Source organism: Lactuca virosa, chromosome 4, assembly GCF_052849685.1.
Source record: "Lactuca virosa cultivar CGN04683 chromosome 4, Lactuca_virosa_CGN04683_v6, whole genome shotgun sequence".
Lineage (NCBI taxonomy): Eukaryota > Viridiplantae > Streptophyta > Magnoliopsida > Asterales > Asteraceae > Lactuca > Lactuca virosa.
In genome coordinates this window covers 229274835-229346923 of record NC_136429.1, presented here as the reverse complement: position 1 = coordinate 229346923, position 72089 = coordinate 229274835, and positions in this window count along the sequence as shown.

The following is a 72089-nucleotide window of genomic DNA, read 5'->3' as shown; positions in this document are numbered from 1 at the left end:
TGTATTTATATATTTATAAGTATTTTACATATTTTTTTAATGTAATTTTATGTGCATTTTCATGTATTACATATTTATAAGTATATATATATATATATATATATATATATATATATATATATATATATATATATATATATATATGTGTGTGTGTGTGTGTGTGTGTATTTTAAATGTATAATCGTATTATTTTTACGTATTTATGTATTTTTCATTTCAAGTTGTATTCACCATTTCATCCAATTCGCACAGCTGTCTCGAGTATGTCTAAATAGTTTTCCTCTATACCAACATATTTTAACCTTTTATCATTCGTTTATCTTGAAACTAAACATCAAATTAAAAAACAAAATAATAATTTATGCACATACAAAAACTTATAAGCGAAAAGGTTTTCGATGTTTAGTTTGAAAACAAATAAATTAGTATTTTGTTTTTTAATTCGATGTTTAATTTCAAGATAAAAACGAATATGAAAAGTTTAAGTTATGTTAGAATGTAGAAAAATCATCTACACATATTCGGAAAAGCTGTAGCGATTAAATCAAATGGTGAAGACGACTTGAAGTAAAAATTATAGAAATACATAAAACTAATACAGTTATACATTTAAAACATATAAAAAAAATAAACATCTATATAAAAAAACTTTTAAAAAAATACATAAATATGTAAAAATACATAATACATAAAAAAACACATAAAAATACATAAACAAATATGTAAAATACTTAAAAATACATATATTTACGTACAAAAATATATTTAAAATACACAAAAATACATAAATATCTATATAAAAAACATAAAAATATAAAAATATATAAAAATACATATAAATACGTAATACATAAAAAATAACACATTAAAATACATAAAAAGAATATGTAAAATACTTTAAAAATACATATAAATACATAAAAAACAGTTTATGCATTTAAGATACATAAAAATACGTAAACATATACATATAAAAACTTAAAAATATATGAATATGTAAAAATAGATATAAAAACGTAAAAATATACCTTTAGACATTATGTATATATTTTAATTAAATCTACAGAAAAGTCTCATTATTTTGGAAAAAATTACGATTTGGTCTCATGTCTTGCTGAACAGGTCAAAAATAGCTAAAATGAATAAATTAGCCGGTTTTTTGGTTTTTCTATTGAAAAAGATAAGTAGTCATGACTTTTCTGTTCAAAAAGAAATTAGAAATTTTATTAAAAATTTTCCCAAAGTATTTGGCTGGAGATTTCTCAAAGAATGTTATATGAGTTGTCATCAAATTTATATCTCCGACGACCATATTTTTTTCTTTGTTTCGTTTTTTTTTAAATATCTTTACTACATACTTGAAGGTATTAGTGTTTTTTTTATATTTTTCTTTTTATTTTTTATTTTTTTAGTTTTTAGTTTTTTAGTTTTTTTTATTTGTTTATTATTTTGATTTTTTAAACTAAATATCGGTTTGAAATTATAATGCTTAACAATTATAAAATTTTAAATAAGAAGAATATTAAGGATCAAAATATTTTTCGTTCATACTTTTTTTGAATCATATTATTTTTTTATCATAAAATTTTGAATCAAATTATTTTAAATCGTAGTATTTTGAATCAAATCATTTTTGAATAATTTGATTTAGGATCAATAATTACAAAAACGCTGGAGGGGTATATACATATATATATATATATATATATATATATATATATATATATATATATATATATATATATATATATATATATTTTCCCTCTTTCCTTTTACCCATTTAACCTTCAAACAATTAACCTTTGCTGGAAAATGTGAAAATCTCCCATATAATTACAAAAACGCTTAAGATCGCGTAGTATATTGACGATAAATAAAATCAAATTTTCACATTTTATTTTTTTCAATCATGTGGCAAAAATTTGTCCTCGCAGTCATTACCAAGTTTTGAGTCATCACTCGATCCTACTTCTATATATATATATATATATATATATATATATATATATATATATATATATATATATATATATATATATATATATAGAGAGAGAGAGAGAGAGAGCTAGGTTCAAATGTGGATTGACATCTGTTGTGCGGACGTGTGGACAGTGCTATTATGTGAGAATGACAAAGAAAATATGTTGTTTGATAATGTGAATACGTTCAATCTTACATAATTATTGTCATTATCACGCATTCTCACCAAATAAATCGTCTATAATGTTATTATAGATTTTTTTTATTATTTACATTCTGTCAGAATCTTGTCAGGATGTTTATTGAGTCGTATTATGTAATAATGAAAATGATTGAAAAACGATGCGTGAGAAAAAAAATGAATAAAAATTAATGAGAATGAATGAAAATGACAATAATAATGTGAGGTTGAACGTATTCAGATTACTAAACAATTTATTCTTTTACTAATTCTCATAGAATAGCACTGTCCACACATCCGCACAATAGTTATCCATCCACATTATAACCTAGCCCTATATATATATATATATATATATATATATATATATATATATATATATATATATATATATATATATATATAGAGAGAGAGAGAGTATGTGTGTGTGTGTGTGTGTGGTAGGTTCATGTGTTCTAACTATTTGTTGTAACGACCAAAAAATTAAGGGTAAAACTTTCATTTTTAATATAGTCAAAACATAGATATCATTTATTCCAAACAATCCAAAACATCGCTAGTTAAAACATTTATCAGAGTTCATCCCAAAATCACTCATTGCGGAAAACATGGGTGTGTGCCTGCGATCAAGTCGGGCCCTTCCTTTCCAAACCGATGATACATTAAACAATAAACAAAACTATAAGCATGAAGCTTAGTGAGTTCCCCAGAGCATACGTCACACAATCCACATAATCATATAATCCATATTAGCTATAAAAGCTACATAAACCACATAAGCCATGCATACAAACATATAAGGATGTCGTGGGCTCCTGGTGCTATCCATATCTGATCCAAAGAACTATCATAGAACATTCATCCCACATACCACAACTCATGCTATCCACATCCATCCATCCTCACTGTCGGCGGCCTTATGCATGCAAAATATACACAAAACAGGATCTAATAGACTGTCGAATAATAGACTCTACCCTAGGACCACAACCAAACAAGGAACAGGAAATAAGGCCAAATCAATTATTCTAAGGCTATAAGATCCTAGCCGTATACAATTTTTAAAACTTACACTTACCAGTTACTAATACCAATAGTCATTCCTATTCCAGCATAGCATCTAGTATCTCAAAGGCTACAAGCATGTAACGTCCTATTTCGGATGGTCCGTGATTAGGGTTCGTGGGCTGCAAACCGGGCATGAGGAAGTCTCGGGGTTGCGACGAGTTGCTAGAAGCGTAGGGTATCTCGTCACCTTTCCGTGGGTATGAGGTTCATGGGAATCAGGGTTTTATCGAGGAAGCGTTGGATGTTTGAAGTTGTGGCAGGATAAGTTCCTTATTTGAGAAACGTCTTAACTGATTAAGACCAAGTGAGTAGAAAGAGTGAATCTAGGGAGTACGCTGAGCGTAATTTCTGTACGCCCCGCGTACTACCGCAGTGTCCCCGATGGCCAATCTGGATTGTGAGTACGCTGAGCGTACCAAGGGAGGTAAGCCCCGCGTAACCTCACTATGGACTTTTGGGCTAAGTCTTATTTTGGGCCTTGAGTGTTGGGCCTAGAGTTTGGGCCGGTTGCAACGGAGTTTTGGACCAGAGAATATATGTACACGTGCTTTGGGCCCTTGTGTTGGGCTTGCCTTTTAGATTTGAGAGTTGGGCCTCGGAGGAGCCCATTTATAATTGGGCCTTGGTGGGCCCAATGGATTTTAGGTCATTCATGAGCTGGTTAGTGGACTACCTTTAGACCTAATGAGTGGAGTTTGGACTTAGTTCCTAATTGGGTAATTGTGGATCTTGGTTTAGTGTTAGAGGTCGTTGTGTAGCAGCACCATCTATTGGAGTTGTTCGTCATCCGAGGTGAGTCTTCTCACTCTACATACCTAGAGCGGTAATCTGAGTTGTGTGACCAGAGGGTCTTATGTGTTTATTTGAGTACTGTGATATCCTCCATTATGTCTATGTGATTTATGTTGTGTATTATTCTGAGCTTGCTGAGTTAGGACCGGAGGGTCCACCCGAGTTGTAGCACCGGAGGGTCCCACTGAGATACATTGACCGGAGGGTCTTATTTGAGTATAGCAATCAGAGGCTAATGAGATATGCGTGGTATTTTGAGGAACTCACTAAGCTTCATGCTTACCATGTTATGTGATATGTGTTTCAGGTTCTTTTCAGGATCGCGGGAAGACGCCGGCTTGATTGTACACACCAGAGGAAGAGTTATGTTTTGAGGATCCTGGATTAGTAATTAAATAATTATGGAGTTATGTTTTGTAAATTAAATAAATTGGATTTTCGTGAAATGTGTTATGAGAATTATGTGAAATTAAAATGAAAAATTTGTTTGAAAATTTTCGGTGTTACAAGTTGGTATCAGAGCCTTGGTTTGACGGATTCGGATGCACCTCCGGGTGTGTTTGGACTCAAACTGAGGATTTGAGAAAAATTTCAAAAGAGATACATTTTTCTAAAATGAGAAAGAGTTTAAGAGAAAACGAGTTGGATCCGTGTGTACAATCAGCCATAGCCCGAACGGTGATTTCCCAAAATACCCTTACTTTTGTGTTATGAGATATTTATGAGATACTATGCATGCTATAGGGTAGGCTACGTATTTCATATATTAGGAATAGAGTGGCCTGATTTGTGATGCCTTAGCCTAGGAGTTGTTGCTATTTGTGACATGCTTTTGACTATGAGTTGAGTAAGAGTATTTAGCAGGAATCACCTAGAGAGAGTTCCGAGTTGAGAGATAATCTAGGAGAGATACCTAGATGAGCATTGGAGGAGCCTACTGAGTGAGTAGTTAGATACCTGCGAGAGGTAGGGTTGCTTGAGTGCGGTGATACCTTTTGAGTATGAGTAGAGCAAGTGGAGTTGTTGTCACACCCCCAAACCAAGGATGACGGAAACGTCCGTGGGTGGGAATGACTTCATGTATAGTATCACAACAACGAGTATAATAGTGCTCATAGTAAAAACAACCATCATAAATATAATTGAAAAAGTTACACCATAGTATGAGTTTACATGTTTCAAAATCAATTACATTATGATGACAAAAATGTATAAATTGACGTCTTGCGTCCCATCCTCAAAAGTAGTTGGTTACATGTTTCACTGATTTCCTGAGAATACAAGTAATTTCGAGAAAGTGTCAACAATTAAGTTGGTGAGTTCATAAGCTTTTGATTTTAGTCTTGGAAAAACCCTTATTTGTAAGTGTAATGTATATACAAGAAAAATCCAATATTTTCCTTATAAAATGTTATGTAGTCTTAAATCCCAAGACCGAATGTATGAGTGCATTTCAAAATTCTAACGAAGTATGCAGTTTTAAATAGATAAAACCTTTTTAAAATAGAATTTCCCGTAAACATAAAGTGTTGTTAACTCCCTATTTGAGTCGCTATAACCATACTATAACTAAAATGAACCCGCTACAACGTTTTTCAGACGTCAAGATCCTATGACTTTTGTCACCCGTAGACCTACAGATCCCGCTGTAGCTAGCAGCAAGGTGTGGGGTGTCAATCCTGTTAGGAATAAATCCGAGATGACGAATGCGGAATATCAAGAACAATCAAGAATCAATCACCATCATATGCAAGTAATCTGATAAAGGTTTTTCATATATTGATTATGAGATGAACGTACAGAGAAAAACCCTAATCTAGTAAAAAGCTCTTACCAAAAGTAAACCTAATGATTATTTATAGGGAACAATAAATATCTATCATAAATATAAAATAAATGCCTAATATAAAACCAATGCCTTAGCAGAGCTCGATTAAGAACTTCTACTGTAAAGGCACCGTAGGGAATCATAAAATGATTAACCCTAAAAAGGCTTCCCTAAATAACCAAATATGCCATATCAGTTTCAATATCTCAAATACTCAACAATCCCCCCCTAGATGTTGAAACTGATGAAGATCACGATTTCCGATTGAATAATCTTCCAAAAACGAACTCCCCCTTGAATAATCATCTCCCCCTTGAATCTTCAACAAATACCATGGAGAGAATCTGGAAAATTAAGAAGAATCAGCAACAATCTTCAAAACCCGTTAGATATGATGAAATAAATCCCTTTAGAATAAACCCAATTCTCAAAAATTAAAACCGGAAAAATAACAAAAAAATAATTTTGTATTTTTCGATTTTAAATTTAGACAAAAGAATAGAAAAAGAAGCAATAATTTAGAAGGGTTTGAAAAGAATAAGACCAAAGAAAAAGAAAAGAAATCAAAATATTTTGGAAAGAAGGGATAAAAATGGTAAAATCCCAAAAATATTGAAAGAATTAAGAATCTTGGGTAAATTCTGTGAAGTGCTGAAAGGCAGGGGGCTAAGGATGAATACATATCCCATATCTTCAATTTAACGTTGCAATAAATACCGATCTTTCAAAGTGGGTAGAAAACGTGAAGTTTGTAAACATTTGGGGACTGGAATTGAAACTTTTCCATCTTCTTCATTTGAGGAACAGCGACGCATCTTTTGACTTGAAAAGTCAAAATCAACATTCGATTACAGCAGCCGAAACAAATACCTTCGATCAAATTATCAAACCCAAATTAGCTTTAAATTTCGATTACCAATGATAATTTCTGAAGATCCAATTTCAGATTTTGTCATCCAAATTCAATTCCGATCAGTACTAAATTCTGATTTCCGATATTCCAATTGCGAATCTTTAATCCCAGAACTCCGATCGATTTGAACCTCCATGTATGATCGACTGCAAACTTGTGCTCAGATTTTAAATGATTTTTATATACGAACACCAAATTACCATTTATTCCTAGAACTCCGATCGATTTCAACTTACAGACTTGAAATTCGATTTCAATTTCATGAACAGCTCCAATTCTTGATTTAGCAATTAATTCCAATTTCGGTTTTGAGTAATTCCGATTACAATACCAACTTCTGAACCGACTGTGACTACCGATTCTGAAATCTTCAACATCGACTTTGAAAGCGAATCTAGATTCGTTCCTCTCGCTCCGATTTCAAAGGTATATGGATCGAAAGTGAATTGAAGGTTCGCTTTAATTCCAATTGCAGGTTCGTTCCCTTGATTACACAACCGAAAGCGAAATCAACCGAACGTTCGTCTGTGAACAGTAGTTTCGGGTTCGGTTCTTGTGGGTTCGGTTGTTAATCGTGAGTTCGGTTCTTTAATTGTGAGATTCGGTTCTGTGACCTTCGCTTCTTGATCTTGAGTGTTAATCTTGAGTTACGCTTGTATTCTTGTATGAATGGTATATAGATAGTGGCTGCTCGCGTCACATGACAGGGAGGAAGGAAGAGCTGAGGGAGTTTTGGTCCCTAAAAGATGGTGGGTGTGTAAAGTATGGAAATAACTCCTATGGAACAATCAAGGGATATGGTATGATTACCAATGGAGATTTATCGATTCGAAAAGTGGCGTATGTGGAAGGATTGCAGCATAACCTCATCAGCGTGTCACAATTAGTTGTGAGAACAGGTCTGAAAGTATCATTTGATGATGAGGGGTCTGAGATAATAGAAAAGCAAACGAAAAGGTTCTGCTAAAGTCTGAACGCAAAGGAGAAATGTATCCTTTAAATCTCAACCCAATACGAGGCAAACCATCAATATGTCTGTTGTCAAAGGTGAACACTGATGAAAGCTGGTTGTGGCATTGACGACTATCGCACCTGAACTTCAAAGACATTAATAAGTTGGTGCTTGGTGATCACGTTCGAGGCCTCCCTCTTCTCAAGTTTGACAAGGAACATCTGTGTGCAGCGTGTGAGATGGGCAAACAAAGCAGAAAGAGCCACTCTACACGAATTAATACAAAGATTGTTGAAGCTCTTGAACTATTGCACATTGACTTATGTGGACCTTCGGCTATCGAGAGCATCGGTGGTAGTAAGTACATACTTGTGATTGTAGATGATTTTTCATGCTTCACCTGGGTTTTCTTTCTTAAACAGAAATCAGATACAACTCCCAAGTTGAAGACATTTATCAAACAAGTGGAAGTATAGCTGAGAAAGACGGTGAGGAATATCAGAAGTGACAACGGTCTGGAATTCAAGAATAACAATTTTGAGGACTTTCTGGCTGACAAGGGGATAACTCACAAATTTTCAGCTCCTTATACACCACAACAGAATGAGATTGTTGAAAGACGAAACCGTTCTTTGTGTGAAGCAGCCAGAACCATGCTCACTTTCGCTTCTCTTCCGTTATACTTCTGGGCTGATGCAGTTGCAGCCGCGTGCTACACTCAGAACCGATCTTTGCTCAACAAGAGATTATCGATCACTCCATACGAGATAATAAACAATCGGGAGCCGAACATCAAATTTTTCCACGTGTTCGGTTCAAGGTGCTTCATCTTTAATTCAAAGGAGAACCGAAACAAGTTTGACGTCAAAGCAGATGAAGGAATTTTTCTAGGATATTCACTCTCTTCTAAAGCTTACAGAGTGTTGAACAAACGCTCCAAACGAATTGAAGAAACATATTACGTCACCTTTGACGATAATTATATGAAGAAAGTGCAAAGGAGTGCAAATGACTTAAGTGAAATATTTCCTGAATCTGGACAGGTCTCGGTTCCAATATCCAACCTGTTTGAAGAATACATTCGGTTATTTGATGAACCAGAGAAAGCGGCACACTCAGAGGCAAAAGCAGCAGTTAACAAAATTGATAATCTCAAGAAGATCATAGATGAAGCTGCCAAAGAAATGGAAAGTGGACCTCCTAAAACTATAGGTGTTCAATCCTCAACTGACTCTCCCATCAATGGCTCAATATTCAAGGGGGAGAGTTCTTCAGTACCAAAGACAACCGAAATGTCTTTCGAGGGGGAGAGTCCTATTCTATCCCCAACTCCTAAAGGTCCAAGCGAGGGTGAACATATTGCTCAAAACCCACTCCATCGTTATCCAATCAAGGGGGAGAATCCTACTCCCACAGAGGATGTAAATTCTGATGATGCCACAGGTTACACTTCGCCAGTCGAGGGGGAGAAAGAGAATGCAACTGACGAAGGCGAGGGTGATCAATCAGAACTTGAAGAGGAAGTGAATGCCGAATTGGATCCAGCATATGACCCAAATTATCCTCCGTTAGTCAAATGGACCAAGGACCATCCCAAAGCTCAAATTATTGGAGAATCATCTGAAAAAGTACTCACTCGCTCACAGTTTAAAGCGAAACAAACTGCATTATTCTCTAAAGTTGAATTCTATATGTTTAATTCATTCATATCCAAGGTTGAGCCGAAAACAGTTAATGATGCACTTGATCATTCTGACTGGGTTCAAACAATGCAAGATGAGCTCCATGAGTTTGAACGCAACCGTGTTTGGAGGCTGATTCCTACCCCAAAGGATGCTTCAGTGGTGGGCTTAAAATGGGTCTTCAGAAATAAATTAGATAAAGAAGGGAATGTCATTCGCAACAAGGCTCGATTGGTGGTGAAAGGTTATTGCCAAGAGAAAGGGATAGATTATGAGGAAACCTTCGCTCCAGTAGCTAGGTTGGAATCAGTGAGAATCTTCCTGGCATATGCTGCTCATAAAAACTTCGAAGTTTTCCAAATGGATGTCAAATGTGCTTTCTTGAATGGGGAACTAGAAGAAACAGTGTATGTTGAGCAACCTCCCGGGTTTGTGAATGAGAAATTCCCTGATCATTGCTATGTGCTGGGTAAAGTGGTATATGGTTTGAAGCAAGCAACGAGAGCCTGGTATGAAACTTTAACTCGCTTTCTGAAAATGTCGAAATTTAAGCAAGGTTCGGTCGACCCAACCTTCTTCTGAAAGAAAGAAGGCGAACATCTAATGATAGTTCAAATTTATGTCGATGATATCATCTTCGGCTCCACGAATCCTAGCTTAACAGTTGAATTCAGGAAGTAGATGGAGACTAAATTTGAAATGAGCTCAATGGGTCCGATTAATTTTTTCCTTGGTTTGAATATTAGACAGGGACCAGAAGGTATCTTTATCAACCAGGAGGCGTACACAAAAGACCCTGCTAACAAAGTTTGGCATGACAGGAGACTCGAAAGTGAAGGTTCCTATGGCATTTGGCACCAAGTTAACACCTTCTCTGGAAGAACCTGCTGTTGATATAACACTTTATCGACAAATGATAGGGTCCCTTATGTATCTAACAGCTAGTAGACCGGACATTATGTTTTCTGTTTACTATTGTGCTAGGTTTCAAGCTAATCCAAGAGAACCTCACATGGTGGCGGTGAAAAATATTTTCCGTTACCTGAAGCGAACCTCATCTCTCGGTCTCTGGTATCTTGCTAGATCTGGTTTCTTCATTCAAGCCTTTTCTGATGCTGATCTTGGAGGATATGGTCTGGACCGAAAGAGCACTACAGGTGGATGCCATTTTCTTGACGGGAAACTGGTTAGCTGGCAGTCCAAGAAGCAAACCTGCGTGTCACTTTCAACAGCCGAAGCTGAGTATATTGCTGCAGCATCTTGTACTTCTCAAGTCATTTGGATTCAATGTCAACTGAGAGATTACAGTCTAAGTATGAAGAAGATTCCTCTCTATTGTGACTCAGAAAGTGCAATAAGGATATGTCACAATCCAGTACAACACTCAAAAACTAATCACATCACACTTAGATATCATTTCATCAAGGATCACGTAGAAGACGGGAACGTGGAAGTGCATTTTGTTCGATCCTTTGATCAATTGGCCGACATATTCACTAAAGCCTTACCTGAAGCGAGTTTCAATAAAATTCTGCAAGGCTTGGGAATGATGGAAGCAGATTCGGTACCGAATCCTTAATTCAACACTTAAAAATTAGACAAGCGAAATGGAGCGAACGCTCGGTCTATTTCGGCTCTGGAATTTTGAGGAACCGAAATGAACCGACCGCTCGGTCTATTTCGGCTTCATAATTTTCGAGAACCAAAATGAACCAACCGCTCGGTCTATTTCGGCTCTGGAATTTTAAGGAACCGAAATGAACCGACCGCTCGGTCTATTTCACTTCATTCCTTTAAGATAAGGTTTCGGTTGTAAATTTTGTTCAAAGTATGTTTTATGCAACTTTATTTTCTTTTTCTATTTTTATTATTTTTCAGAAAGTCTTCAAAAATCCAAAAATATTTTCTTTTTCTGTTTTTATTATTTTTCAGAAAACTTAAAAAAAAAAAAAATTCTTTTTCTGTTTTTATTATTTTTCAGAAAACTTCAAAAAAAAATCCAACAATATTTTCTTTTTCTGTTTTTATTATTTTTTTCAGAAAAACTCAATCCTTAAAAATATTTTTCTTGTTTTTGTTTGTTTGTTTTGGTTTTGTGGTGTGTTTGTTTGCTTGTTCTTTTACATAGGTCCCAAGTATACCAGCATAACAGAGTTTGGAGCTAAGGAAGGTATAATCATTTAAATAAGAACTAGTTAAGGGTCCCTAGAAGCATGCTGCTGCATGTTGACCAAAGCCTCTACGACTTAGGGCAAGGCTTTAATGATTCGATCTCTACCTATCGTTTCTTCTCAATCAGGCTGTTCAGATCCACTTAGTCTAGAGCTACCTTACTCTTCTCATATGAGTTAAGAGTTTTTCTGCTCAGTCACGTCTTTATAGCAGAAGGTACTTTCGGTTCCTTAACTACCCTCCTTACATTCTCCATCTACTTTCGGTTCACCAACTGTAACCCTTGAGACTCTCAGTCTTTACCACTGAGGTTTATGGTTGCACAAAATATGTGTTCATGATCTTAGATACGAATACCACGTACTGAGTGAAACCCACAATCCAACACCAACAACGAATTGACGTTGAATTTTAATATTCAAGATCTTACTGGTTACCTAATGAAATCTCATTTTTATTTTTGAGTGATCTTTTATGAATTTGTCTAACACCAAGGCTTTTTCTTCCCATAAAGATCCAGTTTCTTTTTGTTTTTGAGATTTCTATATCTTCTTTAGTTACTATAAAATATATCCTACCTACTTGTTCAACAGACTACATCGGTCTCACAAGTACTTCTTCCAATGTTCGGTCTTATGTTAAGAGTCGACGTTCGGTTGAAGATAAGCCACCTTAAGCCTATGACTTAAAAAGAAGCCTTTCAATGTTTCTCTACAAACATTTGATCGTTATTTCACAGGAACCTACACAAGCACTTCAAGTCTCTCTTGACTTTGAAGGAAGCGATTCTTGCCCGGAATCCCCTGCTTTATGTCTTTTAATAGACATCAATCACATCCAATACACATTTGCTTTATTTCTTTATCTTTTGTCACTCTATTGCACGAAATTTTAATTTTCCAACATTCTGGTTGCAATTCTACATCTTGGAGCGAAACTGAATTTCAAACGATGATTGAAGATAAGGATTTGGGCGCCTCAATTTGAACAGTCGAGCTACCCACGCGTGCTGACGTATACCTGGGGGTAACCACCCTGTCACATCATGCTTTTTCAGGCGATGTTTTAGTGACCGCGTCATTATCATGATGATTTTTCTCTCTCCTGGCAACGGTATATAAAGGGTTTCTATGTCTGTTTGTCTTTTACCAGCACCAAATTCTCTCACTTACAAAGGAAGTTCAAACTGTTCATCTTCTTCCTACGATCAACAATGGCGACTTCTTCATCAATTCACGATCAGACTGCTTCGTCTACATTGCTTTCGATCAAGCCTAATCAGAACTTGATTATTGAACTCAATCCGATTCTATACGGCGCTTATATGCTACATGTGGTTGAATGTTTGAAATATTCACCGTTGGTTATAGCCCTAACCCAGGTGGAAGCTGTTCCGATGTCCCTTTTATCGCATGTTTACTCTACTGCTTCTTATGACAAGAACAAGGAACGCATGTACTTCCAAATCCACTCTCATAAAGCTTCTATGTCAAAAGGGAGATTTTGTTCCCTTTTGCACCTGGCTGTGGATGCATCTATAATTTCCCCTGACTTCATCACCACAAATCAACTTTTCTCAATGCTATATGAGATGGGTTACACCGACGTGCTTACCACGATAGCAAAGGTTAAGAAGTCATGCCTATCGTCTCCATGGAATGGAATGCTTACTCTTCTTATCAAGAGTTTGGCAGAGCGAAGTGCTGGATCTGATGGCACTAGCAAGGGTTTTCTAACCCTTCTCTACGGTCTTTACAATGGTCTCAATCTTGATTATGGGAGTATTATCTGGACTCAAGTGGTTCAAAGCCTCAACACGTCCACGAGGCATTCTGAAATTTCATGTGCACGATTATGGACCCTTATTACACGACGGGCGATTAATCAGTTGGAAATTCCGATAATGAAGGATGCCATGGTTGCGTCTATTGCTATCTTTCACACCAAGAAGATTATAATTTCTGATCCAAAGAAGTTCCCTCACATTGGCTCTATCCCAAAGACAATGTACAGGTGTGTTACAACCGCGAGCAAGCTCTTCACTGAATATCGAAAGATTCCTCCCCAGGAACCGAGAGTCCTTTCTGCTGAATAGCAGGCTGCCCTAGATGCTCTGGACAAGCCTAGTAACCGAGGGAAAAGGACTACTACTAAGAAGGAGACAACAGAGGAGGATAAGTCTCAGCCTATCAAGACCAAGAAGTGAAAGTCTGATAAAGGAGATTCTTCTAAACCGAAGAAGATTAAAAAGATGGCAAAAAGGTCCAACAGTCCTACTCCTCCTGGCTCAGACAATGACGATGAAGGTAAAGAAGAGGAAATTCGTCATGCATCACCGAGAGGTAACACTCCTCCCAGATCTCCTACTCCAACCGAATCTCCTCATAACAAACTCCCAACCCCACCTCCATCACCGTAACAGACAGTTCCAGTTTCGGTTCCTCCTATTCCCCCATCTACAACATCTCAAACAACTACTTTACCACCAGTAGTAGTCAACGTATCTAATACGAGGGCGACTACTGAAACAGAACCCCCAGTTACTTCTACACCCCTTTCACCCTCACCTTCAACCGACTCTGGTGCCACTCTCGGTGGTGCTAATGATGAGTATGATTCTACATACTTCAGTCCCTATAGACTTCCTACTGATGAGGATGATGATGCTCCAGTCACAAGACAACACCTACAGAGCATTCATGAGAAGCTTGATAAGTTGATAGAAGACAGCAAGTCCTATAGTGGTGTTGTGCTTAAAGCATTTTTGGATACAGCTCTAGAACAATACACCGATTCAATTGACAAATCCACCAAAGCTGTTAATGCGTCTACCTCCTCTTGCCAAAAGGCCACCTCTGATGTTACTGAAATTGTACATAGTACTCAGATTTTTCTTGAGTCACTTAAAGGGCATGCTGATACAAATGCACCAAAGGTAAATGCTTCTGTTGATTCTTTGTCCAAGTCTCTTCAAGAAGAACAAACAAAGTTTGAGGATGTGCGTTCTTCCATCCAAGCCGAGAACTCTTCACTTATCAGTTCAGTGAATTCTCGACTTGAATCTCTTTACGCTGATCTGGCCAAAGAAAGTGCTTTAAAAGAAGAACTGGCTCGACAAACATCCGTAGTTGAGGTACAGAAAGTCCAGCTCGCCCAAGCAGAAAAAGAAATTTCTTTATTGAAGACCGAAAGAGCTATTTTCCGTAGCTGTGCAGGGGATGTGAAGGATATGCTCACCAACATTCTTGGTGCTCATGATCCTATCCTCACTTTGACCATTCGGAATCATCTTACAACAAAACTTCTTCCCGCCCTTGCATTGTTACACGAGATGAAGGGTGTTTCGGAGAGATTTATTGCTCCAAAACAAGGGGGAGAGGGTGTTCATCAACCGAAGGTTAAGACTGAAACCGAAACTGCTCAACCGAAGGTCAAAGTTACAACCGAACTGAAGGATAATTTAGCTTCAGGTTCTGGTCCACAAGAAAAGGAGATTGATGATGATAGAAATGATGAATCTGATGAAACTATTGATGAGGCTCTCAAGCGAAAAAAATGAGATAAATTGCTTGATGAAACCTTGAAGGTTGCAAGGGAAGCAGAGGAGAGGGAAAGGAGAAACAAGGAAGAAGAAGAAGCCTTGATCTGCAAGAAGGCCTTGTTTCCCGTATGGACTAAAGAGGCACTTATCAATCAAGCTATAGAGTTTCCGAGTATTTATTGGTTGGAACCTGTTGCTTCGTTTGACTGTGATAATTCTAAGGACTCGCAGTTCGATATGCCGATAACACGAAAAGCGTTCACGTTTCACTGCTTTGATTCGACTGCTGAGGTTCCTTTTCCTCATCCAAAGGTTGACCGAGAGCTTATTGATTTCTATCTGAAGTATGGACAACCTCAGTACATGACATGGAGAGCACAGAAAATAATCACTGTCAAGGTACTGAAACCTACGTCTGCTGGGAGATTTGTAAATGTCAATTTCAAAATCACACGAGGTTCTGCAAACTCGGTGTCGATTATATCTCTAGCAGATCTTCTGAATCTAAACCCTCATGATTGGATTTTATTGTTCAATATTCTGCTTACAAATCCGAGGGAATATGAACCGATTTTGGAGCACTTGAAGAGGATGTTGGCTTCTTACATCCATGAGGTCGCAACTATGGATCAAGAGATAGCGAAAGTAATGAACAAAAAACCGACCATCAAGCCAACATCAAAACCAGGAGATGTGAATAAGATGAAGATGGGCCAAATAGATTCAAAACATCTCACTATGATGTTTACAAAAGGCGAAGCTCACAAATTTTTGTTCGCTCTTGTTGATAAAAATTTATTTTCAACTGACTGCTTGGAGCACATCATCAACATTATACATCGGTGCAAGCAGAACTCAGAGGCTGACAAGAAGAATTTTACTGACATGCTTCGGTGGTACATAACGTTCCGTCATCATTTGCTGGCTATCATTCCGAAGGTTTTCAAAACAATAAAGAAGACTTCTGCAGCTCAACCGAAGTGAGCTTTCGGTCCCATTGACGCAAAGGGGGAGATTGTTGAGTCTTATTGTGTTGCGTCTTGGGCTTTTTGTTTTGTATCCGGATTGGGCCTGTCCATCCGTGTTTATCTGATAGGGTTATACTACAAATATGCATGCATGTATGTATTAGACGATGTTGATTATTACGTTCATTGTTTTGTAACCCTAAACACCTCTACATTCTTAACTATTTGCTTGCATAGAATCTAACGATCCTAGTAGAACTTTGTTCTAACAAATCCCAATATAGATCTATACACAATTATCATGCTCTCCCTACAAGAGATTCTGGTTATAACTTGCAGGAATTTTAACCCGTACTCTAAGAGTACAATTGAAGAATTGTCTCACAACTTACGTTAACGAGTTTACATGTAGTATGTTTAGTAATGCATAACTATGCTTCTTATGTTTCATCTTGTATGTTTGTAATGTGAAAGGACTCTTACAATTCAGGAGGTAAATTTCTGTTATTTAAATGTAACTTAACAGAAAACGCATGTAAAATATGAAGTCATCAAAGACAAACACTTTGCTCAACATGTTACAAAGTGTTATGAAAGTTGTAAGCTGTGAACTAGTTTTTAACCTTTCTGCACTGTTTTATAAAATCATAGAAAAATAATACGAAGTCGAAAGCTGAATCCGTAAACTTTGGGAGTTTAGAAAATTTGTCTAGTCTATCTATAATTTTTATTATGATTTTTAGAAGTGCGTAACTTATGTGAAAATTTTCATATTCACTGGCTGGTCCGGATTCGTTTCTGAAATGATAGGCAGTTTTATAAAAATCGCCATAAATTGTAGAAAAATCGTATGGAGATGTGCAAGTAGTAATTTGAAAGGTATAAACCTGAGCTACTTGCATATGAAACAGTTTTGAAATATATTAAGTTTCAGATGGTCAAAACAGTCAGTGAATAGGACTCAACTTTTTTGTGAAAAGCTGAAGTTTGAGTTTGAGTTATATTAAGGTGTGTTAACTTGCATTCCCCCCCCACCCTAAAACTTGAAGAAAACACGAAAATGTAGGGGTATGAACTCACCTTGAGTGATTTTCTTAGATGTATGCTGAAGAGAAAGGGTTTCCAAGTCAAGAACACTTGATAGGAGCTTGGAGAGTTGAAGATCTAAGAACAATTATGGTGACATTTGTTATGAGAGATTCATAATTTGAGTGAAGGAGTGAAGAATGTTCAATGTAGGATGAGAATACTTACTGAATGAGGGTGAGAAGCTCAAAGGCAGCCCTGGAGTCTCGAGTTCTTAAAGAGGGAAATGAGAGAGAAGTGATTGTTCCTTGGTGAGAGTGTGAGTAAAGTGGAAGGAGAGATGGGGTTTCCAACTTTTGATCAAGATACCAGCTGGAGGAGAGGTGTGAGAGGACAAATAGTTGACTAGATATGGATGAATAGCGACTGAGGGTTTTCCTATGTGTGTATGGGGGTTAACTTGAGTCATACTTCATGGAAAGATCAACACTCTATCTCAATATCTCACCCACTAGATATTGTTCTTAAGTTGAGATTTCCCCCAAAATGTGATTAAAATATGAATATATAAGGTCTTATATGTCAAAATATAAGTTTGGGTGAATATCCCACGCGAAAATCATGAAAAACAAGCTTAAAACACAAAAGTGGTCGAAAACCGGGAGAAGGATGCGAACCTGCGAGGGTTCCGGAGTCAAATTCACACTTCCGGAGCCAAAAGTGGAAATTCCGAAGTCATTACTAAGATTCTGGAGTCGGTCTGCAGCTTCCGGAGGTAACCCACGACTTCCGAGATGCGAGGCTGTCCGGGCGAAGTCTTCCGGTCGTCTGCGAGATGGTTCGAAGCAAGGAGTTTCGAAGCCCTTTTCCAGAGTGAAGGAGTCTGAAGCTGAGGGGGATGCGAAATTGTCCGGTTCCGGACCAAGAGGGTTCCGGACTAAGAGGGTTCCGGACCAAAAGGGTTCAGTTGGGTTTTTCTCTTTTGGTTTTGGGCTGTGTTCGACTGAGGAAGGTACATAGAGAGATTTGGGAGGGATTTCACATACTTGGAGAGATTTGGGAGAGATTTCACATACTTGGAGAGATTTAGGAGAGATTTCACATACTTGGAGAGATTTAGGAGAGATTTCACATACCTGGAGAGATTTGGGAGAGATTTCACATACTTGGAGAGATTTGGGAGAGAGATAGATACAATAAGAGAGACTGAGAGAGACTTTATCGAGAGCCTTTATTAATGTTTTTCTTCGTAGATCAAAGACCGTAGACTTAGTTACATCCCATTTTAAGTGTTATACACCCCCGAAGGGCACTCAATAGTGTTTTATAGAGTTGTTACTTCCCTCAAACTGATTACGGTTTAGAATTTTGAACATTTGAAACTTTCAAGTGTTACTTTGTATTAATATTTAGAGTCATACATTAGTACACATAAGGTAATCCCTAACATATTAGCACTAGTTGAGTTGACCAGTTTAACTTGTTGACTTTCCTTGACTTTGACTTGACCAGAAAGTGACGGTTGTCACATCATCCCCCCGTTAGAAGCAATTTTGTCCCGAAATTAGCGTTTTGACTGGGACTTCAGGCATTTGGGAAGAGGTGTGGGTATTTTTGTTTCATCTGATATTCGCGTTCCCAGGTGAACTCGGGTCCTCGTTTAGCGTTCCAAAAGACCTTCACTATAGGGATGCGACTCTGTTTTGTTCTCTTGATCTCTCGATCCATGATTTCTACCGGTTCTTCTACGAAGTGGAGACTCTTGTTGACCTCGATTTCCTCGAGTGGGATCACAAAAGTCTCGTCAAACAGACACTTCTTTAAATTTGACACGTGGAAGGTCGGATGTACGTTGTTAAGTTCTTGGGGTAGCTGAAGTTTGTATGACACTGGGCCAATCCTGGCAAGGATTTCGAACGGCCCGATATACCTTGGATTTAGTTTACCACGTTTACCAAAACGTATCGTTCCTTTCCATGGTGAGACCTTCAGTAGCACCCGGTCCCCAACCTGGAATTCCAAGGGTTTGCGTCACTTATCGGCATAGCTCTTTTGTCGATCTCGAGATGCTTTCAGTCTTTCTCGAATTCGAACAATCTTTTTCGTAGTTTCCATTATGATTTCAGGGCCAGTGAGGGTGCTGTTAGGGACTTGCCCTTTTGCTAACTGTGTATCTCCCACTTCAGCCCAACACAGTGGTGATCTGCACTTGCGGCCATAAAGAGCTTCAAATGGCGCGACCTTGATGCTAGTATGATAGTTGTTGTTGTACGAGAATTCAATAAGTGGTAATTGGGTATCCCATGCTTTACCGAAGTCAATAACACAAGCTCTTATCATATCTTCCAAGGTTTGAATAGTTCTTTCGCTCTGCCCGTCGGTTTGTGGATGGTAGGCCGTACTCATGTCTAGCCTAGTCCCTAGAGCTTTATGAAAGGATTGCCAGAACCGTGAAGTGAATCTACTATCTCTGTCAGAGATAATGGAGATCGGCACACCATGTAGTCGTACAATCTCTTTGATGTACATCCTAGTCAACTTTTCCATCTTGTCGGTCTCCTTTATTGGCAGGAAGTGCGAATTTGGTCAATCTATCGACGATTACCCAAATGGTATCAAGGTCACCCGTTGTCTTTTGGCAGTTTGGTTATGAAGTCCATGGTTATTCGTTCCCACTTCCATTCGAGTATCGCAGGTTGCTGGAGTAGACCCGAAGGCTTTTGGTACTCTACCTTAACTTTGGCGCAAGTTAGACACTTTCTCACGTAGGTAGCGATTTCAGCTTTCATGTTTGGCCACTAGTAGAGTTTCTTCAGGTCCAGGTACATCTTGTCCGAACCGGGATGTACGGAGTATCGAGTTTTGTGTGCTTCGTTCAGGACGACGTCCCTGAACCCGCCGAATTTCGGTGTCCAAATTCGGTTCATGAGATAACGAGCTCAGTCGTCCTTGACTTCTAGATTCTTATCCATTCCTCTTAATGCTTCACCCGCCACATTCTCGGGCTTCAAAGCTTCCAGCTAGGCCTCTTTGATTTGCATGGACAGGTGCGAGTGGATTGTCAGCAACCACGTTGGCCTTACCTGGGTGATAACGAATCTCATACTCGTAATCATTCAGTAATTCTACCCATTGTCTCTGCCTCATGTTGAGCTCTTTTTGATTGAAGTTGTGCTGAAGACTTTTGTGGTCGGTAAAGATAGTACACTTTGTTCCGTAAAGGTAGTGCCTCCAGATTTTTAAGGCGAATACTACTGCTCCCAATTCGAGGTCATGTGTGGCGTAATTGACCTCGTGCGTTTTTAATTGCCTCGATGCGTAGGCAATGACCTTTCCTCGTTGCATTAACACACATCCAAGACCCTGGTTTGATGCGTCATAGTAGACCACAAAGTCCTCGGTTCCCTCTGGCAGGGATAAAATCGGGGCGCTACACAGGGTCTGTTTTAAGGTTTGGAAGGCGGTTTCTTATTTCTCTCTCCAGCTGAAAGTTACCTTCTTTTGGGTTAGGGTGGTAAGTGGTTTGGCAATATTGGAGAAGTTTTGGATGAACCTTTGGTAGTAGCCAGCGAGGCCTAAGAATTGGCGGATTTCTGTAGGCGTCCTTGGTGCTGACCAGTTCTCGATCACCTTGATTTTGGAGGGATCCACGTGTATCCCTTTCTCGCTAACCACATGACCGAGGAAGTCCACCTCTCAGATCCAAAATTTACATTTCGAAAATTTAGCATATAACTTCTCCGCCCTTAGTGTCTCCAATACCTGCCGTAGATGTTGGCTATGCTCTTCCTTACTCCTTGAATAGACTCGAATGTCATCTATGAAGACAATCACGAACTTGTCTTGGTAAGGCCGGCACACCCAATTCATTAGATCCATGAACACCGCGGGTGCGTTTGTTAACCCAAAGGGCATCACTACAAACTCGTAGTGACCGTATTGAGTTCTGAACGCCGTTTTGGGAACATCCTCCTCCTGAACCCGTAGTTGATGGTATCTCGATCTCAGATCGATATTTGAGAAGTAAGATGCTCCTTGGAGTTGATCAAATAGGTCGTCGATTTGGGGTAAAGGGTATCAGTTTTTGATGGTAAGCTTATTTAGCTCGCGGTAGTCGATGCACATGCGAAACGATCCATCATTCTTTTTCACAAACAGAACTGGTGCTCCCCAAGGCGAGAAGTTGGGTCTAATGAACCCTTTGCTCAACAGTTCGTTTAGTTGGATGGATAGTTCCTGCATCTCGGTTGGCGCTAAAGGGTAGGGCGCTTTGGCTATGGGGGTAGCTCCGGGGATTAGGTCGATTCAGAATTCGACTTGTCGAGCAGGTGGAACTCCGGGAAGGCCTTCTGGGAATACGTCATGGAAATTACAGACCTCCGGAATGTCCTTGACGTTCTTCACCTCTTGTTTCTTATCCACTACATGGGCTAAGAAGGCGTGGTATTCCTTGCAGAGATACTTTTGGGCTTTGGCGCAAGAGATGATTTGTAGGTTTGCACTGGATTTGTCGCCGTAGACGACAAGAGTTTCGCCACTTGGCAGATTAAGGCGAATAGCCCTTTCGTAACACAGAATGTCAGCATGATTTCAACTTCACCAATCGATGCCAATGATGATGTCAAAGCTTTTTATTGAAATCGGCAATAGATCGATTTTGAATGAGTGATTGTCTAGAGTGAGGGTACACCCCGAGTATATGTCGTTAGTGCTGTCTGTTTTTCCATTAGCCATTTCTACGACGTATGTATCTTTTAGTGATTGGGGATGTTTTAATAATTGTTTGAATTTTAGGCTAACGAAACTCCTCTCAGCTCCACTATCGAATAATATGCATGCATATGAGTTATTGAGGAGAAACGTACCGGTAACCACCGTGGGATCCTCCCTTACTTCTCCCTGCCCTAAGGCCAAGATCCTTCCGACACCGCCAGTGCTTGCGTTTTTAGCTTTTGGGTAGTCCCTCTTGTAGTGCCCAGATTCCCCGCAGCCATAACAGGCTCGACTTGCTCCGGCGTTGGCGGCCGGGTTGGCTTGTTGGGCAGACGCCCTGCAGAAACCAGTGGTATGCCCCTTTTTGTTACAGCAGTTGCAGTGCATTTCACGACAAGGACCGTTGTGGTGAAAGTTGCACTTGCTGGACTTGGGAAGGGTTCCAGCATATTGTCTCAGCGGTGCTGGAGTGGAAGAAGTAGTGGCGGCATGGATGGCAACAGTTTGCTGCTTCTTGGCGGGCTCATGCGCTGGTTGCTTCTTTTTATTATCCCAGAACTTCCTCTTTTTGTTCCCTCCTTTTGCTTGATCGGAGGTGGTTGTCACATTGACATGGCTGGCACGATGATCGATTAGTTGTTGTGCCAACTCCTTGGCACTGTCAAAGGTGGTTGGCCTTGAGGCCAACACGCTATTTTGAATCTGGGATGATAGTCCCCAAAGATATCGTTCCACCTTCTTGCTTTCCGGAGTGACCATCGCCGGACAGAGGAGTGCTAGATCATTGAATCGGGCAGTGTAAGCTGCAAGGTCAGAGCCCGTGATCTTGAGACTCCACAGTTCTTGCTCTAATTTTTTCACTTCACCCCTTTGGCTATACTCCTTCAGCATCATGGCCGTTCCACCAAGTAAGCGCCTTGCCGGTGAAAGTACAAGCTGCGAATTTGACTTTGTTTGCTTCTGGGCACGCACAGATCTCGAAGACAAATTTGGTCTTCTCGAACCACTGCATCAAAGAGATGACTCCCCCGCTACCATTGAACGAATCGGGTTTGCCATTAGTGAATTACTTATAGGAACACTCTCTCGAACGCCCTTGGCTATCTCCTTGAGTGGAGTTATTAGTACCGATCCCTGTCCTCCTGGCACCATCAGTGCTGATCTGGGACATAGCAGCTGCCACTGCGGCCGTAACCGCAGCCTGGAACATAACAGAATCATACCGGGGAGGCGGCGGTGGAGGATTTGTTTGTGTTCTGCTAGTGCGTCTAGCAGATCTACGAGGTGTCATCTTTCTGTCATAGAATTTTAAAGACGAAACCAGTATAAGTCTTTTAGTAATGGTTATAAGTCAGGTGTCGTGAAACTAGTTTATTAGTTTTCAAGTATAGTATTTCCCGATTTTCAAATGTTTGCAATCAATTCATAGTAGGAGTCTATATAAATAAACTTATGAATTTAGTAGTAGTGACTTTAAATGAACTCTTGTAATCTTTGTTCCATGCCTGATCCCCTCATAAGACCACTTGATGTATACTAGTTGTGTGCAACTACGGTTCAATAGACCGTCGAACTTAATGAGTCTGCCCTGAGCCCACAACTAAACAAGGAACAGGATCCAAGGCGGACTCACCATTTCTAAGTCGATCGCCTCTTAATTACACATAACCTTGAGGTATATATTAAATAATCTCAGAGTTACCATCAACAAATCGTTTGTAATGTTATGTTATGCAATCTGAGGTGAACTCCCAATAAAATAAAATGCATGCCAATTTTCATTGATATAATTTAGTACATGTTTATAGGAAAATTTGACCTTATAGAAGGTCTACATTATATAAACGTAACGGAAAATTTTGACAGCGCATAGACCCTTCGACTAGTGTAAACACTTAGACGCAGGGTCAAAACTACTTGCAGGAAAGAGTAGTCCCAACACATACTCGTAAACCTAATTTATAACAAAACGTGAGTAGTTGCAAGCACTACTCGAGGAGGGTGGTATCAGTTGGTCCCTTGCGGGCCTTGAGACGAGGTCGAGGCTCCCTGCAGTTCCGCAATTCGGCGTTCGGCCGCGATCACTCTCTCCTCGAGAGCTGCGTGCCTTATCTTGTACTCCCTTACCTCCGCCCAAGCGGTGGTAAGGTCCTCGATGAGTTGGTCCATCAGATACAAGTCTCTTTCCAAGTCCCTGGTACGAGCATCTGATGCTTCTACAACAACGTTGAGATCCCGAACTTGATTCACCATTTCCCGATTCTGGTCCCCTAGACTCGTGATTTGCTGGATCACGACTGGGAGAACTCTGTCACCCGGTCTCCCATGACCGAGGTCGTAGTAACCCTGTTGATTTGTTGGATTAGGTGTCTAAGCCCATAACTATAATTGGTATGTACTTGAGTTGATAGCAGCACAGTCCTTTTGGGTTGCCCTCAACCTAGCAACTGGACAAGGAAATTATGAAAGGAGAGATATTAATTTATAAGATTAATAAATTAATATATATAAATGATTTATTAATATGTTAATAGATTAATATATTAATTAGAAATCATTATGTTTAATTAATAGTTAGCTAGAAATTGATCAGAATTAATTTTGGGGTCAAAAGTATTAATTGTAAAGTGTAGGGACTAGTTTGCAATTATCTAATAGTTGAGTGAAAGGCTCCAGAACCTCCTTGGAAGGAGGTGGACGAAATCTATAGGGGAAACCCTAAGGATTTCGTCCAAGGGGGCTTTGGATAAGGCCCTTGGGTTTGCTTAGGCCCTAAGCTAAGGAGCATTAGGGTTTTCCCAAAACCCTAGTTCCCTCAGCTATATAAGGAGCCTCCTGGCTCATATTTTCGGCCACTCTATTCTTTGGAAGATACCTAGGCCGAAATTGCATACTCTCTCCATCCTCTCTCCTTCTAGTTTCTTTCTTGCTAGTTCTTGGGTGTGATTCCATTAGAGGCATTACATTTGTGGTGCTAAGCTTCCAAGAAGATCAAGATCAAGATCAAGAGGATTATCAATTGTTTACTATAACAATTGAAAGGTATGTAACTCCTAAACCCTAGTTTGTTAATTTCGAAATTAGGCTGTCTCCTCTAGGGTTCTTGTTTGCAATTCGAAGTTATATGTTCAATAGTTAAAACATAGATCCAAAGTAGGTTGCATGTGAACTTAGGACTTGTTTTTTCTAGTTTATTTGTTTTACCTAAAACCCATCAGTGGTATCAGGGTCATTGTTTGTTTTAAATTGAATTGCTATAATAGTTGAATTGTAAATTAGGGTTTATAGCCATTAAACCCTAAAGGCCAAATTTTCGCAATTAGGGTTTTGGATTGAAGGGTTTTCGAAAACCCTAGCCTCCAAAGAACCCTAATCGAAATTAGGGTTAGGGTTTTGAAAACCCTAGCCTCCTCCCTTGTAAATTTCGAAATATGCTAGAAGTTTTAGGGTTTCTTGTTTTGGATAATTGTTACTTGATTAGATTAATTGGATAATTATCCTTACCCTATTTTTCGAAATTTAGAGGGATAAGGATTACGATTAAATTAATTGATTAATTTGATTAGATAATCCTTACAAGATTTAATAAATTGATTAAAAGTTAATTAATAGATAAAGATTAAATCTAGTTATTTGGTTTATTTAAATTTAAATTTAATAGTTTGAATTTCGAAATTTATATAAACCTTGAAGATTTAAAAAGTTTTAAAACACAACTTATATATGTATTATGATTAAATAGTTAATATTATATATGTATAAGAATATGGTCAGTCAAATGGCTAGTATGCCTCATTCACGAAGCTAGTCTATAAGGGGGTATAAGGAAACTACCTATAAAATGGTAGTTGAATGGGTGTCCACTCTCACCCACCGCTCCCTTGATTAGTGGAGGGTCGTTAGCAGAACGGATTTGATAGGACAACTACTTCTCATTAAAAGTATAATGTTATTAAAGAAAGTACTAGAACATTATTTTACAAAATTCCAACTCTAGTTACTTTAGGAAAAATGTGAAAAGTATGCTAATCCATGAAATTGCACATTATGCTTTATTGGTCGTTAGTGGAGCGTGTGTGGTTAACCAGCACACTAAAAGGCACTAATAAAGAGTAGTAATGGGTATCTCATAATTGTCATTTTGATGGAGCGTGTGTGGTTTACCAGCACATCAATAGTTAATGATAAAGACAATGAGGTTACCAAGCACATTTGCATGGTTATTCACATCTTGTTTGTGATCCTCGGCATCCCAGTCACAAATAGAAGAGCATAATCTGAGATTAAAACATGCCATTGAATAGTTTCAATGTATCTCAAAAGAATTAGGAATTTCACTTCGTTTGTTTCGTCTAATGGTGGAATTGGTGAATCGTCATTCACCTACCTTTATGAAATTTACACTTGGATCTCGGCATCCCATTTCTAAGTTGTGAATCTTCATAGTTAGATCCTAACCTTGATATTTTATCTTTGGGTTATTATATTGAGGTATCTTGAAATCTAACTAAAACTTTCTTTCTTTTCAGATGTCTACTCCTGGAAACACTTCTGCTTCATCCTCCTCCAACCAAAACTTCTCTTTGCTCAATATCTGCTCCAAAGTCGTTATGGATGGCTCAAACTATAACGATTGGATGTGCAACATCAAGATGGCGCTTCGTTTTGAGAACAAAGAATATGTTCTTGTAAAGGAGCTCAAAGAGCTTGATGAGTCTGAAGCTACTCCTGAACATCTTGCTGCCTACAAGAAACATTATGATGATGCTACCAAAGTGGCGTGCATCATGGTGGCAACCATGTCCCCAGAACTGCAAAGGTACTATGAGGACTACTGGCCTTTCGAGATGAACAAGGACCTTATGGAAAAGTACCATAAGCGAGATCGTCAAGAAAAGTTTGAAGTAATCAAGTCACTCATGGCTTGCAAGATGAAAGAAGGGGAATTGGTTGTGTCACATGTGCAAAGAATGCAACGCTACATAGAGCGTTTGGTAAAGCTCAGCATTCACTTTGATGAGGAATTGGCCATTGACATGGTCTTGAACTCACTACCTGATTGCTATGGTCAGTTTATTCTAACTTACCACTTGAACAATACTGAGCAGACTTTGGCCCAATTGCACAACTTGTTGCAGACAGCTGAAGCAGGGATGAAGGGTAAAAGTATACCCTCCACACCTGCAAGTGCCCCTCTCTTGGCTATTGGACAGGGAAAGGGGAAAAAGAGGAAAGGTCCTCCCAAGCAAAACTGGAAGAGCAAGGCTCAAGCTGGGTCATCTAGCAATGGCCCAAAGGCTAAGCCCAATGGTTCCACTCCCCATGTTTCTGATCCAAAAGAGGCCGTTTGCTTTTACTGCAATCAAAAGGGGCATTGGAAGAGATCTTGCCCACAATATCAGCAAGATATCAATGATGGCAAAGTGAAGCCATCTTCGGCACGTATTTACACTATTTCTGCTAATAACTCATTATCTTCTCGTTCATGGGTCCTTGATACAGGATGTGGTTTTCATATCTGTTCTGATATGCAGGGGCTAAAGGAAAGTGAGGAGATAGAGCGAGGAAAGATAAACTTGATCATGGGAAACAGAAAGTCTTCACCAGTAACCAAGATCGGAGTTTATCAGCTTTTGCTTAGTAATGATGTTAGATTAGATTTGATAAATTGTTGCTATTCGTCTGAGATGACGAGAAACATTATTTCATTTCATGCATTGTTCAGACAAGGTTTTAAATATTATTTTAATGATTTGAATGGTTCAATTTCTGTTTATAAGAATGGTGTTTTTATGTTTGAAGCTTTACCTTGTGATGGTGTGTATGAAACAGTGACTTGTGTTGATAGCTTAGGAAATAGTGTACTTAATATTGACTTGTCTAATAGTGTAGACAAGGCATGCTTGTGGCATTGTCATCTTAGACACATTAACAAGAAACGCATAGCCCAACTCCAAAAGGATGGAGTGTTGGAATCATTTGACCTAAAATCAGATGATATGTGTGAATCTTGTCTTTTGGGAAAGATGAGAAAATCACCATTCACAGGGTCTTGTGAAAGAGGTGAAGGTCTGTTGGATCTCATACACACAGATGTGTGTGGGCCCTTCAGATCAACTACAAGGGATGCTAATCGATTCTATGTGACTTTCACTGACGATTATAGCAGATATGGTTATATCTACTTGATCAAACATAAGTCAGAAACCTTTGAAAAGTTCAAAGAGTTTAAGCATGAGGTCGAAAATCAATTGGGCAGAAAGATAAAGATACTTAGATCCGATAGAGGCAGGGAGTATCTTAGTATCGAGTTCAACGACTATCTGAAAGAATCTGGGATAGTCTCACAATTGACTCCTCCTAGGACACCACAGTTAAATGGTGTAGCTGAGAGGCGTAATCGAACCTTGTTGGACATGGTTCGTTCTATGATGAGTCGTGCTTCGCTTCCTACTCACTTCTGGGGGTATGCCTTAGAGACAGCCGCCCACATCCTCAATCTTGTCCCTACAAAGAAGGTTGCCAAAACACCTCACGAAATGTGGACGGGGAAAGTTCCCTCGTTAGCACATATTAAAGTCTGGGGTTGTGAAGTTTTCGTAAGACGAGAGACTCACGACAAGCTAGCAGCTAGAAGTGAGAAATGTGTTTTCATTGGTTACCCAAAGCAGTCTTTTGGATATTTGTTCTACAGGCCTAGTGAAAACATGGTCTTTGTAGCACGAAGAGGAGTCTTTCTGGAAAGAGAGCTCATATTCAAAGAGGACAGTGGGAGCACCATTGACCTTGAAGAAATTCGAGAGTCAGCCAATAAAGGAACCTTAGATGACACTAGCACTCAACCAGAGGAAACAGTTCCTGTTGAAGCAGTTGATAACTCATTACCTCTTCGAAGGTCCACTAGGGTGAGTGTGCCACCTGAGTTGTATGGTTTTCATATTCCTTCAGATGGTGACACATTCATAAGTGATAGAACACTGGTAAACTTAGATGAACCAGTCACTTATAAGGAAGCAATGGCAGGCCCAGAGGCTTCCAAGTGGAAAGAGGCAATGGACAACGAGATTAAGTCCATGTATGACAACCAAGTTTGGAATTTGGTTGATAGTGCACCAGGTTGTAAGACAGTTGGGTGCAAATGGATCTTCAAGAAGAAGACAGACATGGATGGGAATGTGCATATATTCAAGGCTCGACTGGTTGCAAAAGGTTGGAACCCCAGGGGTTGACTATGATGAGACTTTTTCGCCAGTAGCTAAGATTAAATCTATTAGGATATTGCTCGCCATAGCTGCCTTTCATGACTATGAAATCTGGCAGATGGATGTCAATACTGCTTTCCTTAACGGGAAGTTGGCTGAGGATGTTTACATGAATCAGCCAGAGGGTTTTGTTGATGCAAAGTTTCCCAATAGAGTGTGCAAGCTTGAGAAATCCATTTATGGATTGAAACAAGCATCTCGCAGCTGGAATCTTTGCTTCCATGAGAAAGTCAAAGAGTTTGGTTTCTCTAGAAGTGAAGATGAGTTTTGTGTGTATATCAAGGCTAGTGGGAGTATAGTAACTTTTCTGGTGTTATATGTCGATGACATATTACTCATTGGTAACGACGTTCCAACCTTGAAAGAAGTTAAGTCTTGGCTTGGAAAGTGTTTTGCCATGAAAGACCTTGGAGAGGCTGCCTATATTCTTGGGATTAGAATATTGAGAGATAGAAAGAAGAGACTAATTGGACTTAGTCAGAGCACATACTTGGATAAGGTACTAAAGAGGTTTAGTATGGAAAATTCCAAGAAGGGAGAGCTACCTATCCAGAGCAATACCAAATTGAGTAAGACTCAATGCTCGAGTACAGATGAGGAAATAGATGACATAAGTCGTGTACCTTATGCTACCGCTGTCGGATCGATCATGTACGCTATGACATGTACTCGCCCTGATGTGGCATTTGCTTTGAGCATGGTCAGTCGCTATAAGGGAAACCCAGGTAGAGCTCATTGGATAGCGGTTAAGAATATACTCAAGTATTTGCGAAGGACAAAGGACTGGGTTCTTGTGCTTGGTGGCAATGATACTTTGAGAGTAGATGGTTATAGTGATGCCAGCTTTCAGACGGATAGAGATAACTTCCGTTCTCAATCAGGCTGGGTATTTCTACTGAATGGAGGAGCAGTTACTTGGAAAAGTTCCAAGCAAGATACGGTGGCTGATTCTACTTGTGAATCAGAGTACATAGCAGCGAGTGAAGCGTCGAAAGAAGCAGCTTGGTTGAGGAACTTCATCGGAGATCTCGGAGTTGTTCCAACCATCCAGGAGCCTATGGAACTGTTCTACGATAATGAAGGAGCGGTTGCCTTGACAAAGGAACCGAGAGATCATGGTAAAACCAGACATGTCGATAGAAAGTACCATTTCATCAGACATAGAGTAGAAGAAGGCCATCTTATAGTAAAGAGGGTGTCATCTGAAGATAACCCAGTAGATCCCCTCACAAAGGGTCTGAGTAGGGCTAAGCATATTCAACATGCTCGGAGCATAGGACTGAAAGATGATATTAGTTTTAGTAGTTAGATTAGTTTTGTTCTGAAACTTGTAACAAAGTAAATGTAATTGGCTTTTGGTGATTAAATAATAAAGTATTATTTATAAGTTTGGTTACTGCCTTTGTCGATTCTTTATTATTGTGTTTCATATTTTGCATGTTTTACTTCCCGAATAATAAGATTATTCAAACTCCACAGTCGCTCGTACTTTTGGAAGTAAGTAGTGAATTAAGACTGTCATGAACTGATTGTAGATTGTCTGAGGATAGGCATGGCAATAGAATTGCTGCAATGTTCATGAGTACTCAGAAATTGAGATTTGAGTATTGGATAAACCCTCGCTCAGAGTATCACTTCATGGAATTCATCACGAGTAATACTGAGACGATAATATCTTATAATCTTGAAACGAAGATATATGAGTTGTAATTTACAAGTCGGTCATGCATTGGTGATACAAAAACGCATCAGTAACTTGGTGTTATAAAACGTATTGTCATGTATAATTTGATGAGTAAAAGATACAAGCATATGAGTCAACGTTTATTCGTTCCTTTTTCCCTAAGCGGAAAAGCGATATCTGTGGGCCCCTCGATGATTTGGTGTTGACTTATGTGCTGGGCCCAGCCAGGACTAAATTGATGTGTTCAATTAGAAGTCCTACATCATCACAAATCAGGAATCGGGAAACATAGATTCTGGACAAAGAGATTCATTATATTCCATGTCTTTTGTCTGGGGATATCCAAGAGAACGAAGGATTATATGATCACTTAACTTAGGACACGTAACTGACCGGGTCAGAGTTCGGCGGCAGCTTTTTTGGAAGCTACAATTTGCTGGTCAAATTTAGAAGGCATACTAGCAATTATAGTTACAGACTTATCCAAGTGGGAGACTGTTGGATTAGGTGTCTAAGCCCATAACTATAAATGGTATGTACTTGAATTGATAGCAGCACAGTCCTTTTGGGTTGCCCTCAACCTAGCAACTGGACAAGGAAATTATGAAAGGAGAGATATTAATTTATAAGATTAATAAATTAATATATAAAAATAATTTATTAATATGTTAATAGATTAATATATTAATTAGAAATCATTATGTTTAATTAATAGTTAGCCAGAAATTGATCAAAATTAATTTTGGGGTTAAAATTATTAATTGTAAAGTGCAGGGACTAGTTTGCAATTATCTAATAGTTGAGTGGAAGGCTCCAGAACCTCCTTGGAAGGAGGTGGACGAAATCTATAGGGGAAACCCTAAGGATTTCGTCCAAAGGGGCTTTGGATAAGGCCCTTGGGTTTGCTTAGGCCCTAAGCTAAGGAGCATTAGGGTTTTCCCAAAACCCTAGTTCCCTCAGCTATATAAGGAGCCTCCTGGCTCATATTTTCGGCCACTCTATTCTTTGGAAGATACCTAGGCCGAAATTGCATACTCTCTCCATCCTCTCTCCTTCTAGTTTCTTTCTTGCTAGTTCTTGGGTGTGATTCCATTAGAGGCATTACATTTGTGGTGCTAAGCTTCCAAGAAGATCAAGATCAAGATCAAGAGGATTATCAATTGTTTACTATAACAATTGAAAGGTATGTAACTCCTAAACCCTAGTTTGTTAATTTCGAAATTAGCCTCTCTCCTCTAGGGTTCTTGTTTGCAATTCAAAGTTATATGTTCAATAGTTAAAACATAGATCCAAAGTAGGTTGCATGTGAACTTAGGAATTGTTTTTTCTAGTTTATTTGTTTTACCTAAAACCCATCATGATTGCCAAATGGCGATCGTTGTCGTTGCTGACGACTCCATCTCTCGATCAATGTTGCCTAACGGGGCTCAGGCTCGTTGTAGCCAAAACGGTTCGCAGGCACCCTGGCGATGTAAGGAGGGTTGATGACTTCTTCATCCGGCTCCTCCTCTTCTTCGTCCTCCAATTCCTCTTCTTCTTCATCCTCTTCTGGGTCTTCTTCGGGCTCCTCCTCGAATACTTTCTCGGGATCCTCTTCCGGTTCTACTTCTAACCAACCACCATTCCCCTGGTTCTGAAAGTAGGGGTCTTCGGGTAAATGAAATCCTGCCATGTCGTCTGTACGAGAATAGGGGTGTAAGAGGCACATAATGAATCTAGAAATATTATGCTTAGTTAACATAAAATACTCCTATAGTATTTTAACGGTTGTGTTTGATTCTTAACGTGTTCCTTGTATGGGTGTTGGTAAGTTCATAGACCTGTTGTCCACTATTACTATCCCCCGACATATACTAGTCACTTCTCGGACGAATATAGTTGATCAGGCTATTTTCCTCCCAGACTTGATTGCATATCCCAAGGCATATTCACATTTCACAACTCCTCTATTTTTAACTTTCGTGTTTTCCTTAGACATGACACTATACCGGTATGCATGTATGTACTTATACTTTCCATAAAAATAACGCTTTTATTATTTTGAAAAGTATATTTGTAGGGAAAACCTTTAAATCAGAGAATCTTAGTCCCTTTATGTTTATATTTTGTATATCTTATATGGTTTGATATACTATGTTCACTATAAACAATGCTCTGATACCAATCTGTCACACCCCCAAACCATGGATGGCGGAAACGTCCGGGGGTGGGAATGACTTCATGTATAGTATCACAACAACGAGTATAATAGTGCTCATAGTAAAACAAACCATCATAAATATAATTGAAAACGTTACACCATAGTATGAGTTTACATGTTTCAAAATCAATTACACAATGATGACAAAAATGTATAAATTGACGACTTGCGTCCCATCCTCAAAAGTAGTTGGTTACCTGTTTCACTGATTTCCTGAGAATACAAGTAATTTCGAAAAAGTGTCAACAATTAAGTTGGTGAGGTCATAAGCTTTTGATTTTAGTCTTGGAAAAACCCTTATTTGTAAGTGTAATGTATACACAAGAAAAATCCAATATTTTCCTTATAAATTGTTATGTAGTCTTAAATCCCAAGACCGAATGTATGAGTGCGTTTCGAAATTCTATCGAAGTATGCAGTTTTAAATAGATAAAACCCTTTTTAAAATAGAATTTCCCGTAAACATTAGGTGTTGTTAACTCCCTATGTGAGTCGCTATAACCATACTATAACTAGAATGAACTCGCTACGATGTTTTTCAGACGTCAAGATCCTATGACTTTTGTCACCCGTAGACCTGCAGGTCCCGCTGTAGCTAGCAGCAAGGTGTGGGGTGTCAATCCCAATATAAATCTATACACAATTATCACGCTCTCCCAACAAGAGACTCAGGTTATAACTTGCAGGAATTTTAACCCGTACTCTAAGAGTACAATTGAAGAATTGTCTCACAACTTACGTTAACGAGTTTACATGTAGTATGTTTAGTAATGCATAACTATGCTTCTTATGTTTCATCTTGTATGTTTGTAATATGAAAGGACTCTTACAATTCAGGAAGTAAATTTCTGTTATTTAAATGTAACTTAACAGAAAACACATGTAAAATATGAAGTCATAAAAAACAAACACTTTGCTCAACATGTTACAAAGTGTTATGAAAGTTGTAAGTTGTGAACTAGTTTTTAACCTTTCTGCACTGTTTTAGAAAAATCATAGAAAAATCATACAAAGTCAAAAACTGAATCCGTAAACATTGAGAGTTTAGAAAATGTGTCTAGTTTATCCATAATTTTTATTATGATTTTTGGAAGTGCCTAACTTATGTGAAAATGTTCATATTCACTGACTGGTCCGGATTCGTTTATGAAATGATAGGCAGTTTTATAAAAATCGCCATAAATTTTAGAAAAATCGTATGGAGATGTACAAGTAGTCATTTGAAAGATATAAACCTGAACTACTTGCATATGAAACAGTTTTGAAAGATATTAAGCTTAAGATGGTCAAAACAGTCCGTGAATAGGACTCAACGTTTCTGTGAAAAGCTGAAGTATGAGTTTCAGTTATATTAAGGTGTGTTAACTTGCATTCCCCCCCCCCCCCCTCCCCCTAAAACTTGAAGAAAACATGAAAATGTAGGGATATGAACTCACCTTGAGTGATTTCCTTAGATGTATGTGTTGGGTTATGAGCATTCTAACACTCCTAAGTGTACATGCAACCCTAAATACCTTGGATCTATGTTTTCTCTATTATACATACAATTATGAACATCCAATGTATTATCCTAATCTAGCATACAAAATAATAAATATAACAAGATAGAATACATACCTCTTTGATGTAGAATGTCGTCATGAAGCTTGAGTGCCTAGTGCCCCAAGTGTGACACCTCAAATGGTTCACACAACACCAAATACACTTGGAATAACTTGAGAGAAACTTGAACACTCCTTGAAATCGTCAAGCCCTCACACTCACACATTAGTGCACGATTTCTTGAGCCATGGGATTCTTTTATATGGTGGCTATTAGGGTTACACCATGTAACTCATAACTTTACCCATTCCTTATGCTCCATGGATTTTAACCTCCATGGAGTATCCATGGGTCACCCCATGGACTTAGTCCAACATAAGGAATCTTGGATCACAAGCCCACATATATAAGAATGAATGATTTACACAATCAACCCATATATTTAATTAGTCTCCTTTTGATCACTTAATTAATTCCAAATTAATTCTTGATCAATACTAATTAAATAACATTATTAATATATTAGAACTTATAATATATTAACCAACCTTAAGTGTTATTTCTCTCATTATAGTCTATCCAAATGCATGATGCCATGCAACCCAAATGGACCATGCCGGGTCGGGTCAAGTCTTACCAATTATAGTTATGGACTTAGACATTAATCCAACAGTCTCCCACTTGGATAAGTCTAAAACTATTATTGCGTATGACTTCAGGAACCGATCAGCAATCGTAGCTCTCAAAAGCTTCTGTCGAACTCTGACCTTGTCGATGAACTCTGACCTTTATCAATGACTTGTCCATTAGATAAGGGATCGTATATTCCTCCATTCTAGATATCATATGGACTGAGACATGGATTATCAATCATTCTCTCTGTCCATTTGTTGTTTCCCGATTTCCGATTCATGATGACTGACTGATTGAACAATTCAAATCAGTCCTGGCTTGGCCAAGCACTCACATGTATCATCTTTAAATCATCGAGGGGCCCACAGATATCGCTTTTATCCCGAAGGTAAAAGGAATGGATAAACTTCGACTCATATGGCTTGTTCTACTACTTGTTGAATCATACACAAAGGCACGTTTTATAACATCGAGTTACCAATGCGTTTTCGTGCAATCAATGTATAACCAACTCATAGTAACAACTCATATCTCTAGGTTTGAAGAATATAAGATATTATTGTCTCATGATCACTCGTGATAAAATCCATGAAGTGATTCAAATGAGCGCGGGTTGAATCCAATACTCAGAACTTATGAGCACTCATGAGTGTTGTAGCACCACTTTGTCCACCAACTTGGACCTCTACAAACCAACCCATGACAGTCTTGATTCATATCTGCTTCCAACATATGACCTACTGTGGATGGTTTGAATAACTTAATCATTCAGGAAGAGCGACTTAGTTATTCTGGAAGTCAAAACATGCAAAGTGAAACACAAGAATAAATGAATCAAATATGGTATCAAACCCTATGAATATAAATAAACACTTTTATTTATCACCATACTGATTACTCATTATTCATTGTTTCGGTTTTATCAACTTTATACTTGAATTTAAAACAATAGTTTTCCCATGCTCCAAGCATGTACACTATGTTTTCTAAACACTAGTCATGCCATACACCAAGTATGCATACTATGTTTGTCTATGATCTTTACTTTGTAAAATAGATCAATTGAACATCACTCCAATGATCCTCTTTTCACAGTCCCAAATCCTTACTGCAAATGCAAGAATTCCAAATTCATGCCATTTACTGAAATCTGTTAGATTCTAAACTTATATGCATTAATCCTCTTAATGATTATGCACAAAGTCAGAAAGACTTGACAACAATCATTACAGAGCATTCCAAAGGAGATCAGCTCCTTGGAAACATCCTTCTTTCATTAAGTTTCCTAATCTTACACAGATTGAATAATTTCTAACTTTGAAACATTTCCATATTCCATTTTGACTATCATTTCTGAACAAGAGTTTCCTCCTTACAGATTATATCAATATGGTCCTTTCAGAATTAACATTATACTTCCAACTGTCCTTGAGCAACCAATCTTTGGTAAACCTTAGATTGTCCTCGACAATTGCTTAATCATTTTAGTCATATCCAATTCTAGACCTTTTCCCTTCATAATGTCCCAGGCATTTGGAAAATTTTAGAAATGATGAATATAGCACATGTAATCGATCCTATATCCGAAGCATATGGGACACGATTCACGATGTCTCATATAAAGACTAAACCAGTCTTTTGCTATAATATTTCCATTTCAATTTGCCAAGTTCTCAAAATTCAGATTATGAAAAGGGATGCCGGAATCATAATCGAATTTTAGAACGCAAATAATGGACCCATATATAGAATTTCCTTATGTTGAGCCATTCCAACATGAAATACATATATATATCCTTGATCAAATACGATTAAAATCTCAATCTAAGCTTTTAGAATTGAAATGAAGTATAATTTCCTCTCCCTTAATTATAGCAAAACAACTTTTTCAACCCCTGCAACCTCACAAATTGAAACTTTTGTTTTCTATAATTAACATTGCTAACTTGCAACCTTTGTCATAATTATCATGCTCCCACTAACATGATGATTATTAGCATAACACTTATGCTCCCACTAGCTTTGACATGTACTCAGAAATCAGCTGACTTTCTTACCAAAGTTCAGATTTCTGATACTAGATTGTTTTGATAAAACTTTATCAAAATCATACACCTCTCTTAGATAGCTCACATGTGTGTCTAAACAATTTTAGAACTATGAAAAGGGATGCCGTAATCATAGTCTCAATTGTTTAGACCTTTGCCACTTCTCACAAGTCCATGTTAGTGTGCCGGTAAACCACATACGCTCCACTAACGACTTTGAGAATGCAAATATCACAATTGCTATCTAGCTAAAATCTACTTAGTGAAAGTGTTTCCTCACCATCATTTTCATGAATCGGAGAGAAACCTTATGACACTTAGATTTAATAGTGTATGTGTTCTTATCCATGTGAATTTGTCAAAACCATAATCACAAGACAAGGTTAGTGACAAATCCAAACTCGTATTGATTAAACTTGTGCAATCTTAAATTCTTGCCATTTGGCAGCTCAGGTGCCTGCCATTGCTTCCAAGTAGTTGTGCAACCAATTGAGAACTCTCAGAACTCCTATGCAAAGCCAACTTGAATAGGCACAAACATTTCAACATGATAGGTTATAAACCTCAAGTCGTGTGCTAGTGAAGGACTTTAGGTTTTATTCTTGATTAAGTCTTGAAACTTTCAAGAGCTTTAAGACTCCCACTGTCCTCTTGACATATAAGACTCCCTTGTCAAATATTCAAGAGATAGTGTGGATTCTTTATCAAGACTAACACTTTACACAATTGGCCTAAGTTGGTCTCTGTTTTATCCAAAACATCACAACTTACCAATTTCAAATGTACAAGAGTAGATAACCTTTTACTCTTACATTTGACTAGTGTTAACAAACCCTCTTTAAGATATGTCACACAAGTTACAATCTTGGAATATGACTCTAAGAATTGTTTTGGAACGAAGTATGACTCATCTTTTTGATTTAACCATTTCAACAATTCATGACTCCTCTTCTTAGTCATAAGAATGCACTAAGATGACTTTAGAGGACCAATTGTGATATGGTATCTTAATCATTAAGATGATCATAAACATGATACTAAAGTACTCTCCCATCTTTTCAGATTTGAGAAACTTTTATCTTTCTGCCATACTTTGATTCTTCTTATTCGTTCTGTCTCACATTGAAACTTCTCCAATGCTACAGACTTATACTTAAACTTATAAGTATAACCATATTTACTGAACTTAAGTAAATCATGACGAATAGTCTTCTTGATCTTTTGTGGTGGACTTGACCAGTGCACAAGAATGTGTACTCGATCCCTTAGTCCTTTCCTTATTCACATAAGGAATTAGTCTTAATTTTTCAAGCTGAAAGTTCTCATTCATCATACTATACAACTTGCATGATTCCAAGTTTCGGTCCAATTGAACCTTGGGTGATGAGAATCTTTCCTTATTTGGTAATATTAGACACTACCACAACCGAAAGAATCAAATCCATTTTTCCAATTGCTATCAATGGAATCTTATAAGCAACAACTTTTCACAAATGCCATTATAAGGATACTTAAAATAAATAAAATCAAAACCTTTTTCTTTTATTTTAAAACTTTGCAAAAAAACTTATCCTTACAATCCATATGAAAACCTTGTTGTTATCTATTCCTAAGCAATATAAATATCATAACTCTTAAGTAATAGCCCAAAATTCTGATCACCGAACCATGCGATTGAAATCCATCTTCGCGACCAGAATCAACATGTACTTAATAGAGTTAGACAATGGACTTTACCTGAAGTAGAGCCAAACTTATTGACTTTAACATCCTTATGTAAATTTGGAAGCTTCGTAACCAATGCCCCTTCCTTTGGCAATAGTTACCTATGGACCCTTGATAATGGGACAATCTCAGACTTCGCCTCTCTCTTTACCATTGGGTCAACCGAGTTGACTATGGCCGATCCCTTTCCATTGGGAAAAGAGAGCTTTACTGGATATCCAATGTCATCATTGTCAATGTCCATAGCGTTTTAGGAAGTTGATCTTAGCCAATAGATAAGATCATTAAGGGTCTTGTCTTAGTCTGTTTCATAGGATTCCCAAAAGAACTCACTATGTGACTTAGAAAGTAGTTGAGCCACCAACTTTCTCAAGACTTCGACACCCAACTCTCCCGGCTTGTCAATATGTGACTACATCTCCAAGATGTGATCACACCTAGACCTTGCCTTGCCAATAGGGCTTGAGTGACCTTAAACTTTGTAGGAACTTGTGGGTTAGGGAGAATAATTGGAGGAGGTGAAAGAAGTATGATATCCATGGGACATCATCTTCATTTAGGAAAGCTTGTTTCAAGAGATTTGGGAAGATCATAAATGTCTAGACCAGACATCTTTTTGGGAGATATTCAAGATAGTTGATTTAAAGTCCTTAATATGACACCCAATATGAAATATTAAGGCTAGGACCCAACAAACTATTTTATAACTTAGAAGAGGGATGCCGTAATCCAAGCTATAAAATATTTGAAGGTAGGTGAATGACGATTCACCAATTTCCACCATGAAAAATGAAATAATTTATTAGGTTTTAATTGGATTTGAAAGTCCTAGATCTTTGAGATTCATTGAACTGTTCAAAGGCATGTTTCAATCTCGAGTGTGCCCTTCAGGTTTTGTGACTGGGATGCCGAGGATCTCAAAACAAGGTGTGAATAACCATGCAAATATACTTGGTACCCTTAATATTTACCCCTTAATCAGTGTGCCGGTTAACCACACACGCTCCACCGATACTATGATAAATATTAAGTTACCCTTTGCCTACGTTGTTAAGTCCAGGTTAGTGTGCCGGTTAACCACACACGCTCCACTAACGAATTAAGAAAAGTGCAAAGTGTAATTTCATGGGTTAGCACAAAATTCACATTTTCCTAAGTAACTAAGATTGGGTATTAATAAGAGTTTAGTTACTTAGTATTTATCATTAATACTTTTAATGAAAGGAGAATTATAGTCCTTGTCCTACCCGTTCGGCTAACGACCCTCCACCAGTCAAGAAAGCGGTGGGTGAGAGTCGACACCCATTAAACTGCCATTTTATAGGCAGTAACCTTATACCCCCTTATAGTCTGGCTTCGTGAATGATGCCTACTAACGGTAAGACTGACTTTACTCTTATACATATATATAAATATTATTAACTTATAATATTATAAAGTATAAGGGTTGAATTTTAACTTTTAAAATTCTAAGGGCTAACTTGGAATTAAAGTATTCATAAGTGAAAACTTTTCAAATTCCAAAACTTAAGGGCAAGTTTTGAAACTATTCAAAACTAATTAATTCCATAACTTATGAGTTTAAAGTAGTTTAAACTCTTCAAGTTCCATAACTTGAGGACAAGTTATGGAAGACTTTAAACTAATTAATAAAAAAAAATAACTTTTTTTTATTGTAACTTATGGAACTAATTAAGGTTACACTTTTTTTTTAATTTAATGAAGAGACTCTTGAACCTCCATAACTTGAGGACAAGTTATGGAGTCATAAAACCATTTAATTAGAACTAGACTCTTCATTTTGTAACCTTTGCCAACTTTTATGAGTTTTATGATTCTTAAATGTGACTTTTCATATAACTTGAGGACAAGTTACAAAAACACACTTTGGAATCAACTCTTAGATTAAAATGGATTGAAAACAACTATTTCACACAACTTTTCTATTAATCTAAGAACCTCATAAGAACAAGATAATTCAAATCATCAATCTTCAAGAAATTAGCATGAACATACAAACTAATACAAATCTTGAAATTATGACAATTATCTTAGAAATTGGATTAGCATGAACATTACCACATCAAAAACAAGTTTATAAGTCCAAAAACATCTTAGGGTAATGTTCCTAGTCCAATTCCAGCCAAAACAATCGAATATATGCATCCAACTCGATTTTTCAGCTACTTTTGCAAGTATAACAAGAAAACAAGCCTAAGCTCTGATACCACTGTTGGGTTATGAGCATTCTAACACTCCTAAGTGTACATGCAACCCTAAATACCTTGGATCTATGTTTTCTCTATTATACATACAATTATGAACATCCAAGGTATTATCCTAATCTAGCATACAAAATAATAAATATAACAAGATAGAATACATACCTCTTTGATGTAGAATGTCTTCATGAAGCTTGAGTGTCTAGTGCCCCAAGTGTGACACCTCAAATGGTTCACACAACACCAAATACACTTGGAATAACTTGAGAGAAACTTGAACACTCCTTGAAATCGTCTAGCCCTCACACTCACACATTAGTGCACGATTTCTTGAGCCATGGGATTCTTTTATATGGTGGCTATTAGGGTTACACCATGTAACTCATAACTTTACCCATTCCTTATGCTCCATGGATTTTAACCTCCATGGAGTATCCATGGGTCACCCCATGGACTTAGTCCAACATAAGGAATCTTGGATCACAAGCCCACATATATAAGAATGAATGATTTACACAATCAACCCATATATTTAATTAGTCTCCTTTTGATCACTTAATTAATTCCAAATTAATTCTTGATCAATACTAATTAAATAACCTTATTAATATATTAGAACTTATAATATATTAACCAACCTTAAGTGTTATTTCTCTCATTATAGTCTATCCAAATGCATGATGCCATGCAAACGAAATGGACCATGCCGGGTCGGGTCAAGTCTTACCAATTATAGTTATGGACTTAGACATTAATCCAACAGTATGCTGAAGAGAAAGGGTTTCCAAGTCAAGAACACTTGATAGGAGCTTGGAGAGTTGAAGATCTAAGAACAATTATGGTGACATTTGTTATGAGAGATTCATAATTTGAGTGAAGGAGTGAAGAATGTTCAATGTAGGATGAGAATACTTACTGAATGAGGGTGAGAAGCTCAAAGGCAGCCCTGGAGTCTTGAGTTCTTAGAGAGGGAAATGAGAGAGAAGTGTTTCTTGGTGAGAGTGTGAGTAAAGTGGAAGGAGAGATGGGGGTTTCCAACATTTGATCAAGATACCAGATGGAGGAGAGGTGTGAGAGGACAAATAGTTGAATAGGTATGGATGAATAGTGACTGAGGGTTGTCCTATTTGGATTAACTTGAGTCATACTTCATGGAAAGATCAACACTCTATCTCAATATCTCACCCACTAGATGTTGTTCTTAGGTTGAGATTTCCCCGAAAATGTGATTAAAATATGAATATATATGGTCTTATATGTCAAAATATAAGTTTGGGTGAAAATCCCACGCGAAAATCATGAAAAACGAGCTTAAAACGCAAAAGTAGTCGAAAACCGGGAGAAGGATGCAAACCTGTGAGGGTTCCGGAGTCAAATTCACACTTCCGGAGCCAAAAGTGGAAATTCCGAAGTCATTACTAAGATTCCGGAGTCGGTCTGCAACTTCCGGAGTGAATCCACGGCTTCCAAGATGCGAGGCTGTCCGGGCGAAGTCCTCCTGTCGTCTGCGAGATGGTCCCAAGCAAGGAGTTTCGAAGCCATTTTCCGGAGTGAAGGAGTCCGAAGCTGAGGGGGATGCGAAATTGTTCAGTTCCGGACTAAGAGGGTTCCAGACCAAGAGGGTTCCGGACTAAGAGGGTTCCAGACCAAGAGGGTTCCGTTGGGTTTTTCTCCTTTGGTTTTGGGCTGTTTTCGACTGAGGAAAGTACATAGAGAGATTTTACATACTTGGAGAGATTTGGGAGAGATTTCACATACTTGGAGAGATTTGGGATAGATTTCACATACTTGGAGAGATTTGGGAGAGATTTCACATACTTGGAGAGATTTGGGAGAGAGATAGATACAATAAGAGAGATTAAGAGAGAATTTATCGAGAGCCTTGATTAATGTTTTTCGTCGTAGATCAAAGACTATAGACTTAGTTACATCCCATTTTGAGTGTTATACACCCCCGAAGGGCACGCAATAGTGTTTTATAGAGTTGTTACTTCCCTCAAACTGATTAGGGTTTAGAATTTTGAACATTTGAAACTTTCAAGTGTTACTTTGCATTAAGATTTAGAGTCATACGTTAGTAGACTAAGGTAATCCCTAACATATTAGCACTAGTTGAGTTGACCAGTTTGACTTGTTGACTTTCCTTGACTTTGACTTGACCAGAAAGTGATGGTTGTCATAGTTGTAACCTAGAGTGGTTTTACGCATTGGTGGAGATTATTCGATGCACGAATGCTGCTTGCTTTGTGCTTTGTGGAACTCTTCATGATAGGAGTCAGCTACTAAGTGAATATGACGATATTCAGGAGGTAGGTGGCTGGCATCATGAGGGTTCTTCAATAGCTGATGGCAGAATAGAGTGAGGACCTGGGAAGAGCCTAGGAAGTGATTTGAGTTAGACGAGTACACTGTTGGATGAGGGTATTCGCTGGAGGGCGAACATGTATATCGGGATTGGTGATCGAGAAGGTTGAGCAGCTACTTAGGAAATCTGGGACGTTCAGTGTGGAAAGTATGGGTAGATATGGCAGGTAGTATGGGCTTGTACTACTGAAAGCAGAGGACCCATACTCGATACAGGGAGAATTCCAGAGGTTCTAAGTTGCAGATTGAGAGGTGATCACATGGTTCGAGTACCATGATTCGTGACGGTTAGTGCTACTGGTTTTATCAGTGTTCCGTTGTGGTTGATTAGAATAAGATCAAATGATAGAGTGTGGGGCCAGAGTTCCATGTCGAGAAAGTTTTAATGGAGTATACCTTGAGAGGGAAATCTAGTTAGTTTCCGGGAGATTTTATTGGTGAGATGCCAGTTGGAGTCGTAAGACTCAGGGATGAGTAGAGGCGATGCTTATTGGAGGATCGCGGTCTGAGTTGAGAAATCGACCGATAGATGAGACGTCACCTTCTATGACAAGAGTTGCGTTGTCCCCGTTTCTGGGAGAAGTTAAGGAGATAAGAGTTTCCGGTTTCAAAGTCTTGAAGGTAAACCCCGTGGGGTAGCATACGGTTGCAACCTTTTCACCAGAGTATTTTTGGGCAGTATGTTTGATGTGAGGTATTTCTAATACCATGAGAGGGTCATTTGTGGGGACTGAGATGGAAGAGACCCATGAAGGTGCCTTTATGGGTCTGGTATGCTTTTAGCAGCAGTTTTAGGTAGTTAAGAGGAATATATCGGGGCGGTCGCCCTCGTTTTTATGTTGTGTATCGACTGTGAGAGTGAGGTCTCGTGATTTTATGATGGTTCCCGTGTTGGGAGGCTGGTCGAGGAGTCAGAGACGAGGTGTGTGATAGTGCATTATTTCCGGACAGAGGTTCAGGATTATTTCGGAACAGTTGAAGTGTCCGGCGGTATATCGGTCTGAGGTTTTGAGATGACTAGAGGTAGTCACGTTGGGAGGATTTTCAGATTTTTTTTCTGAGTTAGGGGATATTTGGAGTTGCTTGGTTTCCATCGGAAAGATTATTGAGTGTTTATGTGGTACGTTCCAAGAGTCAAGTGTGATGTACCTGGTGAAACAGTCTATGGAGTAAATTGTTGGTATGCCAATTGGTGATGGTTCGAACCCTGAGTGGAGGAGAACTGAGTATTTTTTTTAGGATCAGAGAAATGTTCAGGTGCGGTTAGCGAACTGATTATGGAGAGCTGCGGTATGGGAATTTTGAGACTTGGGTCATTGGTGGATAAGACAAGGTGCAGGGTGAGATAATACAACCACAGTAAGTAGCTGTTGGCTAGGGACCTTATTGCGGTTAGGAGCTTTCCAAGTCGTAGTGGTTGAGATTCGAGGCGGTTGGCTCGTTGCGGTCCGGTTTCGATTGCTGAGAAATTCTAGTTCAATATATGAGTTATTATATGAACTCCAGGAAGTGGCAAAAGTTGTTGGCAGTCAACTTCAGAGTCGGTATGAGTATTCTCGCATGGGTTTTGAGTTCAGAAGAAGATAGGGTTCGGATTATCGCCAAGGTGTTCTCAGTCATTGGCGATTCCTCCATGCCTCAAATTGGGAAATGAGGTATTTCGTGGATTTCGAGTTGTGCGAATGGAAGATCAGCGGTCGAGGTAAGATATTATGAGGTTCTGAGAGGGTATGTTGCGGTATCCGAGTATGGTACCGAGAGTGGAAGATATGTGGATGAGACAAGACATCGTGAGGTTCTGTGATGGCGTACCGGGGTATCTGAGTATGGCGCCCTAGACTTTTGAGATTATGTGGGACTTGAGTTTGTGAGATGGCGAGTGGAGTACCGAGTGGCTATTGTTCCATTGGGAACCCTTCAGCTAATTTTCATCAAACGGGATTATCAAAGAATGTGAATTGCAACAAGAGAAAGTGTTTGTTACGACGGTTGTCGTCAGGAGTAATGATGCTTAACATGGGTGAGTGAGTGTAACTACCTATGTTGGATCGTGGAGTATTTGATAGTGGACCTAGTGTAGTGACGACTTGAGAATGAGAATATGGGGTAATAAGAGAGTAAACATATCCGGGTGGGAGTAATCACTTGGGACTGTCAGGAAAGACCGTGGGGAGAGCTCAGGGAGAGTAAGAGAGAGCATCGTGTGGCTGCGGAGGGCCGTAACATACATGAGTTAGAGAGAGAGTATCGTGTGACTGTGAAGGGTTGTAGCATATGTGAGTTAGAGAGAGAGTATCGTGTGACTGCGGAGAGCCGTAGCATACGTGAGTTAGAGAGAGAGTGTCGTATGACTGCGGAGAGCCGTAGCATACGTGAGTCAGGGAGAGTATCGTAAGACTGCGGAGAGCCGTAGTATACGTGAGTTAGAGTGAGTATCGTGTGACCGCGGAGAGCCGTGGCATACGTGACTCAGGGAGAGTATCGTAAGACTGCGGGGAGCCGTAGCATTCATGAGTCAGCAAGAGAGAGAAAGAGTATTGTAAGACTGCGGGGAGCCGTAGCATTAGTGAGCCAGCGAGAGAGAGAGAGAGTGAGTGATAGAGAGAGAGAGAAGGTCGCAAGACTGCGGGGGGGCGTATCATTTGCGAGGCAACGAGAGAGTGCCATAAGACTACGGGGAGCTGTAGCACTTGTTAGTAAGTGAGAGAAAGTGTTGTATAACTGCGGGGGGTGCAACCTTATTAGTCAGGGTGTGACATATAACGGCTCTTAGGCATGGGTAGTCTTACCAAGAGTCTATGAGAACTTGGGGGCTGAACCAAGGGCGAGACTGGGATCTCAACAGTGGTCGAAAACCATTGTGTTTTGAGTTAAAGAGGGATTATCGTAATCAAAAGGAATTGGAGAGATGGTGTGTGATTAAATTCGCGAATCTTGGGTCATGAGTTGAGTACCATATTGGAAATGAGTGGTTCCAATTCTGCTGTTGAATCAGACTCTCGAGCTTGAGTCTGGATTCGTTCGTGTGTGGATTAGGCGAGATGAGGTTTCGGATTCGTAAATGGGTTTCATTTTGAGGGGTAATGACCTCCATCTGATGTCTTAGACCGAAGTGGGCAATTTTCATTGGTAGGGGAAGGACCGCACGACACATGGAACCAGTGGGTGGTGGACGATAGAGGTCGGAGGTGAGACGATTTCAGACGGAGATGCAGTATTCGATCAGGGTAAAGCGAACTTCGTGACTTGTGTGTCACGATGAGCCGAGATAGTTATTGTGTGAAGGAAGTCGGTCGGGAGCTGACCTGGTGCTCAGTGTTGAAAGGGATATTTGAGAGGAAGTTGGGGCTTATGTCTATAGATGTCTGAGGATACTTCCAAACGAGGATGGTCTTTTCCTTGTGTTTGAGGGGATTACGACCTTTCCGTTCTTTTTGAGTTGCGATCGGGATCGATTAGAGAATCAAAGTTGAAAGAGTGTTCTTAGAGTCTGTTAGTCGATGGGCAAATAGCAGGATGATGTTTTGGGAGGGTGGTCTGGCAGGGAGATAGACCATTAGATTTTTCATGTTCTGGAGAGTCAGATCGAGTACCGCAGCGGTAGTTGGGTCTGTCCTTCTTCGGGGTCGGGAGTCCCTGTCAGGTTCAGGTCCTTTTGGATGAGATGGTTGTAGGATATGTGATCTTTTTGGTGGTGGTTCTCGGGTTTGGGTTCGATCTATGTGTTGATAAGGAGCGATTTCGAGGGCGAAATCTAATTCAAGTGGGGGAGAATTGTAACTTCCTGTTTCGGATCGTCCATGATTAGGGTTCGTGGGCTGCAAACTGGGCATGAGGAAGTCTCGGGGTTGCGACGAGTTGCTAGAAGCGTAGGGCATCTCGTCACCTTTTCGTGGGTATGAGGTTCATCGGAATCGGGTTTTTATCGAGGAAGCGTTGGATGTTTGAAGTTGTTGCATGATAAGTTCCTTATTTGAGAAAGGTGGCAGTTGAGTACGTTGGGCCTACATATGTGTACGCTTAGCGTACTCATGTGCGTGATTGTTAAGCAGAGCTACCTAGTACGTTGGGCGTACCAGAGGGTACGTTGGGAGTACTAGGCACAGAGTGGAAACCCTAACTTTGGATGTGCCCCTATATAAAGAATGAGATGGCCTCATTCCTGGCCACCATCCTAAGTCAATAAACCCTCTAAAACCCTAATCCTTCGTTCATGGAGCTTGTGAGTGCATTTGAGAGCCTTAAGTGATTTTGGTGTGTTCTTGGAGTAAAGAAGGAGCTTTGAAGAAGGAGGAGCGAGAAGTCCAGGCCTTGGATCTGAGCATATCTGAGTTGGAAGCTTCATATAGAGGTATAAAGCTTCAAGCTTTCTCACTCTTTTGTTTTGAGCATCATATTATAGTATTTTAGGGTTTTTGTCCCAAAAGGTGGAGACTTTATGAGATATTGAGCTCCAGAGACTATGATCAACCCCTTTGAGTGTGATTAGCAGTGTAATGTCATAAAAAATCCAATCTTGGTCGTTGGAATCAAAGCATGGATGAGATATGAGCTTTTTGAGATAAAGGAGTGAGTGTTTTGGGTTTTTGTGACCATTTCATCCATACAAAGGCTTAAAGTCACTGACTTTATGGAGTAAGAGCCATTAGGGAGTCCAGATCTGGGATTTGAGGTAATGTCTTAACTGATTAAGACCAAGTGAGTAGAAAGAGTGAATCTGGGGAGTACGTTGAGCGTAATTCTTGTACGCCCCGCGTACTGCCCTAGTGTCCCCAATGGCCAATCTGGATTGTGAGTACGCTGAGCGTACCAAGGGAGGTACGCCCCGCATAACCTCACTATGGACTTTTGGGCTAAGTCTTATTTTGGGCCTTGAGTGTTTGGCTTGGAGTTTGGGCCGGTTGCAATAGAGTTTTGGACCAGAGAATATATGTACATGTGCTTTGGGCCCTTGTGTTGGGCTTGCCTTTTAGATTTGAGAGTTGGGCCTCGGGGGAGCCCAATTATTATTGGGCCTTGGTGGGCCCAATGGATTTTAGGTCATTGATGAGCTGGTTAGTGGACTACCTTTAGACCTAATGAGTGGAGTTTGGACTTAGTTCCTAATTGGGTAATTGTGGATCTTGGTTCATTGTTAGAGGTCGTTGTGTAGCAGCAACATCTATAGGAGCTATTCGTCATCCGAGGTGAGTCTTCTCACTATACATACCTAGAGCGGTAATCTGATTTGTGTGAGCAGAGGGTCTTATGTGTTTATTTGAGTACTGTGATATCCTGCATTATGTCTATGTGATTTATGTTGTGTATTATTCTGAGCTTGTTGAGTTAGAACCGGAGGGTCCACCCGAATTGCGGGACCGGAGGGTCCCGAAGGGTCTTATCGGAGTATAGCCATGAGTGGCTAATGAGATATGTGTAGTATTTTAGGGAACTCACTAAGCTTCGTGCTTACCGTGTTATGTGATATGTGTTTCAGGTTCTTTTCAGGATCGCGGGAAGGCGCCGTCTTGATTGTACACACCAGAGGAAAAGTTATGTTTTGAGGATCCTGGATTAGTAATTCAATAATTATGGAGTTATGTTTTGTAAATTAAATAAATGGTATTTTCGTGAAATGTGTTATGAGAATTATGTGAAATTAAAATGAAAATTTTGTTCGAAAATTTACGGTGTTATATAGCATCACATATTCGGCCAATCTATCGCTGACTGATAAACACTTGCATGCATGTCTACCAGCTCATACAACATATAAAGGCATCTCTTCTAGCCCAAACTAGTATGCGATTCGCAGATTCATAAATCAAGTCATAACATATAACATATATGGGTATTCTTGGGAAAACTTACTTGAGCTCAGCTGATTGCATGCACTACACCCTTTCTTTTCTTAGAAAACTATTTCATTGAAAATATTTTTTTTGAAAACTTTACAGATCCTCAGTTTGAGTTCAATCACACCCAAGAGTGTGTCCGAATCCCTCAAACCAAGGCTCTGATACCAACTTGTAACGAGCCAAAAATCAAGGGTAAAAATTTTATTTTTAATATAGCCAAAACATAGATATCATTTATTCCAAACATTCCAAAACATCTCTAGTTAAAACATTTATCAGAGTTCATCCCAAAATCACTCCTTGCGGAAAACATGAGTGTGTGCACTGCGATCAAGCCGGGTCCTTCCTTTCCAAACCGATGATACCTGAAACAATAAACAAAACTGTAAGCACGAAACTTAGTGAGTTCCCCAGAGTATACCCCACACAATCCACATAATCACATAATCCATATTAGCTATAAAATCTACATAAACCACATAAGCCATGCATACAAACATATAAGGATGACGTGGGCTCCTCCCAGGGTCTTACTCCAGGATGCCATGGGCTCTCCCACATGGTCTAACACCTAAGTGCCATGGGCTTCCCCATGGTCTTTAGCTGGAAAGTCATGGGCTCCCCCACATGGTCTGACATCTAAGTGCCATGGGCTCCCCCCATAGTGTTTACCTGAAAAGCCATGGGCTCCCCTACATGGTCTTACATCCAAGCGCCATGGGCTCCCCTATGGTCTTCCTTGCAAGTATCACAGATATAACTAGCATACCACCTAATATATAACCAACTAACATGCCACATATCACTACATCAACTAGTGTACCACATATCACAAAATGAGCCAGAATTGGTGCCTTAGACCCATTGGTATGGTGAGGAGACTCACCTCGAATGCAGAAGCTTCCTGAAAGAAATCCATAGCTGCTACCCGGTCCACTTCCTGAGCTATCAATACCGATCAATATACCCAATTAGCAATTGGGTGCCATACCATAATCCTTATTCCATGCATGGGTTAAAATGACCATTCTACCCCTGGCCCAGTATGATCCAAAACTAAGGCCCAAACCCAAAACAAAAGCCCAACACTATAATGTCCATAAATCCAGCAATGGCCCAATTTTCCAAATTTGGCCCAAACCTCTACATGGGTCTTGCCATGAGGCCCAATCATTCTTTTCAGTCCAACACACTTAGCATTCCAATGGTCCAATAATAATTCTCCGATGGCCCAAGGACCAAGCGCATTCGGCCTACTAAAGATAAACACTCCTACAAGGCCCAATATATGGCCCAATTTCCAATTGGGCCCAATCCCTTCACATAGGCCTCAACCTAAGGCCCAATAATGCTTCTCTAGTCCATAATCTTGTTTCTAATTGGCCCACGAAGGCCCAAAGCAACCTAGTCCAAGAATTAGCCCAAACCGAGGCCCACAAATGCGAATTTCATTTCTATATTGCGCCACTATTGGCCCAAAGATACATTCAGGCCCAACTATCAGCAAATCCAGGCCCAAAACCATTAGGGCCCAAAGGTCTGAAGTCCACTAAGGCCCAAGTCCTCTTGAGAGCGTACTCCCAACGTACCTCTTCTGTACACTTAGCGTACTAGGCGAAAGGTTGTACGCGTAGCATACTACATAGTACGTCCAGCGTACAACCAGCTTATGCACAAAATCCATTAAGTGCTTAATACTTGAAGACTTTACGTCCCAAACTCAGATCTAGGTCATTTGATGAATCCTAAGGCATAAAGTTGGCAACTTTATGCCTTTGCATGCTCTAAAAAGAACAAATAGCATTCTACTTCCATAAAAATGGTCTTTACTCTTGCATAAACCCATTAAGACTTTCAAGATGGCAACTTTCTGTCTTAGGGACTCAAATAGCACCAAAGGTGGCAACCCTAAGCCTAAGAATCAGATTTTAACCATAAAGTTTCATCCTTAGGACCAAAAAGGTCCAAAAACTCAACAAAAGAGATCTAAGGAAATAACCACCAAGTTTAAGACTTTATACCTCAAATGAGAGAAAAAAGCTAGTGTAGTTCTGGATCTAAAAGCTCCATCTTCTTCAATAAGTCTTCAAGAAAGAACACCTTCTTCAAAAGCACCAAAATACTCCTCCAATGGCCATCCAAGCTCCAAAATCACTCAAATGAGGGCTAAGGGTCGATTTCTAGGGTTTAGAGGGATGTAGGCTGAAGATATTAGGGTTAGGTTATCAGATAAGGAGCTTAAATAGGGTCCAAGACCCTAAAATAGGGTTCTGATCTCACTGGCGTACGCCCAACGTACATATGGTACGCCTAACGTACTCCGAAGAACATTCATGACCATCCTGGTCAGTATGCCCAACATACTCCAAGGTACGCCCTGCGTACGCTTTGTGTATGCCCCACGTACTCGGCTAAGCCTGAAACCCATGAAACTTCTGAAGGCCATAACTTCTTCGTTATAAGCCCGATTCGGACGATCCTTATATCCACGGAAAGGTGACAAGAAGCCCTACACTTCTATCAGCTCATACCTTTATTAATACCTTCTGAACAAAAGTCAGTTTTCCACAAAAGCCCGAGCTGATAAATTACCGAAATACCCTTTGGTCGAAAAACCCCAACTGAATACCCGAGCAACCAAGATACATTATCTAACTCCAATTGGGTCCAAACTCAAACCCTAAAGGTTCTGAAGCCTGATAATACCCAGTCCTCTGATCACCAATTCAAATTGGGAACAGTTCGAAACAGGATGTTATATATATATATTCAGTTTTATAAAACAAAAATCAATTTTATTATATATGAAAAATCCTTAAGAAAATGCAACATTTTCTTTTTAAATCCCAATGTTCTACATCACAGAAACCCTACGCTCAAAGTTCAACACCAAACTTCAATTTTGTTTTCCAGCTCTTCCGTTCATCACTCAGAAGTGGATGTCGCTGCCATTGTCGTCTATAGCTTCTCCTTTTCTCATCGTCCAAGCCACAGCCCCTAGTAAGAAATCTTCTCCAAATTCCCATTTTATTATTTATTCATCTTTTTTTTTTCTGATTTTTTTTTGTGTTGAGGTATTCTTCGTCAATCCATAAAAGAACCTCTCGATTGTTTATTACTTTTTAAATAACTACACATTACAAAAGTACTTTTCAATTGTTTATTTATTTTTAGTCACAAGATATATTTTGACAGTTTTGTACTTTTGTTGTATATTAACAATTTTTTGTTGTTATATGATAGTAAATCAATAACTGTTTTAGTGTATATTAAGATGGTTATAGTAAATCCATAAAACAAATCATAGTCAAAGTACTTTTGTTGTATATCTATTGAGTTACTTTTGACTATTATCAATTTTCAAAGTAAAGAATATTTCTACATCATTTGATCATTTATATGATTTGTTGCTTAGCGTTTCATTAGGTTGTTTTTTGTAACAACCCGTTATTTTCCGATAATGTAATGACTAAGAGTCAAATGCTGTAATCTCTTTGTGAATTAATAAAAATAGCATCAAAAATGAAATGTTCAACAAGCTCAGTTTGAGTATACTAAGTGGTAGATCTCATAATAAGATTTCCAAAAATATAAAGAACACTAAAATCCGAGGTGTAACGAAGGAGTTATGACCAATTGAAGATCCGTAATAATTCCGATAAGACGCTATTAAGCGTAAAACGAAAAATTTCAATAAAATACTTTTTAGCCTTAGGTATCTAAATGAGGAAGTTATGATTTTTAGCCGTAGATATCATTAAACCGTGAACGTGCATAAAAAGAACGCCCAAATCTGACTTCGTATGACGAAGTTATGATTTTTCGAAGTTTCGGATATAACAGTAGACAACTAAAAACTCGAAATAGAGATTGAGTGACTTTTGGCCAATGCAACCTAAACGAGAATCGAAGATCTCGACAATAGTAATACAACGGTAAAAAGACAGATGAAAACGGACGTCGGATGAAGAAGTTATGGATTTTTAACGGACTTTTCCAGTCCCGGCCTGTTAAAAATATATTATTAAAGAAAAATTCAAAACTGGCCAACAGAGTCTAAACGAAAGTTGTAGAGTACAGTCTCACCTACGCGTGGATATAAAGAACGCCTAAAACGGAGCTCGTACGCGAAAGTTACGTAATTTAGAAGTTTGGGAATTCAAATTACGCCCCGTGTAAAAGGAGGGTACGCCCCACGTACCAGGCGATAAGGGCCTCGTCCCATCGGACATCAAGTCCGAAGTTCTGCTCGATTCTTGTCTCATCTTCTTCAAACCGCCACTTCAACAAAGTGAGTTCATACCCCTATCACTACGTTTTTTTTAAATACTTTTTTTAAATGCTTTTAAGGGGGGGAACACAAGTAAGCACACGGCTAACATCGTGTGAAACGTCAATCTTGGATATATTTTTCATACTGTTGTTTTAACTATCTTATGAAGTCATCATCATGCAAAATATCTCATAACACAACTTTACTCTCTTGGGAAAAACGACATGCTTTATAAATGAAATATGTTTTGTTTATAAGTTTGCATATTATAGAGTAAACATTTCAACTACAACATTGTATATTCATAAGAACATATCAATCTCTATTATGCCTTTGTTAATATCGTTGAAAAGGATAAACATTTCATAAACAAATACATTCATTTTAATACAGGACTTAATTGAGAATTCGTTAGTCATTCATGTTCAATATACCTATTAAGGTACCGCTAGAAGTCCTGTTTATAACCAGAATCTCCCGTCCGGAAAACGTGACAAGTGTGTATAGATCTATACGGGACTAATGATCCCGCGCCCTGACTGTTAGCTACAGTCCCCGGGGTGACAAGTGTCATCTCATTTTGACGCCTGAAGAACGTCGCTACAGGCAAATTATGATACTACGGTTATGAAAACTCACTGGATAGACAATTATTATGGTATTACGTTTTCACGGGAAAAGTAACAGATACAATTCTTTTAACATTCAAATACAAATCTTCTTATAGTTTTGTTTTATAATAAAACTATACATCATTCTTTTGAGCATGTCATAGTTGCTTACAGGTTACGGTCTTGGTCATTTGAGACTGCAGTTCACTTTTACGAAAATATAGGATTTTCCTGGTTCAAATACATACAATTTATACAACAATCTTTCATACTCATTTCATACATTTGTTAGAAAATATCGGATTTTCTGGAAAACATACACAAATTTTCGAATGGCATACATTTTCTCAAAACACTACTTATGAACTCACGAACTTTATTGTTGACACTTTTTCTTTGAAATAACTTGTATTCTCAGGAAAACGCTAAACCAGGTAGCAACTACTTTTGAAGACTAACGTGCTGGCGTTAGTAACATATTTTGGATCACCATATTGTATTTGATATTCAAACATGTAACACATACAATCATGTAAACTTTTCAAATATATTTATATTATGGTGGTGTGTACTTTCTTTACTATTCAATTGTTATGATACTGAACATGACGTCCTCCGCCCCCGAACGTTTCCGCCGTTCAGGTTTGGGGGTGTGACAGATTGGTATCAGAGTTTTGTTTATAGTGAACTAAGTATATCAAAACCATTTTTGCTATACATCTATAAACACAACTGGGCAAAAACACTCTGATTGAGAGTTATACTTTTAAAATGAAATTTTTATAAAGTATACATGCATACATTGCATAACAGGGTCAGTAGCATATTGAAAACAATATAGAAGTATTATAGATGAGTTGTGCAGTGCAGGTATGCCTTGGAACATGTAATCGGAACTGGGATGAATATAGCCTGATCAACTATATTTGTTCGAGAGCCGACTAACGTATGCCAGGGAGTAGCTGCAGTGGACAACAAGTCTAAAAAGCTTACAAAAAGCATAACCTTTTTGAATCAAACATAACATTTAGAATACTGCCCAAGAGGCGAAATTCAAAAACTGGAGCAGGAGTTATGGAACCTAAAGATGACTGGGTCCGACCTAGCCACCTACACGACCAGGTTCAGTGACTTGTTAGCTCTGTGCCCGGTTATGGTCAACCCGGAACCAAAGAAAGTGGAAGGATACATATGGGGGCTGTCACCCCAGATTCAAGGGCATGTTTTGGCTTCCAACCTAGTCACATTCAACAGCGCGAAGCGCCTAGAACAACGATTAATCGATCACGGGGTTAAACAGGGTACCATCACAGTTGCTGCTGACCCACCGAAGGAGGTAGAGGACCGAAGGAAACCCTGGAACAAGAGAAAGGGTCAAGCCCCGCAAGAGAACCCCAAGAGGCAACAGTTAGTGACAGCTCACGCTGTTACTGTCCCTACCACCGCCACACCAACAAAGCCGTACATCGGAAATCTGCCGAAATGCAATAGGTGCAACTTTCATCACCACGGACCCTGCGGTGAGATGCATTGCACCAAGTGCAACCGGAAGGGACACACTGTCCGCTTCTGCAAGGAACCAACCCAACCAACCGCTCCAGCCGCATATGTGGGAGTAGGTCGTACTTGTTACGAGTATGGAGCAACGGGACACTTCCGAAGGGACTGCCCGAAAGCAAACAATGGGAATGTTGGGGGAAGTGGCCGAGTATTTGCAATGGGCCAGGAGGAAGCCGTTGTAGACCCCACTGTTGTTACGGGTACGTTCCTCCTCGATAACTCATATGCATGTATGTTATTTGATAGTGGAGCGGAGAGGAGTTTTATGAGTCATAGTTTTAAAAATCTACTCAAACAAATCCCTCAATCATTAACTTAAACTTTTATAGTAGAAATGGCTAACGGGAAAACAGAAGGCGCTAAGGAAATATACTTAAACTGTACCCTCTCATTAAACAATAAATCATTTCCAATCAACCTCATGCCAGTCTCAATAAAAAGTTTCGACGTCATCATAGGCATGGATTGGCTAAGTTCTCATCGTGCGGACATTTTATGTTACGATAAGGTCGTTCGCCTTAATCTGCCAAATGGCGAAGCCCTTGTTATTTATGGCGACAAAACGAAAAGAACTGAGAAGCTAAGAACTGAGAAGCTTTACGCGAAATTCTCAAAATGCGAGTTTTGGATTAGGAAGGTAGACTTCCTAGGTCACGTGGTCAGCAAAGAGGGAATCCACATGGATCCTTCCAAGATCAAGGCTATCCAGAATTGGTCTGCTCCAACAATGCCAACCGAAATTCGCCAATTTCTAGGCCTTGCTGGCTATTACCGCAGGTTCATACAGAACTTCTCCAACATTGCAAAACCTCTTACCTCCCTGACTCAGAAGGGTGTAACTTACAACTGGGGTGAAAAGCAAGATAATGCATTCCAAACCTTGAAGCAAGCCATGTGCAGTGCACCCATTTTGTCTCTTCCAGAGGGGGTAGAATACTTTGTAGTATACTACGATGCATCCAAACAAGGGTTGGGTTGTGTACTAATACAGCGAGGAAAGGTTATTGCGTACGCCTCACGACAACTAAAAACGCATGAGGTCAACTACACCACTCACGACTTAGAACTTGGAGCAGTGGTGTTCGCCCTAAAAATCTGGAGGCACTACCTATACGGTACAAAGTGCACCATCTTCACAAACCACAAGAGCCTTCAACATATATTCGATCAGAAGGAGCTCAATATGAGGCAAAGACGTTGGGTTGAGCTACTCAACGACTACGAATGTGAGATTTGTTATCATCCTGGAAAAGCCAATGTGGTGGCAGATGCCCTTAATCGTAAGGAGTACTCTGGTCGAAGAGTGAAGTCATTAACCATGACGATCCATTCGCACCTGTCAACACAAATCAAGGAAGCTCAACTGGAAGCCTTGAAACCCGAAAATGTGACAGGTGAAACACTTAGAGGGATGGACAAGAATCTCGAGATCAAGAGTGACGGAGTACGTTACCTCATGAACCGAATCTGGACACCGAAGTTCGGTGGGTTCAGAGAAATGGTTATGGACGAAGCACACAAGACCCCATACTCTGTGCACCCAGGTTCAGATAAGATGTATCTGGATCTCAAACAACTCTACTGATGGCCAAACATGAAAGCAGAAATTGCAACCTATGTGGGCAAGTGCTTGACTTGCGCCAAGATCAAAGTAGAACATCAGAAGCCCTCAGGTCTACTCCGTCAGCCCGAAATACCTGAGTGGAAGTGGGAGCAGATTTCCATGGACTTCATAACCAAACTACCCAAGACATAGGGTGGGCACGATACTATTTGGGTGATCGTCGACAGGTTAACTAAATCTGCCCACTTCTTGCCTATCAAAGAGACAGATAAGATGGAGAAACTAACAAGAACCTACATCTGAGAGATCGTGCGCCTTCATGCAGTGCCGATATCTATCATCGCGGACAGAGACAGTAGATTCACTTCAAGGTTCTGGCAAACGCTACAGACGACCTTAGGTACTAAGGTAGATATTAGTACCGCCAATCACCCACAAACTGACGGACAGAGTGAGAGAACGATCCAAACCGTAGATGACATGTTGCGAGCATGTGTGATCGACTTTGGTAAAGCGTGGAACATCCACTTACCATTAGTTGAGTTCTCTTATAACAACAGTTATCACACTAGTATCAAGACTGCTCCATTTGAAGCCCTGTACGGCCGCAAGTGCAGATCATCTCTGTGCTATAACATAATTATTGTAACCAATTAGAAAATGTCACGGCAAGCATGGATGATTCTTGTTGTGGTGCTATAACGAAAGAAGATGATTGAATGGTCTAGTGGGACGGAGATGGTGATAAAGATTGTGATAACATCACCATCATATTCTTTCAAAATGCATCAATATATTCTTTTAGAATGCATCATCGACTTTTTAAATGGAATCGAGTTCAAGAACAAGTGTATTCTACCAAGAATTACATTCTTACGATAATACATCAAATTTTTGTAAGAATAGTTAGAATCAAGTTGATTATTTTTCAAATATTGTATTTTAATAATGCTATTTTTTAATAGTTTTATTCATTTTTTATGACATTCTGTTAAAATATGTATAATTATATAAAAATGTATAAGGATATTATTTTGTAAGAATATGTAAGAATTTGTATATAAGTTCGGATGTCTATAAATATATAACAACGTTGTTATTATTCAACTAGGGGTTCAAGAATTTTGTTATTCTTCAATAAAATTCTAACAAAATAACATTCTGACAGAACATTTTCATAGAACATCATTCTACCAAAATAACATTCTGACAGAACAAAATCGATTATGCTTACAAATTTCAAACTGAATTAAAAAAATCGGATTTTTTAAATAAAGAGAATTAGATATCCCTTAAAATCTGGAATTTTCCTTTTTTAAATTTATGTTAATTGACTAAAATACATTTATAATGAAATTAGATGGTATTTTTCAATTATTTATAACTCAATAATATCTATTAATCATTTTCTTAAAATAACTAAAATGATTGGTCTACAATCAACCCTACATCTACACAATAGATAATTATAATACAATAACCTAACCCCATATATATATATATATATATATATATATATATATATATATATATATATATATATATATATATATATATATAATAAAAACTTTAATAGTGTGAAAATGTAAAAGCACTACTTTTATGTTATTATTCTACAATAAATTTTGTATGTACAATTTTATGGCATTATTCAACAATGAATAATGAATACTCACAGGTTAAAACTATAATTATAATTTACTACAAAATGCAAATAAATAAATTTATAATAGAATAATAACATTGTAATGAATATATGAATAATCAAACGTTAATATTCATATTAGAATGACTTCAACAATACACATATATACAACATTCATTGCAGAATAATAATATAAACATATTGTTTTTACGTTTTCACACTATTTACTGCTTTTATTTGAACTTACTTCTATATATATATATATATATATATATATATATATATATATATATATAGCTAGGTTCAAATATAGTTTCACATCTATTGTGCGGATGTGTGGACAGTGTTATTCAGTGAAAATGACAAAGAAAATATGTTGCCTGATAATGTGAATACATTCAATCTTACATAAATACTATCATTATTACACATGCTCACTAATAAAACCGTCTATAAGGTTATTATAGACTTTTTTATTATTATTCCCATTCTGTCAGAATGTTGTCTGAAGAATTATTGATTCGTATTATGTAAGAATGAAAATGAGTGAAAAACGATGTGTGAGAACAAAAATGAATAAGACTTAGTGAGAATGCATGAAAATGACAATAGTTGTGTGAGGTTGAACGCATTCATATTACTAAACAACCTAATATCCTAGTAATTCTCATAGAATAGCATTGTCCACAGTAAATAGTGTGAGAACGTAAAAACACTATTTTTATATTATTATTCTTCAATGAATTTTGTATCTACAACTTTAGGTCAATATTCAGCAATGAATAAATAAATAATCATAAGTTAAACCTAAAATTTGAATTTACCACAAAAATGCACATACATAAATTTCTAATAAAATAATAACATTGTAATGAATATATGAATAATTAAACGTTAATATTCATATTAGAATTACTTCAACAATATACATATACAACATTCATTACAGAATAATAACATAAACATAGTGTTTTTATGTTCTCACACTATTTACTGTTTTTATTTGAACTTACTTCTCTCTCTCTCTCTCTCTCTCTATATATATATATATATATATATATATATATATATATATATATATATATATATATATATATATATTTACTATTATATAAAGCATATTGAACATTTCTTGAATTTTAAGAGATACAAAATAAAATCACGTTATGCTTATTATTCACTATACATATAAACACATATAATGTATCCATTTATATAAATTAAATAAAAACAACATAACATACCAGAAGCACAGAAACCCTAATCGGATGCTCCCTTTCCTCCCACCGCACCATCGCACCAACAGTGAAGCAATATCCGCTCTCCTACCTGGCAAAACCCGTCGCCTCGACCATCTATCTGCTCTCGTACCAATTTTCCAGCGACGAACCCCCACCAAAATCAATCTCTGCCTCTCTTTACGCCGCCACCACTGATCGTCATGGACAACGCAGTCGTTGCAGCCCCACCTCTGTCACCATTTGTTGGCTAAGTGTCAACGACCACCCTGCTCGGACTCTAACATTGGTGTTCTGACTCATTCAACCGACCCTAAAAGGCCCTTTTTCTTCTATGCTAATCTCACTAAGGTAAATCACAATATATTCTTTTTTTTGTTATTCCTTATCAATGTGTATAATTGCTTCTTGCATTTTGTAATCCCATCGCATCCTTTCTCAACGAAGTCTTGATCCACCGGCGTCCTTCCCTCACTACCACAACCACACTCCTCTACTCTATGTAGACATACACACGTCGCCGACAAACCCGCCTCCATTTCTTCTAACTCAGTATTCTTTGGTATTCTATTCTATACGTGTTAGGTGCATTTCATGCACCCATTCCGTAGTTCTATTTCATAAAATTGCATTGCATCTAGGCTTAAACTCATGCATTTTACATGTTTTTCGGGATTTTCTATGATACCATTTCACTCGCACACTTTTGTGATATTTCAGGGACTTTTGGAGGTGGGATCTCGCTTAAAGAGGTGAATAAAAGATGTGCACAAGATTTCAGGACTTGTGGAGCACTGGGGAAAAAGATATTGAAGAATTGAAGATTTTGGCCATTCAGGGATTTACACGGCCGTGTAAACGTAAGGCATGAGTTTACGCGGGCCGCAGATTTGAATCTACAAAGGCAGTTTGAGCGTTCTACTTTTTTCGTTTACGCGGGTCGCGTAAACAACAGTGTTAATTTACGCAGGCCATGTAAACGTGGGCGTGGTTTTTAAAGTAGTTTTTCATCTTTCTTAAAAGGGGAACCGATTTCATCTTTTGGGATCGGTTTTGGGAGCTTTGTTGGTGATTTTCTGAAGGAACTTGGAATCAATTAACACTAGGAAAAACTTGGATTTTGTTTGGATTTCGATTTGTAATAACTTTAATTTCATTTTCTAGATTTGTGTTCTTATTCTAGTCATGTGTGGCTAGAACCCTAGATTCTCCAACTTTATGTCTTGACTATTGAATGTGATTTCAATCATATGACTTGGTTTTTGCTTCTAAATTCAATCTAGTGAATTTGATTTCATTTCAATTGAATGTTTGACTTAATTATGATTCTTATTGGCCATTTGAATTGGAATTAGGTCATTCAAGTTTTCTAATTGCAAAATCTTGTAATTGTTTTATGAGTTGGACTAAGTAACAAGCACTAAACTGATTTCCATTGAATGAATTTAGTGTAAATCTCATTCACACACTCTTACATTCGCGAGCTTGTGAGGAGTATTGGGTGTTGTTGGGAACATTCACATAAAGTTTAATGCAATTTTTCAACCTAATTCTAAGAGCTTGTTTAGATTAGATTTATAAGGTTAGGATTTGTAGTAGTGTTGATTATGAAGGCATGTGCGGAATATGAAAGATCTAGTGAATCATCAAGTAAAATCAAGAACACAATGAGTAAATAAATCTGTGTAAGCTCATATTAGATCTAGAAAGAATATACAAATGGGTTTGTACAAAGTTTCTCTCTCTAGTCTAACACTCCAAATGGTTCCTTACATAATGGGAGTCACTCACTTCCTATTTATAGGAAAGACTCAACCCATTTACACATACAAAGGGGAAAGCCTAAAACACTACATCCAAGAGTGACTTTGCACCCTAACAATCTCCCCCTGAAAGTTAGGATTGGATGTCCGACTTCAATCTCCAACGAGCTAGCACGATCAAGACCAAACTCCCCCTCGAAGTAACATCGGTCTTCAAAATCCGCAAACGAATATCCGAGGAACCCGCTTCGAATACCCATCATTCTCCCCCTTTTTATAATCAAAAAATGATTATAAAACCTATTAAGGGTGAGAAGCGCTCGAGGAATGAACAATACTCACCAAAATCTTGCACGGAAAAACAATCACGAAAAAGCCACAAAAAATTTCCAATTTATGAAAAGTTTTGACTTTTTGGGTGAAAGTTGCAAGATTTTCAAAAACCGGGTAGAAATTGTCACTTTCTGAAACTTGTAGGGACCCATTGCGCCAAAAACAGCCAAATATGCGAAATTCTATCCCATTTGTGAAACTGGGCATAAAGCGTAAATTCGCACAAAGTACAGGGATCAGAACTGTAAAACCCTCATTTTCTCAGAAAATAAGTCCAAATTCGAAGTTGGGTATTTTCTGCCAAGTTTTCGAAACTGTAGGGACTCACTTCGAAAATTCTGTATTCTCATCAAGTTTTGCTCCAAATTCGAAACTGGACCAATTTTGCCATGTTTTCGAAAGTTTAGGGACTAATTTCAAAAGGTTTGTGGTTTCTTCCCCAATTCTCATTATACAGGGATGAATGCTTCGTACGTTCCAGTCAAATTCTTCTTGGCTTCGTTAATCAGTTAACGAAATCTCAGCATTTTTAACGAAAAAATTTCAAGACCATTTTAACGAAAACTTTATGCTTTCTTCTTTCCCCTTCGTACGAAACATCATTAACAGCCTTCATACGAAATTTTCAACTTCCTTTCGTTCGTACGAAATCTTCATCTTCAAAACATACGAAAAAAAATTCACAGCCCTTCGTATGAAATTTTGTTATCCCTTCCTTAACAATAACCCAAACACAATCGACATTAAAACCAAAACAAATTCGTCCTTCGTTCTCAATGTCAAACTCATCTTCCCAGTCGATTTCATCACTTCACACCATCAACCATTACCAGTTCGTTCTTAATCACCAAACAACAAAATCAGTTGATCATTGATATCAATTTCTTCCGATCATCAAAAACGAAGTCAGACTCCAACCATACGAAATCAAAAATCAATTCACAGATCTTGACTATCATTTGACCTCTTGACAAATTGATAACCAAAAGCAAACCTTCAAACAACAATTTTGCAATCGATTCTTCAATCTATCCATCACCCAAATGTACGAAATCAAGATGATTCCAATCTAAATCATCGATTTCTCAAAATCAACACCAATTACACTTGATTTCAACCCAAAGCAATCGACTACTCCAAACCAAACTTTCGTTTTTCGAACAGTAACCCAATACGATTTGTATTCAGCAATCTGATTTTGATTTCAATTAGTGCAAACCTGTTCGTCAATCAACCCATTCATCCTTAACCATTTCAAAATCTTCGAATCTTGTTTTGACCTCCGATTTCCCTAAATTCTTTCGATTTAGTTGAATCCAAGCAATATCAAACATCAATCATCTATTCCTTAATCACCAACTTCCCAATCCATTCGATATCCAAAAGTAAATCGATTCCAAAATCTTTCAAAATCCAATGAACGAACATCTGAGTTTGCTAGTCTTAGTTCGTTCCCAAGCTATCTCCTTCGAACATCAATTGTCAATTCCAAATCAAAAATCAACAACTTTGATACTCAATGCTTCGTCCAACATCTAACATCGATCCAATCATTCTCAAAAATCGAAACAAAATCCACAGATCGAGAACCAAGAAATCGATTTTGACTTTTAGAAATCGACTGAAATTGAGAATCAATTATTGATCGCTTGATCATAATCGATTTTAAGTTTATACAAACTAGATAGAATCGATTCACAAGACAGATTTTATAAGCGAAAATTGCTAAGAGAAACAATCATGTTCGACTCAATGAACAATCAAGAACATGTAAGATACAGGTTCTTTAAGCGTGATAGGATGAATAAGTGCAACGCTTCATACCCGATTTTGACTCAATGATGTTTGGGCTTAAACAATACACTATCGGATCTGAAAAGGAATATCCAATGGGCTTAAAATCAAATATGAAGAATAGATTTGAACATTTATTTTGGGTTCAATTTTCGAATGGTTCAAATGCGATGAACAGTAAAAAAAATTGTGAAACTTTGAATAAATGGATAACAAAATGATTTTGAAATTAAAAAGAATTAGTGATAATATGATTTTGGTTTTTGGAATATTGATCTAAACAAAAATAATTGGATCAACAATGGGGTTGAAACGGATTAGATCCAATGATGCAAATTGATAAAAAATTGAAAAACGTAAAGTACGAATCAAAATCATGGACGTTTTGGAATCCATTTGAGAATTTGAGATACCTTTTTGACGAATCGAGTTCCGTTTTCAACGAAAGAATCAAATTTAGAAGATCTTGGTTCTTTTGTCGGAACGAGAAAATCTCCAATGATCCATGAACATCTTCAAAAGAACATTGTACCACCCACGATGCATGTTGTACAACTCGTTCTTCGTGTTCTTCGTGTTCTTCAACGATCTATGAACATCTTCAAAAGAACCACCAACACATTTGGGTTTTGACTTCAAATTCAATGCAACATTTGGAGATTGTTGCTTTGGAACCCAAATTTGTTTAACGGATTTCGGCTTCACAACGTTTGATGATTTTTATGAGTAAACCCGCTTGTTTTTGCGATTGATCTTCTTCTTCTTTTTCTTTCTCATCTTTTTGCATCTTGAAGACTTGACTTCATGAACAAACCCACTTTCCACAACTTCAAAATTGTGAATTTGAATCAAATCTTTTGGAGTTTGATACTTGTGAATTTCTTGGATCACCGGCTTCCAATAAGGAATCATTCCTTCAAACGAATCACAAGAACACAAAATATCATCGGTTTGAACTCCAATCGAGCAAAAAACTTTTTCATCATAAGAATCAACTTGAACTCCTTTTTCTCGAACATCATGAACATCCGGGTAAGAAGCAAGAACATTATCACCATATTTGCATTCATCAAGACTAATTCCTTCAATTACTTCACCATCTTTCTTCTTCTTCCTTCTTTCATGATAAGTTGTTACCAAACGATCAAGCAACACCTTATGATTATCATGATCTATAGGATAGCCATTGAACTTTCCACATTCACATTTCTCCTTAGAAATGCGTGCTTTTCGCTTAAAATACCCGGTTACAAAACAATTGAGAACTCCTTCAAAAGTGAATGACCATGGACGATCCTCTACAAACCAATTTTCACAAATTGTTTCTTCCATTTTTGATCAATCGATAAGATATTGGGTTTTTCTAGAGAGAGAAAGTGAATATGAACCAAATTCTAGTGAGAGAAAGTGGTACAAACAAGTATTCTAGAGAGAGAAAATCGAATTATGGATCAAATCACGGAAAAATTCAATTTCTAGAACACAAAACACTCTCTAAACACAAAGATTAATAAGAACATGAAGAATCACCAAATCTAGATAGCCATCAAGGATCAATTCTTGATCAAATCAAGAACACCCGCTCTGATACCAATTGTAGTGGTGTTGATTATGAAGGCATGTGCGGAATATGAAAGATCTAGTGAATCATCAAGTAAAATCAAGAACACAAGGAGTAAATAAATCTGTGTAAGCTCATATTAGATCTAGAAAGAATATACAAATGGGTTTGTACAAAGTTTCTCTCTCTAGTCTAACACTCCAAATGGTTCCTTACATAATGGGAGTCACTCACTTCCTATTTATAGGAAAAACTCAATCCATTTACACATACAAAAGGGAAAGCCTAAAACACTACATCCATGAGTGACTTTGCACCCTAACAGGATTAATCAAAGAGCTTATTTTGGTTAATCAATATGGTGAATGGGAAATTCTAGAGCTTGTTAGCATTTCCAAGTACCAACTTAGATAGATTTGAACAAATATCATTTGATCCCTGGAATCACATTGCTAATTTGTCTTGCATAGATTTGGAGTACTTACAAATCTTGAATTTATTTTATTTAATCAATTTCTTACTTACTACTTTAGTCTTTTGTTTAAATCAGTGCCTATAAACTCCCCACTTTTGTGACCACATTTATACCTTACGCAAAAAGGTATAATCATTGGTCTTGTGTCTCTGTGGATCGACCCTCGTTACCTTGTATTACATTTTTAGTGCAACGTAACAGTGTTCTTGGAGTCATTTTGTACCGCTTTATTTGTTGGATATGACACGCCTAACAAATTGGTGCCGTTGTCGGGGACACAAAGTTACTAATTGTTTATGCCAAGATTTTTGTGAGCAGGTACATCTCCACAAAAAAAAGAAAAAAACAAAAAAATGTGTTGGAAATGAACACTCCTTACATTAAAGACCAACTTTTTGATCTAGCCCAGTTAGTTATGACGATTGGAAATGACCTAAGTGTGCAGCCCCCTCCTATTCCTTATGATTTTTACACTCAAAATGGACCTTATACGAACATGTTTCCATACTTACAAGGAGAATGGGAAGAAGTGCAAGAAATGGGAAGCTACTACTGGCCAAACCAATGGAGTTATGATCAACCACAACATGATCAATGGTGGGACAACAACCAAGCTTGGGGAAACAACCAATACCAAAAACCATAGGAGCTGTTGGAGGTTGACAAAAGAGAGGCTGAGTCACCCATTACAAATGACAAACTCCTTTTGTCACAACTAGAAATTTGGGCTAGGAAATTCTATATCTGTATGATCAACTCTTGATGTATCTTATAACATTAGGGTTGATTCTATACATGTTATTCATTTCAAAAACAACTATTCAAATCAAAACTCACACGTGAAGCCCTATACCTAATTCAATGCACTACACTCACTCAAACTTTGGGTTTGAAACCCTAACTTCCCGGTTCAAACTCTTATTGGACCATGATCCTCTTATTGGGCCTAATGGACCAATAAACCCTTAACTTGATTCTTTTGGGCTAAGAAACCTCAAATGGGCCCTAGTTGGACCCACATCCCTTAAACAATAGTCTTTTGGGCCATAAGACCCTTCATGGGCCTTATTGGGCCGAAAACCATCCCCTTTAATTATATGGGCCGAAAACCCATTGTTTTTACCACTTTTGGGCCGAGAACTAGTATGTTTTCCCAATGGGGCGAAGATGTCTTATTTGGCCATACATCTATGGTTTCTATTCTATTCAAGCCCAACCCTTCTTTTCTTTTCACCCCTCTCCTAAATTCTCGACCATAATAAAAAAAACAAATGAAAGGATTAAGGCTTGACACCTCACTAATATCCCCTATACAACTAGGCATAGTACACATCATATTTCTAGACAAACTCATATCTCCATGCAACATCTTCTCTCTCTCTCTTCCCTTCTCACTCTTGGCCATAAGAGCCACCACCACCACCATCATTCTTCATTTTCAAACTCAAGAATCTCTCATCCTTTCCTCTCAAACTTAAGAAGATTTCACCCATTCTTCCAAATTTTCGTGTGTGTCTGTGTATGTGTGTTCAAGAACACCTCATCAAAGATCATCATTCTTGGTAAGCTACTTTCTAAACAAGGTGTTCAACTTAATTTTATGATAAGTCATTCACTAATAAACATTCCATTTCATGATCCATGCTTTTTAGAACCCCATAAGTTCGAGATCTACTCAAAGGAGCTTGCGAGGGCCGAAATCTCCTTCAATCTTCTTACCAAAACCAATCCATCAACCAAGGTGAGTTCATACCCCCCTAATTTTGGTTTTTACTATGTTTTGGGGGAGGATACAAGTTCCTTTGTGTTAGATCTATGTGTTTATGCATGTTTATGGGTGTTTTCTATGTTATATGTGGTGATTATGTGATGAAACTTCATAAATCTCGAAAACACTACCAAAAGTTGGTGATGTTTGTAAACTAACACACATTATACAACTTACTATGAAGTGAAAGGAGTAAACATGTTATGGAACACTAGAAAACTAAACAAAACTGTTTAAGGGGCCATTCTTGAAAAATAAACAAAAAGGTGAAGCCTTTAGGACATTCACGATTTTTCAAGGACTAAAATAGTCATTTTTTTTATAAAAATGGGTCTTAAAGGTATTTATGGTTTTAAAAGGGCCAAAAGTGTTAATTTTCACAAAATGGGCTTAAAGTTGGGCCTTTACGGTTTCGTGGGCTAAATTTGTAAACTTTTGACTTTTGTGGGTTAAATTATCATTTTAAACAAATTTGAGCAAAAAATGTAAACTTCGGTTAAATGGGCTGAATATGTAAATTTTACTAAACTTGGGCCGAAAAGGTTAAATTTCTATACATTTGGGCCGCAAATGTCAATTTTCATCAAAGTTCGGCCGAAAATGTTAATTCTTAACAAAAGTGGGCTAAAAATGTTATTGTATTTAAAATAAGCCCTTAAATGTAAACTTTTGGTCTTAATGGACCTAACGGGTCATTTTTACCAAAAATGTGCCTTAATTATAAATTTTCGGCTTAATGGGCCAAAAATGTCATCATTACAAAAAGTGTGCCTTTTATGTCGTTCTGGTAAATAATTGAGCTAAAACAAACAACGTAATAACAAAAGGACTAAATACGTTATTTTCACTTTATTTGGACCTGGAATATACCTTACATGTTTATTGGGCCTTAGTGGTCCATTTACATGCTTATTAGGCCTGGAATATACCTTACATGTTCATTGGGCCTTAGTGGCCCATTTACATGCTTATTAGGTCTGGAATATATATTACATGTTTATTGGGCCTTAGCGGTCCATTTACATGTTTATTGCGCCTGGAATATACATTACATGTTTATTGGGCCTTAATGGTCCATTTACATGCTTATTGGGCCTGGAATATACATTACATGTTTATTGGGCCTTAGTGGTCCCTTTACATGCTTATTGGGCCGGGAATATACATTACATGTTTATTGGGCTTTTGTAGTCCATTTACATGCTTATTGGTCCTTGTAAACTTAAAACATACACGGTTACATTATTTACTGCGTTACATAGTGTGATACAATATTTGCGTACATTAGTTAAGGTTCTTGTGAGACACGTTCTTTCATTCGTACCTACCTAGTGTACAACTGTTGGTGCATGGAAATGCTCCACAAATAATGAGTGTTTATTAGGTTGTATTTTCCCTTTATTGTATTTATGGTGTAAATACTCTCCCTCCTATATAAAGGGAGAGTTGGTCATTTATTACTTAAGCTAGCTCACTTTTTCTAAGTTAGTGATTACTTTTCTTACAATGTAATCCTAGAGAGAGAAAGTTGGTTGGTTCTCCCACCCAGGGAGAGTTTCTCTCCCACCATGTTCTTCATGCAATATTATGATTATTCTCTTTTGTTCTTAGTCTTTTTCTTATGAACTCGTAATATGTTCTTGGTGTTCATACTTACAAAAACACGATTAATCTCGAGATATCCTTCTTCCGCACTCACCGTTCGTTATAAAAATGTGTCTCAACAATTGGTATCAGAGCCGTACCTTGAAGATCTCACGATTAGTTCAAGGGAACGACTCCCGTTCGGTGATTATCTTGTGATTTTTCCGTGTTTCTGCAAAAAAAAAAAAAATCGAGTTTCTTACCGGAATTTTTTTTATGAAGTTCGTTCTTAGTTCTATTTTCAGGGTGATTCTATCTTAGTAAAATAAATTGTTGCTGCTGCTGCTCGTTCTATTTATTGCTGGAAGAAGATGTTCTTAAAAGTTTATTATTTTTGTTGTTGTTGAAGAAATGAAGAAAAAAAAAATAGGAGAAGAATTAATTTTGTGGTCTCTTAAAAATGTTGAAGATGTTCTCCAGGAGGTTCATTTTCTTGGATGTGAAGACACAAAGATTAATGAGCTTATTATTCATGAAGAAAGTGGAGAATTTCTTTTGAAGACTTTTTCCCAGCACTTTTTCTCATCATAAGAGGTATTATCTTCATATCTCTCAATTATAAAATTGTTGCTGTAGATCTTTGATTTGAAAAAATTGGACGTATTATTTGTTTGCAAAAAGTCAATTGTCCTTGTTACTCTTTTGGGTAAAGAGTATTCCACTATTTGCTCCCTCAAAAAGACAAAAACCATGTGACATTGTCCTTTCCCATCACCTTTTGTCCCCTAAAAACCCCCTGCACACTCTTCCTTTTGTCTTCCCAAGACCACATGTTGACTTAAAATGCTTTATAAAAAGATTCCCTTATTAAAATATGAATAAATGGCCTTTGCGGTACCATTTTTCATGAAAAAATAGCTTTTTTTCGTCACCTGTTCAGCCCTTTCCGGACCCCCGAACCGCAGCCAAAAACTGCCTACCGGAGTCCCCTTAGAAGCGTACCCGCAACCCTTCTCAGCCCCTGATCCGAAGTCCCTACCTGCAGCCTCTTGGTCCGCAACCAAGAGACCGAACCCTATTCCTTACCTGCTGACCGCAGTTGCGGTACCTGCCTGCTGACCGGAGTCCTTCTTCTCGGACCGAGGTCCTCGCACCGCAGTCGCTCCACTGCAGTTCGGTTCGGACCGCAGGCGTCTTTCTCCATCTCGGACCGCAGCTCGCTTCCTCTTGCCTTCTCGCCTACCGCAGTCAGCCTAGCCACTTCGTCCACCGCACTCAAGACCATCCATCCGCAGCCCACCATCCGCACCCAACCCTTCCCACCACAACCACCTCCCACCCAAGCCACCCTCTCTCATCCGCAACCACCCTAGACCCGCAACCAGCCTCCAACTTCGGATCTTCTCCTCTTCAGCCCCTCCTCAACTTCGAATCCCTCTCTTCAGCCCCCCTTCCTCCTTCCTTCTTTCTTCAGCTCCCCCTTCCTCCTCCTCCTCCTCCTCCCCCCTCCTTCCTCCCTCTTCCTCCTTATTCCTCCCCCCTCCTCCCCTCCTTTTTTTTCTCCCCTCTCATCAGCCCTCCCCCCCTTTTTTTACCCTCTTATTTTTTTAAACTTCATTTTTCTTTTATTATTCAGCAATTTTTTTAACGATAATTTTTTTTCAGCCAATTTTTTTTAACACCAATTTTTTTAACGCCATTTATTTTTATTCAGCTAATTTATTTTTTAACACCGATTTTTTTTTTATTTTAGCCAATTTTTTTTTTATTTAGCCAATTTTTTTATTAAAACCAATTTTTTTTATTACACCAATTTTTTTTTTAACACCAATTTTTGCCACAACCGAACCTTGGATTGTCACATTGGTTCATTTCATACCGGTTATTATTGGAAGAATATTCCTACCGCAGTTGGACTTCATATTATTTTTGTGATGCTTGCACCGCAACGGCGATTGATCAACAAAGTTGTTTCGCATTCTTCACATTATGAGATTTTATGACTTGTCGCTCTTGATTTTTGGTTGACGTATCATGTATCTTGAGCATGTGGACTTTATTCTCTATTGAAGACCACTTCAAGTGTTCCGGCACCGCAGTTTGGATATTTGGATATTATTTTTGGCACAACAGATTATTCTCAGCACAGCTTCAGCAACTATGTCACCCGCCTCCTCATGACCGCAAGAGTATCTCTTTTACTCTGTCTCGTTTCTTATCGAGACCCTTCATACATCTACGGAGAGCTTCTCTATTAGCTCTTGGTATCCGACACTCTCCATCCGATGATTTGTTGATTTTTGATATCCGGTCATTGGTTATCAAAAATAAGGAGAGAATATCATCCGGATTTGGTTATTATGATTGTTTGATTTTGGATTTTGAAGACTTCTGAAGACGATTATTTATTTAGTGATGCGATGCGGCACTTCTTTTTGGTCTTTATGGATCAAATTTTTGGCATTACTCGATGTTTTCCGATTCAGATTATTTATTATTCGGACTCTACCACAGGATGATTTTGTGTTCGCATCTGGTTCAGATCTTATGGTTTCACGAATTTGGATTTGTGATATGTTGAAGACGA